Here is a 57092-nt window from a genome sequence, read left to right on the forward strand (position 1 = left end):
GTCCACTTGTGGAATCAATGCCACATCGAGTTGCTGCACTTCGGCAGGCTAGAGGGGATCCTACCTGATACTAGTTCCTGTCCCATGACTTTTGGCATGTCAGTGTATGTATAAAGCAATACTTAAGTATTTATGACCAGCTTATGCCAGCAAGGCTTAAGTAGGCAGCCGTCAAATACATAGTTCTTTTGTTGCTAAAATCTTTATTTGGCTGGTTCAGTAGAAAGAAATACATGGAAATCATTTATTGTCATAATCAAGAGTTGCCAAAGTTCACTTCTGCATATATGTTCAATTTAATTTCAATGTGTGCTATTATTGAATATTGAAAATCAGCAAACTATTGGATTAATACAAAATGAATGTTTTCATTTAAACTTCTAGAGGCTCTCTTAAAAAACAGAAAGTGTGATCAGAAAGTGACCTATAATGAATGGCATAATAGATAGATAAATTTTCCATGAAAATAGATGCTACAGTCGTAAATTGTACACCAGTTAGTGGACGCTGCTAGAGGGATAGGGCAACATACGTCCCACGTACACCCACTGATCTAATATATAAGTATAATAATGAGAGCAATTCTATCATTAATTGTCTTACAGATATTTGGGTGGTTCCTGACTCACCCTGTATATTCATGCTGGTCTTCGTAATACATGAAGACAATTCATTCTATACATTTCTGTTTGTGTGAAAATTTTGTCCCATATTCATTAGCTGAGTGCACTGCCAGCATGAAGGCCTCCAGCACCAGACAGTTCAGCTTCTCGTTCATCTTGGTCTCTTCATGATAGTTCTTCAGAGGGAAGATGCAGTTCATAGGGACACCCAGTCTAGTGCTGCACTCTTCCATCTGGAAACACACAGTAACAGTACTTAATCATCTAAAACATTTCACGGACATCCATGTTTTTTTTCTAGCACAACATCACTACAAACTAGCAAAAACTCACTTTCTCCTTGATCTTCTTGCTTTGGTAGATCTTGGTCAAATCATCTTGTGTTATCTTGCACACCTGGTCAACTCTTGTCATGAAAACCAGCTGAGGGATTCCTGCAGCACAGACAGCAGAGATACATGGAGATTCAACAGATTATGCATGTATGAAAATAAGAAATTTCATAATGTTATGTTTGTGAGTTTTAAGCAAAACGCCTGCAGTGGAAGACCACCTAGCAAACATGCCCCTACTCACCTGCTGTGGCAAACACAAAGAAATCTAACATTTGCTCTGCATAGGCTATCCTGCATCTGACCCTTACCACCAGAATGAGACCCACTGATCTGTGGACATGGGCAATGCCACATAAAACCCACATTTAGTTAATGCTGCCTGGACTGGACCAACACTGAGGGGCCAATTACTGGTCAATAATTGGCAAAATCTTCTGAGCCTTAAGCAGATAACCTGTTGTGTGTATTTAAACTGTGTGGGTCAATTTGACTGATTAGATTATGCATTTTTTTAATACATAATACAAGGGTTAAGCAACATGATGTACATGTTTAAAATGGATTTAAATGGTTAGCTTCACATAGATGGCTTATTATGATTATATAGGTTGGTATTTGTGTTAAATGGGTTGCCATAGCCTGTGTTATTATGTGTTTACTGTAGTAACACTTCACTTGAACCCTGCTAAATAGCATTGACACAATGTTTACATAAACATGTCATTGCAGATGTTATATGCTCTCTTAAGTTGTCATGACAGATTTTTTTCAGTAATACAACAGTGTCATGTTCCCGTTACTGTTCATGAAAGACATCATAATATTTGACCTTATGACAGCGAACACGAGCAGATTTGGCTACAATTAACATGAAATAAGCATTATGACACCTGTCATGACAATTTCTGACAGCATATGACATTCTCCAAAACATATTTATGAAAGGGTTATGTCAATGTTATGTAACAGGATTGTACTTGTGTTAACTTTACTTTTGATGTTTCTGATCAATTTGGCTGTTTGGTCATTGTGTTAGTGATGTAGCTTATGCGATATTAAGTGACTTTAAAATTAAATGAATGCTTTTTTTGTAACTTTCTACAGACAATGTAACTGTGAAACTAAAGCGGCAGTGAACAGTGGCATTTCATATATTTCATACTTTCTTTACTTGTTCTACCTGTTGACTTAAATGACAGATATAAAAGTGAACTCACCTAATTTACTGGCTTCTGCTCTGATGTCCTTCATTTTCTGGATGACATCACTGTCCATTAGGGTCACTCTGTCTGCTGGGATAATGCTCACTAGGCAGTGAATCTTATCATTCAGAGTAGGACTATTGATGTAATATCTGTTGTCTTCACATATTGAGACTTCTTGTTTGAACTAAACATGAGAGGAGAAAAATAACACAAAACAATATTGAAAACATGAATTTAAGATTAATTCTTTTTTGTAGTGTGTGTGTGTGTGTGTGTGTGTGTGTGTGTGTGTGTGTGTGTGTGTGTGTGTGTGTGTTGTTCTCACTTTGTAGTCGTTTGCTATGTGGCCCTTTAAAGCCTTGATAATGTCATCAGAACGTGCTCCTTTTGATTGTCCTATTTCCTGGTCTTTTTCCAGACCCATCACATCATAGAAGGCGAAAGGTAGAGTTCCAACAGAGAACTTCTCGTACTGGAAATGCATAATAATATTAACAACAACAACAATAATAATAATAATAATAATAATAATAATAATAATAATAATAAACTACTGTCATACAGAACAATTCTCATATACAGAAGACATTCTAAAAACTAGAAGTCCAATACTAAACACAAAAGGCACATAGTGCTTGGACCCCAATGGTTGCCACTTGCCATGTAATTTGTAGATGGTTGCTTCACTTTCAAAACAGATACCGTTCACAGAAATCAATGTGTTCTACATTAATTTTTGACAAAATGAAGTGGAATCTGATTGTCATGGATGTAAAGAACAATCATTTACAGATATTAACCTTTCTGCACTGACGGTTAAAAAAGCTCTTAAAAGCTATTTAGGAATGAAGTCATATAGACCAACCAGCCACTTCATTAAGTATGCCTCCTTGTTTCTACACTCTTTGTCCATTTTATCAGTTCTTGTTATGATATAGAAGCACTTTATAGTTCAACAATTATAGAGTGTACTTGTAAAAACACAACGTTATAAGTTAATGTTATCCAGCCCTAGCAGCAGTCTTGAAACCTTTCATCTTACAAGAATTAACATAAATTCATGAGAGTAAGATACTGTGGGTCAGATGTGTGTACAAGTGCTGTAGCAGTGCAAAATATGAGTTGACTGTGGTCTACAGACATATCTTCAAAAATGATAGATAATAGTTCTTTCCATAGTTTATTTAGGAACAAAATGTACTAGTAACAGCAACATTAAACAAGTATAAAATGAATTTCACTGTACTTGGTGTTGCTATTTTCCCTGAACAAGTCCATATGTATTTAAGCAATAGAAAAATATAGTCCAATAAAAGCCTCTTCAGTGGTCCAACAAAACAAAACCTATATTTCAAGCATGTGGACAGACAAGTATAAGAACTGAATTAGCCAAATAGCTTGCAAATGTTTTTCGGTCTGATGGCAGTACACTTTTACCTGTGACTGGTATCTTGTTCAGTATTTGTCTAAATCCACAGCAGAATTAGATTTGTAGGTAAAAATAAAATAATCCTCCTTAGCAGTAAAATAAAGCTTTGCTGATCATTCTAACACAGTTTAACAATAAATGATCTTAAACACTGTATTGAATGTAACCTATATCTGCTAATTCACCCTTTAACCCTGAAGGTTGGTGCGCAGACTGTTGGTCACACAGCAACACAGACAATCTCGCCTAGCTAGTAGCTAACAAAAAAGCTAAGAGAAAAATTAGAGAAAGCTTTAAGACAAACATTGATAATTTGGAGATGAATGGACTTATTAGCATTTAAAATCACTCCAGATTGTTTCTGATACATTTAATCTGCAAGGAGAAACTGCCAAACACTAAGAAGTTACGAAGATGGAGTCAGCTTCTCATTCGAATTGTCCCGTTCCACCTTAAATGGTTCACGCAAAGACAAAAAACGGTACTGTTTTTGTCTTTGCCTGAAACAAATTCAGAATACTGAGAATATCTCCATTTGTGGAAACATCCACTCTCGTCCTTTACCATTGTTGCCAAACTGCATTTGTGCTGCGCTCCTCACATTTACAGTCACATCAAGCTGTGCAGTTCACAAATTAGCAAAAAACAGAAACACTTGGGAAATGCCTTACATTTTATGTATTAAAATAATAATTTTTATAGAAAAGCATGAGTAAGGCATTCTTTATTAAGTTAGTAACTGTAATGTGATTCCAAAATATTTAACTATAATGTGTTACATTACTTCGTTACAGAAAAAAAGTAATCATATTACTGTAATGCGTTACTTTGTAACGTGTTACCCCCAACACTGGTTACCACCATAACAAGCAGGTACAACCAACTTCTTAAAGCAAATAAGTAAAATTTGGAATACATATTTTTGACCAAATCACACATTTTTCATGAGTGGACTCACCTTAGTTGTAAAACTCTTGCCACTTAAATCTGAAGCAGCCAGACAGTTGATGTACAGTTGTCCTTCAAAAATGGTTTTGATGGTGTTGATGATGCTGGATTTTCCTGCTCCAATTGGTCCATGCAGAAGGAAGCGAAGCTCTCTGACTTTCTCATTAGTAATTTTGAAGTTCTTTAGGGTTGTGATCATTGGATCTTGTCTGGAAGGAAAACGAATACAATTACTTTATAGTACCAGAGATGGGAACAAGTCATTGGATTGTAAGTAACAAGTGAGTCCCCAGTATTGGCATTGAAGTCCCAAGTCAATACAGGCAAGTCTAAAATCCTAAACTTAGTCCTAATCAAATCAGAATACTTTGGAAATGTAGTGATAACTACCTAATATCCTGTCCTATTGATGTGGTGTCTAGGTTTGCAGGGTACGCAGTTGCATATGTAGTGCAACTGGATACAATTTTCTTTGGCTATTTGGTTATATAAGAATCATTGCTGACTAGCAGTCTAGCCAGCATTACAGTCTAGAGTTACTGTAGCTTAGACTCACAAGCCAGACACCTTGCTATTATCAGAGAGTCTGGTACTTTGACAAGAAGGGACCATTTCACTGGCACACAAACTGACCAATCTTATCAAGTCTAAGGCTGTGTTCGGAATGATTCACTTGTGAACTCATTCACTATTCACTACATAACATCTGTAATATAGTGAACTGGCTTGGGAACAAGCATGGAGCCACCAAAAGGGCTTTGTGGACACTACTCTTGAAAAGCGGCAGGCATTTGTTTGACGTATTCGCACGAGCAAATCAAACACATATGACAGTCCCAGGAACTGTTGACCTGTGTTATTGATTTTGGAAAGTACAAGCTGTAAGTACATCAAGTTGAGAATAAATGATTAAAACTGCATCATGTAGAAGAGCAGTCAATGATGTATTCTTAATAATACTTTCCAATGAGATTTTAATTCACCTGCATGTGACAGCTGTCATAGCTAACAGTTTTCTTATAATAAAAATGTTCCCTATGTCTGATTTGCTACTCAGTTTTCCAGTATTACATAAATAACAGACAACTGCTCATCATTTTTATGGAAATCTACAAAGATCTCTTCTACATCTCACATGTCTTTCAGCATCTGTCAGCGCAGAAGAAGATCTTTCATTTTCTTATTCATCTCTATTCTCATCTTGTCCTGATGAGGGTTTAATTCAGAAATAATTCAGAAATTTGGCATCTGAGATGCTTTATTCTTCTAAGACTCGGAAAATGTGATCTTGAGAATTTATGAGAACTTCTAGGAACTGCTATCACCTGTCAGCATGCAGCCCTATAGACGGACATTTTGGTGGAAAGCTGTTTGCACTCATGATTTTTTCCAATAATGTCTAAATGTGAGCCTTGGTTGCTAAGGTTATTCAGAGTTGTTTGTGGCAAGCAGTTAAAATTCATGATTAGCTATTAGCCTTCGCAGATGCAACAGTTTTGACCATCAAAGGGCATTGAGGTAAAACTTTAGGGTAAGCAAGCAAAACACATTTACGACTTAAAATCCCAGGCTTATAACAAACTAAGGCTTATTATTTAGTAATTACAGGGACTTCAATACAAACTCGTTGAGCTATTCTTAGTTTATAGTAGTGTGTAATAAAACTTTGGGCCTGCTGGTGGGCCCTGGCCATTTAACTAGCTGACTAGCTATCGTAAATTTTGTCAATTTGTGCCTCCAAATGTTTAAATTCATCTGTGAAGTTACTTGATGTTATGTATGCATTGCTGTTTCTTTAATGTAAGTGTTGTTCTTTTTGTTTGTAAGAATTATATTGACTTAAATTTGTATATAAAAGTGTTGTGTTGCACCCTCTGCTGTCTGTGTGCATTTTTTTGCTCTAGTAGTGTACTAAAACTGAAGGCAGCTGTCTCGATGCCTTGTTGTCTCATAAGTCAGTAAGTCCTGCCTCAGAACACTGTCTAAGAAGCAGCATTTGTTATGTTTCAGACATCATCTGTACACTACAATTTGTGATGCATTATGGGTATTCAATAGTAGACTATACAGTGAGTGAAATATAGTGAACAGCACTTCAAACATTTTTCAATTATTCTGTTTTATTTTATTTAATTTTAAAATATATCCAGTAGGTGGCAACAGTATATTAATTGTCAGACCAAAGCCTGAAATCATCATCTGAAATCATGATGAATACCTTTACAATTATTTATGAGTAACCTCTATAACTTTGGTATAGTTTGTGTTGTTTTTGAGGTTATGAGTTGTTTTATTCATTTTATGGTAATGTTTTATTTGGCCATTTTGCAGCACTGGTGCTCCCCTCCTTCAGCACTGCCAGAACTCAACTTATTGCTCGCTAGCAGCTCAACATAGAGTCACAACATTTCACACAAAAAAAGTAAACAATGTTCCACCTTAACTGATAACAAGTAAATAAAATATGCGAACCCATCATCTTTTAGAGCTTCCATATATGTCAACCATCATACGATTATTATTCCTTCTTGTTGTTGGTGTTTGGTTTCTGTTTTTTAAGTGAAGTGAATGTGAACTGCAGCCTGTGGAAATGAACATGGTGCCAACTCGTGGTGCCTGTGCTGGCCTATCCAGTATGTTTCTATCAAATGAAATTAATGACTGTAGACTTACTTCCACTGGACAGTCCTCCATTCCTTGAGTTCTGCAAGAAATGCATAAGTTATTGTAGGAGTAGGTAAAAGAGTTGGAACCACTGACTGTATTTGCAGTGCAAAAGTTTGGGCGCTCGTGGTCAAATTACATGTTTTGTTGATTTCCTAAATGACAGTACATGCCAGGGGAAATGCAGGCAGACACAACACATGTGGAGGGTGGACACCTCAAACACATTGTAACTCACCGTCCTTGGTCACATTTGCTCTAATTCACTAATAACGTCCAGCATAACAACAACAACAACTACAGTAACAGTACCGTTTTAACCAGGGATCATGGCACCTCCCAAGAGCCTTTTGCATGGCCAAATGCATTATTTATTTGCTATTTTTTCCATATAACCCCATGCATTAAATGTATTTTTTGTACAAGATATGTTAATTAATTTTACTTAGAAAATCAACAAAACATGGCGATGGCAGCACAAATGGAGATAAACTCAAGAAAATGGGACCCACAAAATTATATCACATTACAGCGCACAGTATGTTGTTTCACTGTAACAAGACTACAATGTGCAAATGAAACATATTTCTTTTTTTTTTTGTTTGTTTTTTTTCATCTTTTGACTTTTTACTGTGAATATGAAATTTGAGAAGCCTGATGCAGTAAGAAGTCTGTTAGGGCATGAATTAAGGCCTTAGTCACTCAAGTGCAGAATTCATACATACCAACAGTGACCATAGCAGAGCATGAGACACTACCGGCATTATTCGTCAGGGTTAATGTGTAGTTCCCTTCATCTTCCTTTTTACTGTCCTTGATTGTCAAGCTAAACGTTGTGCCACTTTGCCCTATTTTGTGTTTGCCCTCCACACACTCCAAGGGATGTCCATTCTTCTCCCACTTTGCCAGTACTTCTTGTATGTTTGCCTGACAGCGAAGAATAACATCTTGTCCGACTTTCACTTGTTTAGTAGCCAGAACAGAGACAAATTCTGTTAGAAACAGGAGGATGAGATTATTAGGAAAAGTTAGTCATCCAACAGGGAATTTTCATCTACAAATGTCAATATTCAGTGTGAAAATACATTTAGAAGCTAATAATGTCAAGTAGTTATAATCTCATGTCTAATACTTCATAAAGAAAGAATATATGACTTCATAAAGTTACATTCCATAATTCCATATCTGTTCAGTTATCAGTTAATGTAAAAGAAATTACAAACAAAGTTCTGCTGTCTTATTTTAGCTAAGTTGGTAACAACTGTTGTGATAAGTCTGGGTGTTGTACAGGAAATATATGAGAACCTAGCGTTAGCAGAGTTAGCCTTGTAGCGAGGCCCACTTCGCCCCCCTCGCCCCCCTCGCTGATTTTCAGACTTCGGGACACCTTTATTTCAAAACAGTGGGATGTAACTGCTCACTATGTGGCCATGAGGGACAGGGATGCAGTCTCACTTCCTGCTCTAAAATGTAGAGGTGTGGCTACAAGTGGTCTCCACCTATAAACTAAAACTCTGTGTGGGACATCATTATTTTGAATATAGTTTCTTTATGTAATACTCATTTATAATTCATGATAAATCTAAATCTTCACTTTTTAAAATAAATAAAAAGATCTTTCAAAAACAACATTGAAAGTATTATTTTCACAAGTGTAAATGACACCTCCCAGCAGAAAGTACCCTATAAATTAATATATGGTATATATTTCCCTAATTAGTATCCCAATTAATAATTTGTGTTTAAATAGATCATAACATAACTCATAAGGTGTGAATATCTAATTGTCTTTTTTAAATGGTTTGTTTTTACTATGGGAATGCAAATTGAACTAATTCAGTAAAAAGGTCCATATAGGCTTATGTCAGTTGTCATGAAATCTACATCTACATTTATAAAGGCTTACAAGCATCAGTTGTTATAACGACTGCTTTTGTCAATTTTGCTGTCAATTTACCTCAGCAAGTGTTAGGATAAGTGATGCTTGTTGGAAAAATGTCTATATAAGCTCAAGTCAGTTGTCATGAAAGGTGTATGTAGGTGACATGTAGTCTCTTGAATGCTGTCCTATTTGGATTGCATCATTTAAACTCACCAGGTTTCGTTGAAGACGATCCCATGTTTGAATTTCTGGAAGACAAAATTACATTACATTTCGTCTGTAACTCTTTCCAGTGTTGCACAAATACTCAGAAAGTAAAGATTGTGCCAGAGTTGGAAATGGAATCATGAAATTTCCACTGCAGCTCTGTAAGTTACTCTGTGGTTAAGTAGTTTGTTGAGGTGTTACTTTTGTACTTCTACTTAAGTTGTTTACTGCAGTCATTATTTCACTGATTTAATAATACTTTTACTGGAGTATGAGGTAAGGCTACTCACCTCTGAACACATTATTCAACATGATCTCCAGCATATTTGCAAAACATGACTGGAAGATAAAATTACTTGGCATTGTGTTTATTATTCGAAGCATGTCCTTTGGTGTGACTCTCATGTTAGTCACATGAAAAAAGTGCAGTCTATAATAACAACTTTGAAAACTGAAGAATTAGCTTCTAATAGTGTTCAGTCCAACCTGTCCAAAATAAAGAGCTTTTCTTTAATGTAATTTGACCAGGGAGTCTCTGAGTGTGTCACTTAGGTTGGGGTTTAGCTGCTAGCTTTGCTTTTCTAAAGTTTTTGTCTTTTTTATCTCTTAATAATTACAGATAAAGCTGGTTTATTTATGTATTTATTTGTCTATTTTTTAAGGTTAATGTAGCTTTGATTGAAATTATATAACCTTTCTGCAATCATTTGCACTACACTGTAGAAAAAATGGCTCATCAAATCAACCTAAAAACATTACTTCATGTGGTAACAAGAAAAAGAATTAGTTTTATTTGACTCAGACAATTGCATTGATTGAAAGAATCATTCATTCAAAGGTTGAATAACTTGTTAACTTGATACCACATGAATTACTTTTTTGGATGATCTGAAGAGCCATAATTTACAGTGTATTTAAATCAACAGAACTGTAATTCCTTGAGCAGTAAAAGTAAGTGTTTATAGAATGTGATGCTTAAAATCAGAATCGTGCACCAAATTAAGCACAAATTATTAGAATAGTGAGAGTAACTTCACTGTAAAAAGTGGCTCATCAGATCTACCTAAAAAAAATACTTGTGGTAACAAGTAAATTAACCAGTTTAATTCAACCTAAATCAATACTTTGAATGAATGATTCTTTTAATGTAGTATTTTAGGTTGAATAAAACTAGTTTAATTGCTTGTTACCACATGAAGTAATTTTTTTAGGTAGATCTGACGAGCCACTTTTTAGAGTGTTGGTGGGCTCTGCCTTATATAAACATCAGAAACCTTTGCAATTGTTTGTTGCAATTAAAGTGTGTGGTTATATTGGACTTTACTGAAAAAAGAGATATTTGAGGCCCTGAGAGGAAAGATGAGTCTGAGTTTATACCCAAGTAATTCTTAGTCAGTCCCTCCATTGTGCAAAAAAGCTACAAAAATGGAAAAAAAAATCAGGCCACTGGCAATCCAACGAGGCCAGATCACCCCACAAAAATCAGCGCAAAGAATTTACAGGCAAGCATTGTCTCAATCCAGTGAGATGTCTAAAAAGATCACACAATTCTATATTTGTATAACACTGTATAACAAACTGGGTGACAATCAAGGCTATTGGCACAATGTATATGTGTATGTATGTTTATATAAAAATCAGGTAATTACTTGTTGAACAACTGATGATAACAGCTTAATAACAGACAGTGTGGCAGCCAGTCGAACCTGAAACATTCCAACCCGTCACATTCTTGTCTGTCAAAACGTCTGTGACAGGGTTTTAATTCTCATCAGCATTTTGCACCAAAAATAAATGGTAACGGAGGTGGGTATTTTAATTTTTTATTTATTTTTTTTTTTTTTTGGAATGTAATTGAATCTGTAATTTCTTGATAGAAAAAAAACAAAAACAAATTAGCATTATTGATGTCTCACCAATCTCATGGAATAAGTGTTCTTTGAAACATTGAAGCACTTTTAGCCCCCAAAAGAACCTTTCTTTTTAAAGAATTATCCCCTAAAAGGTTCTTTAGGTAATTTGTTTTTCTATAGCATTACTTCAGAGAATGTTTTTTTGGCACGTTTTGGTTAAGCATGGCAATGTTCGACAAAAGAAAAAAAGAATGAAACAAAAAACCTAAAGTATGGTGGTGGCAGCATTATGCTTTGAGGCTGTGTTTCTGCCAGCTTGTCACTGTAGCAAACTGTGTATTGCACTAGACAGAACTTAAGGCAATATGAGGCCATTTGTCAAAATAACCAAATGGGAAGTGAACAAAACAATGATGCAAACAAAAAATAGAAATTTGATGAAGGCAGAATTACCTAAAACGACATTATGAATTTTTAGTAGTGTGGCAGGTTTAGCCATGACTAACACAGTACATGTGTTGTTATAGTAATTCACATTTGAACCCTTTAATCTCCCTAAACAGGCCAGCAGCATAACTTACCTTTATAAGAAGTGATGTCTGCGCCTCCTCCTATGTCTGACACTGTATGAAGCTCTTGCTCCCAACATATATATACATATGCACACCTTTACTTTCACTTTCAACTTGGTTGGAGGAATGAAGGGGAGGGGTGACATTTGCCCAGAGTGAGCAACTCTTTGAGGCTTTTTGTGAAGAAATCTTTTTCACTATATAGAATGCAAATAGCGTAAATAGCAAATAATGTGCACTAAATTTTACAGAAAATTACCACAGTTCATTCTGTACTCTGTAGAAGAAAGGTTAACACATTTTCGTCAACAAAACATGTCATTTGACTTGATGTGTTCAAACCAAACACACAAAAAAAATAATAATCATGTTTGTCATGTTTAAATTCTCGAAGTATTGTGGTAACACTCTTACCTTAGTGTCAAGTTTTGTCTGGGTTAAAAACATTGAAACATAGAGTGGAAAATGTCCAATCAAGCCAAGCGAGCTTGCCCATTGGTGAGGACTTGAGGAGCTTAACTGAAGGTCTGACACATCTGATTAACTTCTAAAATAATTAGGAATAAGAGTGGAATAAACCAATTCTGTTGCGATTTACAGGGGTGGGACCAAATACAACATTTTTCTGCAATTTTTAGTGCACAGTTTCCATTTCTTTGCATTGTTTGAGTTTAACAAATTATCACAGGTGCAAATAAGTGTTTGTAGTAATAGAGGAAGGGGTTGTTTACAACATGCTGTGTTGGTGAAAACATAATTGCTTTCACTGGAACTGAAAGTGCCTCTACCATCTGTGTTAGTGTACCACCCTTCATTGTCTGTTGCATTCTTTAGATGTTATCCTCTTTCTGCTTACTTCAAGCTGCAGTGTCAGATGTGGAAGCGTAGCAGGTTTAGCAGGATTACTGCAGGTCTTTTAGATCCTTCTCAAACATTTGATAACACTGTACCTCACCCCTGCTACAAAACATTGACATAACCATGCTGTAAACATGACATGGCGAGTGTTATATCGTCGCTGTCCAATAAAAGACATGTATCTCCATTTTTTTGTGATTTTTACTTTTTTGGATCATTTGATCTCAGTAGCTGTCCTTTACATTGTGTGAAATGATGATTGGACCAATAGAAATGCTCCAAAATTGTGTCATAATGATTGGACTGATAGAAATGCTCCAAAATTGCTTAGAATAAAATCTCTTTCCATTAACTTACATTGAAAAGTAAGAGTGTTTTTGCCCTCTGCTGTGAAGTTATTATTTTGGAGATACTTTTTCTTTGGACTGCGACGATATGCTGTCATGAGTTGTCGTGACGGACTTTGTTCAGTACAGTGTTATTGTTTTAAAGTAAATGTGTCCCAAAATCTGAGAATAAGTGTAATGTTAAGAAGTGTCACCATTCAGACACATATTTTCTGTATTGAAATAACGTTTTTTGTGTTTTGATGAAAAATATTATGATTTTATGTGTGTGCAATGTTTCAAAGCTGTGTTTGCTAGTCATCAACTGGGTTGTTGAGTTCTGCTCAAAATTAGCAAACATTATCATTACCAAATAATTTGGTTGCAGTTATGGAAGCAATACTAATGTTTTGTTAGTGAAAAATAGAATGTTAAATAATTGGTTTTACAACCCAATTTCCAAAAAAGTTGGGACGCTGTGCAAAATGTAAATAAAAACAAAAGGCAATGATGTGCAAATCATTTAAAACCTATATTTAATTTAAAATAGTACAAAGACAACATATCAGATGTTGCAACTGAGAAAATTTATTGTTTTTTGAAAAACTTATGCCCAGCAACACATTCTAAAACAGTTGGGACGAGGGGAAAAAAAGCTGGTAAAGTTGTGTGACGCTAAAAAAACACCTGGTGCTTAATTGGCAACAGGTCAGTAACATGATTGGGTATAAAAAAGCATCCCAGAGAGACGGAGGCTTTCAGAAGTAAAGATGAGGAGGGGTTCACCACTCTGTGAAACACTGCACGATCAAATAGTGCAATTCAGGAACAACGTTTCTCGACATAAAATAGTAAAGAACTTTTGCTTTTCATCATCAATGATACATAATATCATTAAAAGATTCAGAGAATCTGGAGAAATCTCTGTAGGTAAGGGACAAGGCTAAAAACCAGTAATTGGTTGCCATGATCTTTGGGCCCTCAGGCAGCACTGCATTAAAAACAGATTCTGTATTGGAAATTACTGCATGGGCACAGAAACACTTCTGAAAAATGCTGTCTGTGAAAACAGCTCATCACTGCATCCACAAATGCAAGTTTAAACTCTAAAACACAAATAAGAATCCAAATATAATCAGGATCCAGAAATGCTGCTACCTTCTCTGGACCTGAGCTCATTTAAAATGGACTGAGGGAAAGTGGAAAAGTGTCCTGTGGTCTGACAGTTCAACATTTGAAATCATGGACACTGTGTCCTCTGGGCTAAAGACCACTCAGCTTGTTATCAGTGCACAGTTCAAAAGCCAGTATTCATGATGGTATAGGGGAGCATTAGAGCACATGGCATGAGTGACGTGCACATCTGTGAAGGCACCGTTAATGCTGAATGATATATACATGATTTGGCAACATATGCTGGCATCCAGACAACGTCTTTATCAGGGAAGGCCTTGATTATTTCAGCAAGACGATGCTAATTAATTTAAAAATGACTACTTATTGAACTTTCAATAAAGCTATTCATTGCACTTGTGTAATTTTTTGTAAGTGTGTCTGTTAATGATTTGTTAAGTGTCTGTTAATGATGCTAATTGTAGAAATGTAGAGCACAGGTTTCAGTAAATTTATATAGTTTGAAGACTGTAAATGTAATATTCACTGTCTGTAGAGGTTAACCCAAGGGCAGTAGCACTGTCACTAAAAATTACATTAGTATTGTGTAATCTACCTGTTATTTTGACTCTTAATCAAATAATCTGTTTTTAAGGCCAAGCCAAGCCAAAAGAAAAAAAAAATAGACTTAATTGAAACAGTAACAAACTCTGCTCAGCCTTTCATGAATTCTAAACTACTTTGTTGGAAACAGATAAACAAGGAAGCCTTATATTATCATCTTACCTCATCTAACGATGAAATCCATGTAGGTTACCCCTTAAAATCCCTCTGGGTCGCGTGGGGGGAGCTTGAGCCTATCCCAGCAGTCATTGACCGTAAGTCAAGAAACACCCTGGATAGGTTGCAAGTCCAGTGCAGGGCAGACACACAGACATATACAATCACACACAGATTCTCACCTAGGGACAATTTAGCGTGTTAACCAAAATACATTTAGCAAAAGAAATTTGCATGTGACATAAACTTTCATGACATCACAGATTATGGCATTTTTTATGACAAAGAAAATCAGTAATGGTAACAGGACACTGTAATATTACTAAACAAAATCTGCCATATGACACCGGCCTTGACATATTTATGGCACAATTATGTCAATATTGTGGCCGCATGCCCCAGTTAAAGAGGTACTGCTGTTCTGTAGGTTTGAGGTGTGTGGTGTGTTATATGTGTTATTCTGTGTCAGGGTGTGGGTGTTTGTGTGTGTCACCGGTAGTGTAAAGTGTTTGGTTTCTACCAGCTGAAGTCAAACAAAAGGGCTGTTCTCAGAGCAGGTTCATGGCTTCACTCTACTCTTCATTAGACTGCCATTATTTATGTAGCAGGGTTCAAGTAAAGTATTACTAAGTGTTCTATGTTGCCAAAAAACAGTAACACCAGTAACACCCCTGTGAATTCCCTAATCACTCAGAATTCATACATATTCACAGAGACAATGGCAAAGCATGATGAGCTACCAGAGTACTTCCTCAGGTTTAATGTGTAGATTCCTCATGGCAGCGTTTTAGAGCCACTGTTAAAAAAATAATAGACTTTGAGAATCAAATCAAATTTTTCAGAATCAAATCGTAATATTTTGAGAATAAAGTTGTAATATTTCGATAATAAAGTTGTGTAATTGCAAGAATAAACTTTCGAGAATTAAGGAAGTTAATTGTAGGGGGGTCGCCATGATGTGTTGGGACCTCAGTTCCTGTGGTGGCAACGACGGAGATGCTGTGAGCACCAGAGTTTCGTTCACTCCTTCGGGATCAATCATTTTGTTTATGATTCTCATTGTCTCCTGTGAAACTACACACCCTCCATGAATGGGACGGATGGCAATGAACTTATTTGTTGAAACATTATGATTTTATTCTTGAAAATATGACTTTATTCTCAAAGTCTACTATTTTTCTTTTTTAAATAGCGGGACTAAAAAGCTGTCATAACTCCTCTTCTCCTTTGTTAACATTTACAATTTCCAAGATGCACTTTGTGCCAGTTTGTCTTATTTAATGTTTGTTCTGCACACAGTCCAAGTTGTATCTCCTATGTTGCAATGAATTCTTCTGTATTTGCCTCACAGTGAAGAATAACAGTTTATCAGAGTTTTTCTTTTGGTAATTCATCAGCCAAAACAGACTTACTTGAAACACAAACTTAATAGAAAAACACATTCATAAGGGAATGAAATCACTACACACTTTCAGACAACTGGGGCCAGGTAGAGTCTGCCTCAAAGAGCACATGTATTTTGTCCTCATGTACAGACAGGAGGCAATTTTTTTTGAAGGATCATGGATGGTTGCATCCCAGGTCACCAAGTCCACAACAAAACAATTAGATGGTACCTTCATGACAGCAAACTATTTAGAAGGCTTGGCAGAAATTTGAGACGCAAATACAAATGACTGGAGTTCAGTAACCAGCACTGAAACTTTTGTGAAGATGAGACAAAAATAGCATAATTTTAGCAACAAACACTTGAGATGAGGTTGGTGTAAAAGGAGTCAAGGTCATGCAGAAGAATGAACTGAGTAATTTTGAGGAGCTGTTCTGTCTTCTGAAGGCCCTGGAAGTATTGTTAGGGTATCACAGAGTCCAAGAAATGCTACGTCAAAATCTGTCTGTGTCATCCAGGCAGACTGGGTTATCTTAGAGCAAAATCAGTGATCCAAAGCCTCTAAATATGTATCTAATAAGTACTGAATCAAGCTTCTGTAGGACTCTCCCAGTCCCCTGACCTTCGTTATTATACACAGAATTTATAATCAGTTACATATATTAGATTACAGAAAATGCAAACATGTTCAGAGCATGGAGTTCCAGTACCTGTTATTGGGAACCACTAAATCAGTACTTAATATATGAGCCTTTTATAATACTTTTAAAAAACACAAAATCAGGACATCTGCCATGGCATGTTTATGGCATTATCATCAGTTGTGATATTATCAAATGTATGTCAAATTGTACTGTGAATTGGAAGCTAAATATTTGCAACATGCAAGTAGAGTAATTCAAATTTACTAGATGTGGCTTGAGATGATGTTTGAATCTATGAAGCTGCAGATGAAAAAATAATATTACTAACATGGCAGTGAGGAACCCACAGGAACTTCTAGGCCTTCAAAGAAGGCCTAATGATGTCTGTTAAACGAAAAAATACATATCTGTCAGTTTTAGTTTATTTTAAGTTAATTCATGTTTGTTGTATTTAAACTCTGCAAATATTTTTGTTTGGGTTAAAAAAATTGTAACGCTAAGCAAATGATTGTCCAATTGAGCCAAGTGAGCTCTACTATCTGGTTAGGACATCAGGAGCTGACGTATCTGATAAGCCACCAAAATAGTTACTGAGTAACAGTGGAATCAACCAATCATATTCTGATTTCCAGTCGGTAGGACAAATTGCAACATATTACAGGGTACAAATAAGTGTTTGTAGTTGCGGAGGAAGGGGTGGTTACAACCTACTGTGTTTGTGAAGAAATAATTTCTTTGGTATTGACTGGAACTGAAAGTGTCTCTAACGTCTGTGTTAGCATGCTTCGCATCATTGTCTGTTGCATTCTGTGGCTTTTATCTAGTTTCCACTTATGTCATGCTGCAGTATCAGATATGGAGCAGGTTTAGCAAGTTTACTGCAGACCATTCAGTGCTGTGGCACGCAGACTTTGGAATGCCACCCTTCAGTTGGCAGTTCTACCAGCTGTACGTGAGTTCAGATGTAAGTTGAGGTTTACAAATTAATTTACAAATCAATTCTTATTCTTCCGCTGGATTTTCGTCCACTTATACATCCTGCAGTTTTCAAGTTCTAACTCCAGAATGTTCAGCCTGATTGGGAATGGGGTGCTTCTATACAGCTTTTTGATCAGACGTAAAATTTTCAGACAATTGTTCTTAAATTATTTTTTTTCCCATAGGAAGGTTTGTGCACTTATGTTAATACAAGTCAAGACAATTGTTAAGACAATTAGCAACACTCAATTAACCATGTGGGGAGCCATAGCAACCACCTAGCAACACCCTAGCAACCAATTGGGAACCCCTAACAACCACCTAGCAACAACCCAGCAACTACCTGGGATACCATAGCAACCACTTATTAACACTTTTGCAACCACCTTTAATACCATAGTAATTGTTTGGCAACACCTTAGCAACTGCTTAAGCTGCACAAAGTTTAGACACTATTGGGACACTTTTTTTTGTTATTTAATCCACTTTCAGTGCTTATATCCACGTCAAATTTACACACCTAGGGCCAGAGCAAGTGCATCCTGATGGTGTAATCCTGGTATACTACTAATTTATGTGAAAGCTATAGTCCATATGTGTTCATATACTATGTTGCTGGCCAGAAATCTCAACTGAGATGACGAGAGTAGAGTGGCACAACAGCATGTATAACATTACAAATCCACCAATGAAATGCTGTTTTAGAGTCCATTTTGGTCCTAAAATGCGCTTGCCCTTCCGCCTTCTCAGGCCTACTCTAGAAAACGGTATTTTCCTGACTTTAAGTGTATAAAGACATCCAGTTTATCGTAGCACAATTTTGTGGTCAAATACTATTTTTATCACCACATTTAATGAACAGGACAGTTCTCTCAGTTACTAACTAAATACAACTAATCTCATTCATTTTTCACAAACAAATGTACAAGATGTGATTCAGGCAGTTTTCACATCATTATCAAAACATTATATAATGAATTGATCAATGCAACATCTAACAAAACTTTCTGTTCTTTTAAAAATCAGGAAGATACAGGCAGATACATCTGGACAGATGTGGTCCTGGCTGTTTTTTTTTGTTTTTTTTTTTCCAAAACAGGCACATATTCAGGAGAGAATCTGGAAATCTGTTCTGAAACTGATCTTCCCAACATACAGCACATCCCTACAACACAGCCACTTCAAAAACGTAGTGTGATGCATGCAAGCCAGCCTGTTAATCGGTTTGTACCTGAAAGCAGTGCAGTGCAGTTTCATTATGATTCTGCCTAACCAGATTTAAAGAGTCAATTAAAGCCTAACCAGGGTCATAAGGTTGTATAATTGCTTTTAAGTATTTATAGTCACATGCACTCTTTCTAAAATAAAATTGTACAAATTCCTAATGTCAGTTTTCATAATGCATTTTAACATCTGTCCACAAGAAACACTGTAAACATGAATGTTGTGATGCACTATACTACAGTATAACAAGCTTGTGGTATAGTTACTAAATAACAGCAAACCCTGGCGCATATCCAGGTAAACATTTCTTGAATATGATCACTTCCACAACATGGGACAATATTCTGAATGGAATGAGAGAATAAGAGAGGTCATATTGGTGGACCTGGCACTGCTTCAAATTGTTTCTAAGAAAAGCATAACCTGTTATGTGTAGTGTGAATTTAAAAGAGTTTGCTTATTTTTAGCTAACTCTAAACTTTAATGCTGGGCTAGTTGGCTAAAAGTGCTAGAGCAGCAACATGTGGCTCTGGAGCTGTCCTGTTGCAGCTCTACAGCTGAATTAGACTTTTTAGGTAGAAGTAAAATATCATCCTTTGCAGTAATGAAGGTGCGACCCCATTAGTAGAATTAAAAAGTAGCAACAAAATCTTATAGACAATTCTAAAGGAAACATGCAGCCAGTGGAGTGATATTAAAAATAGTCTAATATATAATATATCTTGTTTTCTAGAATGTATTTATGTTCTTGTTTTCTTCTTTTTCTTCTTTTCAGTCAAGATTTTTTCATTTCAGTGCAAGATACTGTAGTCATTGTCTGTTTCCAAAGAACTTTAGCATGTGTATTTGTTAGTTTGTTATTACTTCATAATTAGCATGAAGCTAATTGTGTAATCATGCTAAACAATTGAACAGCATGCATAAATGAAGTGAACAAACTCTACAACGTAATTTGCATTTGCAAAGTAAGTCTGTGTTTTCGTTTATGTTGCACATTAGTTTTTGTTTATATTGTACATTATAGTACACATTAGCACATACTAAGACATATTTACAGCCAAGATGGTAAAATGGACATAATATAATTACAGCGTTATATATAGAACCCTAAACTTGGCCATTGCCTTATGAGGTCCTTTACGTAATACTTTATTACAGTGTTATAAATGGAACAAATACATATTAACTTAGTTCAAGGCCTGTACTTTCAATATGTATATATATATATATATATATATATATATATATATATGTATGTATGTATGTATGTATGTATGTATATGCATTTAATAATGTATTTATAAGGCAGTGCTTGAATAATATGCTTAATGCTATCATTTTCATATTGAACAGCTTCTAGTAATCACAAGATGACATTAGATCAAATATGAAGTAATTGACTTTGCATTGAAAGTAAAGGCCTTGAACTAAGTTCTAAGTAATGTGTATTTGTTCCATTTATAACATTGTAATAAAGTATTGAGTAAAGGAACTCATAAGGCAATGGCCAAGTTTAGGGTTCTATATATCAGTTCTATGAAAGATTTTGATGCCATCATACTTTTATGACAATATCCATACATATTTTCTCAAATATCAATATATTCCTGTGCAAAAATCATGTTCAATCATTTTGAGTAAAAGTTGAAATGGCCATGGGAAAAAATGACTAGTAAAAATTAGTAAAAGTGGAATTCCTCTGTCTCTATATATACTCTATAAAACACTTCCTTTTAAATGTATGTAAGCATCAAAAGTAAATACACTGTGAGTTTACAGTTATGTTATACTACTTTTATGAATAATTTCTATTTAAGAGACCAGTGTGGCAGAGATTGGAGATTAAATTTTACCTTTATACTGTAACTCAAAGTGAAATTCTGCCAGTAATCACTCTATGAAGAAAATGAACTGCATCAACATCAAGGGAGGTAAACAAAAAATAATGGGACATATCTTAAATGTATAACACTATTATAAAGCATCAAAGGCCTAGTTAAGCACTTAACAGTTCTGTACATTTATACATGAGTTAAAGTAATATTTCATCAAGGGTACTTCACATTTTAATGAAGTACATGATTTTGTACAAATATATCATCGCTGTCCAATGTCCAGTGTATCTCCATTTTTTGCGTTTTTTTGTACTTTTCTGAATCATTTGAGCTCAGCAGCTGTCATTTGTATTGTGTGAAAATTTCATGATGATTGGACCAAAAGAAATGCTCCAAAATTGCTCAGAATAAAAACTTTTCTATTAACTTACATTGAAAGTAAAGAAGGCTTTTGCCCTCTCTTGTAAAATTACTATTTTGGAGATACTTGTTTTCATTGGACAGCAACAATATGTATATTGACAGAAATGCTTAATTAGTTTATACACGTTTTCAGTAGTCCAGATCATTTCAGGGTGGCAAAGTTGAGGAAAAAATGTATTAATACTGTTTCAAAAGCTATGAAACATATCAATAAACAGAATACAAAATGCACATCATGTCTAGATTTGTCACTGATCCATTTACAAACAGAAAAGTAGTGGAGTGAAATTTCATGCTTTAGTTTACATAATGCCTACCTTTGATCAAAAGCTTTTAATAATGGGCATTTAGAAACAAAATATAAGCTGGACACTTTATCAGAAACCCCTCTCTTGTAGCTCCATCCTACTGGTGTACAGGCAGACAGTGTAGCTGAAGCCCACAATGTGGCTTAGCCATCCTCTAGACCTTCATGAATGGTCAGTTTATGACCTCAGAGCTGCTCTTCGCTGACTTATCAACCTCACACTCATATCAGTGCTGCACACAATACCACGCCACTGCTGAGAGTGGTCCACACCCAAATAATATCTGGTCAACATTGACCATTCAGAAACTGCCCAATAATGAATGGCATAGAGAATGGCTGATAAATTGTTAATGACAACAAATGCTACAGTCGAGAAAGGTGAGGCAACATACATATTTGGTGGACCAACTGATCTGATACATAAGCATTATAACAAGATACAGATATTTGGGTGGTTCTTGACTCAACGTGTTATGAGTTACAAGTTTTCTATGAAGATGAATCATTCTGCATGTCACTCCTTGTGTGAAAACTTTTTAACATAGTCATTAGCTGATTCCACAGCCTGTGTGAAGGCCTCCAGCACCAGGCAGTTTAGCTTCTCATTCATCTTGGTCTCCTCATGATAGTTCTTCATAGGGAAGGTGCAGTTCATAGGGACTCCCAGTTTAGTGCTGCACTCTTCCATCTGGAAACACACAGTGGTATTACTTTATCAGCTAAAACATTCCATGGAAGTCTGCGTTTTTTCTAGGAGAAGTTAAAAGACATATCAGTACAAACTAGCAAAGTAACTCACTTTCTCCTTGATCTTCTTGCTTTGGAAGGTCTTGGTCAAATCCTCCCGTGCCAGCACGCAAACCTTGTCCATTTTTGTCACGAAAACCAGCTGAGGGATTCCTGCAGGACAGACAGCAGTGATACATAGAGATTCAACAGATACTGTGAAAAAGGACTTTCATATCATTTTTATGAGTTCCAAGAAGAAACCCTTCAGTGGAAGACCACCCAGCAAACATGCCCCAATGTGGGCTGACTACAGGCTGAATGTTGTCAGTGTGGGCCTGAGCTCCTGCCTCTGACCTGAACCACCATTCCACAATGTGGCCCACTGGGCTGTGGGCTTAGGCAAATCCACATAAAACCCACACTTACTTAGGGCTGCCTGAGGGGCCAATCACTGGCCAATGACTAGCAAAATCTCATGGGCCCTGTCCAGGGAATCTGTTGTGAGCTACTACTGAAGCCCTAAGAGTGATCCCATGGGTCAGTGAAGACTTGCTAATTGTCATTATATAGAATGTTATTTGTGTCAAATGTGTTACCACAGCCTGTTTTATCATGTGTTTACTTTGGTAACACTTCACATAAACCCTGTTACACAACATTGACATACAGAACATCATGACAGATTTTATATGCCGTTATAAGTTGTCATGACAAGTTCTCTTCAGTGATATAACAGTGTAACAGTATCATGTTCCCATTATTGATAATTGTAAAGACAGATGTGATCATGTTTGCCATGACATGAAAGCAAACTAGAGGAGATTATACAAAAATAAAATAACATACACTGTCATGACATCATTGTGACATCAGTCATAACAATTTATGAAAGCATATAACATTCTTCTGTACATGTCAGTGTTATGCAGAATTCAAGTTAAGAGTTACTGTAAAAAGCTTTGCTTTTTATATTTCTGATAAATTTGTCTGAAACACTGACAGCTTCATGTGTCATAATTTAAAACATAGAAAAATAACAACATCAGTACATTATTTGTAAGTTTCAAAATACAGTGTCCTTTTAAAACTAAAAAGGCAGTGAACTATATTTTAGAAAAGTTCAGATATTAGGATTTTTTTCAGTGGTGTTCAACACTATACCCCGTGTATCAACACTCATATCCCGTTTACCTTTTTGCAATTTTGGTGTACATTTATTTCTTATATACTTCACACTTTCTTCAATTGTTCTACTTCTTGAAACAAGTGACAGATAAGAGTGAACTCACCTAATTTACTGGCTTCTGCTCTGATGTCCTTCATTTTCTGGATGACTTCATTGTCCATTATGCTAACTTTGTCTGCTGCAATAACACTCACTAGGCAGTGAATCTTATTATTCAGAGTGGGATCACTGATGTAATTAACATTTTCTTTAGACATTGGGTAGTTGTCCTTGAACTAAACATGAGAGAAAACAAAACAACATAAGTTTTTCAGAAACAACATGACCAGTACAGGAGTAGTTGTTTTTGTTGTTGTTGTTGTTGTTGTTGTTATTGTTGTTTTTCATTTGTGTGTGTAGGAGAGAGAAAGTGTTTGTATGTATGTTTTTGTGTGTTGGTGTGTGTGGGTGTGTGCGTGTGTGTGTGTGTGTGTGTGTGTGTGTGTGTGTGTTTTGTTCTCACTTCATAGTCATCTGGTATGTGACCCTTTAATGCATTGATGATGTCATCAGAGCGCGCTCCTTTTGATCGTCCATCTTTATTGTCTTTTTCCAGGCCCATCACATCATAGAAGGCGAAAGGTAAGGTTCCAATAGAGAACTTCTGGTACTGGAAATGCCTAATAATAATAATATCAATAATAATAATAATAATAATAATAATAATAATAATAATAATAATAAATAATAAATAATAATAGAGATTGCTGTAGAAAAGAATTAATTTTTAAGGTATTATTATTATTATTATTATTATTATTATTATTGTTATAATTAATTTTAAACATAACTGCCCATAATGAGCTCAATTCCAACAGATAATAATAATAATAATAACCACACAGATTTGCTGACTGTCTGATTGCTAGCCTGTTGGATTTTCATGAATTAATAAAACATATTCCTTCAAAATTAGCCCAATTCGTTTATTATACTTATACAAATCATGTATAACCATATTATGCTTAAATATTGAAAAGGAAGATTCCATTTGCATTCCATTTCAAATCGCACAACTAACATGTGGAACATGCCTCTCTCATAAATGAAAATCACAGACCCTAAATACAACATAAAAGAGTTTTTTGGAACCGTCAAATGTAAATAGAACCTTCTTATCCTAAGAACACACTTTCTGCATGGAATTAAAAGATTCTATCTGATAGAAAATGAAAAAAGCAATGATTTTTAATGAACAGTTTACTTACAGTTTACTTGTAATGTATTTTAAAACAAACTTAGTGTCAGAGAGTGTGACAGCATATACATGTATAACATTTTTTACATTAACTTCTAGTATTTTTTTTCCATTTATTGTATTTATTTTATTATCAGTGTTTGTGAAAATGAAACCAACTTTACCAGTTAAAAAAGTGTTTTACATTTAGGTACCTTTTTCTGTTTCACACTGAATTCCAGTAAATTTTAGTAAGTTACTGTTATCCAGCCCTAACAGTGTAAACCTTTTAACTTGTAACAATGTACAACATTAATTTATCAGAGCAAGATACTGTGGTCCAGATGCATGTACAAGTGCTGGAGTAGCGCAATGATATGAGTTGACTGTACCTTCTCAGAAAAAAAAGGTACCCTCAGGGGTACATCTCAGTTACCTTTAGTCAGGGAACATAACTTTACCATAATCTATTGAAGTTATATTTTCTATGTTGTACTGACTCCACACACCCTGTCTCCTCTCCAGGCTTTTTATTATATTGTTCTGTTTTGAAACATTAGGTTATGAAAGAAATATGTACTTTTCACTTTTCAAATACTTTTGGGGGAAAAAAAAATTAAGGTTCACAAGTGGACCTTAAAACCACTGTTTTACCTTTGAAGGCACTTTACATTGTTTGTACATTGATGATGACATGTACCTGCACAGAACCATTATTTCTACATTATACAGTGTAGGCTACAGAAACTAAATTTAAATAAGGGAATGGTTTTCCATATAAGTGACACCACCATATTCTTAAATCAAATTAATGAAATTCAATGAGGCTGAGTGTCAAATGTGTCACGCATCCCTAGGGCTCAGAGGCCTCTAGGGACCCCACTTCCCAGAATCCCCTGGGGGATCACATGATTCTCAGCCCTCCATCTCGCTCCAATCACTGCTCTTTGTCTCCTGAGTACTAACTTGTTACACCTGTTCTTGTATGATTAGCTTAGTATAAAGCCCAGGCTTTTAGACTAGTTCATTGCGAGGTATTGCTACTTGTTCCAAGAGCTACTGAGCGTTGTTCATCTGTCTACTGTGATTTTTCTGGTTCTGACTGTTTGATTCTGACTTGTTTCTGAGTGATGGGAAAAGGAATAGTGAGATCAGCCACAGACAAGGACAAGCGGCAGCAGTAATGCAGTCACTGTACTGGACTGTAGTGGTGAAAAGGGAGCTGAGCCAGAAGGCAAAGCTGGGTAATGGCTGAAAGAATGAGATCATGAATACAAGTGTTGGAAATGAGCCACACTCTACCTGATCCATTACTCCTCCACATTGAAAGGAGCTAGTTGAGGTGGTTCAAGCATCCGACTAGGATGCCCACTGGGCACCTCCTGTTGGAGGTTTACCGGGCATGGCTAACTGGGATGAGACCCCAAGGAGAGATTATATCTCCAATTTGGCCTGTGTGCAGCTTGAGATTCCCCAGAATGAGCTGGAGGAAGTTGTGGGGGAACAGAGTCTTCTGGGATTCTCTGCTTTCCCTATGGCTACCATGACCCTAGCTGGATCAAGCGATTTAAGATAAATGAAATGAATGAAATTTGGAATACATATTTTTGACCAAATTGCACGTTTCTCATGAGGGTACTCACCTTTGTAGTAAAACTTGTTCCAGTTGCATCTGAATCTGAAGCAGCCAGACAGTTGATGAATTGATGTTCTTCAAAAATGCTTTTGATGGTGTTGATGATGCTGGATTTTCCTGCTCCAATTGGTCCATGCAGAAGGAAACGAAGCTCTCTGACTTCCTCATTCTTAATTTTAAAGTCCCTTATTTTTCTGATCATTGGATCTTGTCTGGAAGGAAAAAAGTAAAACAATCACTTTACAGTACCAGAGATGGGAAAAAGTCATTGCAACTAAAAAGTGAGTTTCCAGTCTTGACATTCAAGCCCTAAGTCAACACAGACAAGTCCGAAATCTCTCAAATCCAAAACTTTAAGTATTAATCAAGTCAGATTTATTCACCATAGCTGGGCAGAATACTTTGGAAATGATGGGTAAAAACAGAGTACACTGTCCCAGTGGTGTAGTATTTAGGTATGCATTGGGGTGCACTTGCATACATAGTAGGCCTGTAACTGGATATGATTTTCATTGATTTTTTTGGTGATATACTATTGCTGACTTGCAGTATGACTGAGCTTGCAAGCATTACATTGTAGAGAGACTTCACTTAAGCCTAATCTTTCTAGCTATCATCAGAGAGGTAGGCTTTATTTTTCAACATAACCAAGAACCACCTACTTTGGCAAAAAGCGCAGTTTCACTGACATGCAAATTGACCAGATATTGACTATTGTGTTTTGGGCAATCCACTGACTATAGTCTCACTTAAGCTTGATAAATTAAAGGTGAAAGATGAATGACATAGAAGTTCATATATTTGAGGTGTATAATGCACAGCAGGTGTATAATAACAGAATGTTACTTGCTAGACTGAAGCTTGTTTGAGTTCACAACTGATGTCTTCACAGCTTTTATGAGTCACTTGTATCATTTGTGTATTGTTTTTCTCACTGCTTACTAGCAGCTCAACACAGAGTTACAACATTTCATGTTCATAGAAACCCACTGCGTCCTGGTTAAACTGACAACAAGTATATAAAATCTGTGAACCCATTGCCTTTTAGGGCTTCTGTATGTGTCAACAATAATAAGATTATTATTATTATAATATCTTGTTTTTTGGTTTCTGTTTTTTTAAGTGAAGTGAATGCGAACTGCAGTCTGTGGGAATTAGCACTGTGCCCACTCATATTGCCTGTACTGGCCTGCCGAACATGTTGCTATTGCTTATCTTTGATCACATGATATGATGTTAAAGAACAACTGTGTGGACTTACTTCCACTCGATAGTCCTCCATTCCTTGATTTCTGAAAAAAATGCATGAATTATTGCAGGAGCAAATAAAACACTGTGTACCTAAGAAGAACTACAACTGAATAAACACATTTGCAGAGTTAAATGTAAACAGTGAATCATATGGGATTTGTTTCTGTGGCTACATATAGCAATATTTCTAAATCAATTTAGAAACATCTTGAATTTAGCCTTAGGTTTAGGCAAGTAGCTTCTGTACTCAAGCCAAAAGTTCAGTAATATTTTCTCTAAAAACCTTCTTGATGAACCTTTGATGTTACAACCAATAATTAGCAGCTGTTGTTGAATTCGTTTTATGGTTCATTGGAATTGACCTCCATGAATTGCCAATGAAATATAAACAGTTATTAACAAATAACATAATAACAAATAAATGTGACGTCTAAGTCTAATTTGACCTGTATTCGAACAAAAAAAAAAAAAAATCAAAGACAAGATATGGAACACATATCCGCTTCATTGTTTTTAGTGTAAAAATATGCTCGTTCTAAAATTGATGGCTGTAAAATTGATGACCATAAAAAGTTGGGATGGGGGCAAATTAAGACTAGGAAGATTGTGAAGAAGATTTTCAGAAAGCATATTATTAAGGTGACTCAATCATGCTTAATTGAAAACAGAGCATCCAGGACAAGGCTAGGATGGTTGTCACTTTGCCAAAAATGCATCAGCAAATATCCAACAATAAAATGAACTTATTTCAAACAATGATTGCAAGGATTTCAGGTATTTCACCATTTACATATGTTGACAAACTGTCAAACAACACAGTTAGTCGCTTCATCCACAAATACAATACTATTGCTGTAGTTTTTACAGTATTTTTTTTTACAATAATGTACTGTTTTTAATTTTTAAATCTGTAATTGTATTTTGCAGTGCATTATGGGTGCACAGAAGAACTACAGTAATTAACAGCATTTTTCACAACGATGGACGAGCACAATTACAGGCAGGAGTATGCTCAGAGTGATAAGTGCAGTTTTGCAGTAATATACTGTGAAACTCTTGTGTGAGAAGACGGGAGATGACTGAGCTTTGAAATGCCTTTAAGACAGATGGCAAAGTTGGTAAGTGCAAGTTTATATTCCTTGAAAGTCACATCTAGCTTGTTAAATATAATAACCTGAGATTAACGTACTCCACCCATTTTGTATTTCAAAGGGATGTGTTTCACCAGTTGCTGTGGGATTCAGGACGATTCTTCGATTTAAAAGAAAGAAGATTTACAACCTAGACTTTCACTTATTTGGGAAGCAGCTTGTGTTAATCTAGCCTTATAATGTAGCTAGTTAATGTTATTTCTACCTGCTAGCTACATTTATGAGGCTAACTAGCCTTGTTGGGGATTTCCACATCCTGCAGCATCACCTCTTGGTAGCCTGTCCTGTGTGAAGTGCTGTTAGATGTACATTTGAAATCCATTTTTTGTTTTTATAACATTGTTATTGTGGTATTTAACTAGTGTGACAAAAAAAAACCCCGTCCATTTTATTTTTTTAGAGATTGGCCATGGCAGCAGATATACAGTTCAATGGAAAATTAAATTTATACAATATTCCACTTACTCCAGCCAAGACATGTCTGGTGTCCAAATTTTTAAAAATCAAGAAAGAAATTATAGTCGCTAAAATTGAATTTTGAAAAACTCAATTTTGGAGGAGAGAAGTTTTAAAATGAGAGGAGGTATAAAGCATGACTTAAGAATTGCATTTTATATGATTGATTTTAAATGAAATATGCTGCATGTCATAATAAGAATACTTGGATATAAAGCAATTCATTTTCTTTTTTGTAATTTCAGGTGTGCCATTGGAATTAATAAAACTTCAGGCACCAAGATGACCACCAGAGTACAAGAAAGGTGAGAAGGTTTCTGAGAAAAAGAACACGGCCATGCATGTGAATACTGCAGGCAAAGCTCTCGAAACAAAGAACCAAGCATTCTTTGTGGACTTCACGAACACAAGTTATCCCACTTGCTCATATGTTTGTTCCTGGGCAAAATGACATTTATTCAATTAGGTCATTGGTTATTTTTCCTCTCTTTGCACTCTCATTTTCCTGCTACTTCCTTTACACATCTTTTCCAGAGGGTTTCAGTTTTGACAGATGGTTAGTCATGGTAGTATTTGTGAATGTGTTCTCAGGGATGCAGGATGACTGAGAAAAAAAAGGTAATATTTAGATATTTAAAGAGCAATAGTTATTTTTATTGTCATTTTTTTAGTTTTTATGCCCATTTTTTCCCACAACTAACTAGTTGCTAAATCCACCCACTAGCTAAGTCTCCCCGTGACACTTTTCAAGTCAAACTGAGAGGATAAAAGTTAGCATGTGCCTTCTTTAAGAGACATGTGAAGCACCACCACATCTTTTTAAAACTGATGCTCAACACATTTTAAAAGGAACACTACCAACTGATGACACCCATGACACCCATGTCGCTCTGCTCTGAAAAAAACTCATGGTCAAATTTGAGCTTTTTTTTTTTTTTCTTTTCCTCATGACTTTTTTGTGTAAATCTGAGATTTGAGCAGTCTTTTACTTTGAGCAGTCTGTTGGGGAGTGAATAAAACCCTTAGTCATTCAAGTGCAAACCAACATACATACCAACAATGACCATGGCAGAGCATGAGGCAGTACCAGCCTTATTCGTCAGCTTTAATGTGTATTTCCCTTCATCTTCCTTTTGAACATTATTGATATTCAAGGTAAACGTGGTAAAACGCTTATCCACTGTGTGCTTGCCATACACACATTGTAAACGACATCCACTCTTCTCCCACTCTGCTGTTACGTCTTCTGTGTTTGCCTCACATTTAAGAGTAACATTATGTCCATGTTTCACTTGTTGATCAGCCAAAACAGAGACAAATTCTGTTGAAAACAGAAGGGAAGATGATTAGAAAAAGACCCAACGCAGCCAACAATGAATGTTTATATACAGACGTTTATAATCAAAGTATCTGAACATGCATTTGGAGTAATATTATATGTTTTATTATATATTATTATATGTATGTATAATAAATATATTATCACACTCAAACACACACATACACACACACGCACACACACACACACACACACGCACACACACACACACACACACACACACACACACACACACACTGCCAGCCATTTGATGAAGTACAACTCCTTATATCTACATTCTTTGTCCAGTTTATCAACTCCTCTTACCATATAGCTGCACTTTGTTGTACTACAATTACTTTCACCCTATTCAATGGTCAGGGACAGGTATTATTTGGGTGGTTTCGAGTGGGTCAGGCACAGCAGTGCTGCTAGAGTTTTTAAATACTGAGTTCACTTACTGTCCACTCTATTAGACACACCTAACTTACACACCTAACCCACCTTGCAGATAGTTAGAGACACTTAGCCTTAAACCTAAATAAACTTTTGAGCTAAGGCAAGTATCGGTTCTCAAAAACATTGCATTGCATTTTTGCCCATATTGTTGTAATTTTACCCCAGCAAGTGTTATAATAAATGCCAACTGGTGAAAAAAGCCTTTATAAATGTCTATATAGGCTTATGTCATTTGTCATAAAATGTCTAGGTAAGTGTTGCATAGCCTTATTAACATTTTTATTTGATCATTTAAACTCACCAGGTTTTGTTTGAGATGATCCCATGTTTGAATCTCTGGAAGACAAAATTGATGATATTTGTTTATGTTTTTATTTTTCGTTTGTTTTTGTGTCAGGTTGACCATTATAAATTTTATTGTTTTTTGAAAAAAATTTGCCCATTTTGAATTTGTTGCCAACAACATGTTCAAAAAAAGTTGGGACGGGGGCAACAAAAGGCTGGTGAAGTTGTGTAATGCTAAAAAAACACCTGGTGGTTAATTGGCAACAGGTCAATAACATGACTGGGTATTTAAAAAGCATCCCAAAGAGGCTGAGTCTTTCAGAAGTATACATGAGGGTTCACCACTCCATGAAAGACTGCACAAGCAAATAGTGCAACAATTCAAGAATAACATTTCTCAACATAAAATAGCAAAAAAAAAAAAATTCTGAAAAACCTCTCTCTGTGAAAAGAGTTTGGCGCTGCATCAACTAATGCAAGCTAAAACTCTCTAAAACTCAGATTCAAAGATTCAAAGAAAAAAAACATATATAAACAGGTTCCAGAAATGCTGCCACCTTCTCTGGGCTTGACGACATTTAAAATGGACTGAGGGGAAGTGGAAAAGTGTCCTGTGTTCAAAATCACAGTTCAAAAGCCATTATTCATGATGGTATGAGGGTGCATTAGTGCACATGTCATGTGTGATGTGCATATCTGTGAAGGCACCATAAATGCTGAACGATATATACAGCATATGTTTTGGCAACATATGCTGCCATACAGATAACATCTTTTTCAGGGAAAGCCTTGTTTATTTCAGCAAGACAACGTCAAACCACATTCTGCATGTATTTTAGCAGCATTGCTCCATATTAAAAGAGTGTGGGTGCTAAACTGGCCTGCCTGCAGTCCAGACCTGTCACCACTGATAACATTTAGTGCATTATTAAATGAAAAATATGACAAATGAGCCCCCGAACTGTTGAGCAGCTGAAATCCTGTATCAAACAAGAATGGGAAAACATTTCACTTTCAAAACTATAGCAGTTGGTCTCTTCAGAAGAGGTGATGAAACACAGGGGTAATTATGCCCCAGTCCTAACTTTTTTGGAATTTATTGTGGGCATCAAATTCAAAAAGACTTATAATTTTCAAGACATTTCTCATTTTCAATATTTGATATATTGTCTTTGTAGTATTTTCCTTTAAAATATGGTTGACATTATTTGCATATCATTGCATTTTTGGGAAGGGGGTTGTATATACGACAAAAATGGAGAAACAAGGTTTTGTCCCAACATTTTTGCCATGTTCATTTTTATCTTTAAGAACAAAGCTGGCCACAGTGACAGACATTATTAGATGCAAACCAAAAAACAAACCCGCAATGTTAGGTGAACCAAAAACATTGACCAAAGAAAAAAAGAAAAAAAAAATACCAAAAGTAAAGTATGGTGGTGGCAGCATTATACTTTAAGACTGTGTTTCTACCAGCTTGCCATGAACTTGCCATGGCAACCATGAATTCTATATTGTTTTGACAGAATCCATTTGACCATTTGTCAAGATAACTGAACAATAACTCGGCATAAAACCATAACACCAACACCAAAAACAAATCCATGAAAGAATGGATTATAATGAAGGATTATAGAATGTTCAAGTCGAAGTCCAGATCATAACCCTGTCGAAATGCTGTAGGCGGAGCTTCAAGCAGAATTTATGGCTGTGTGCAAATGTTTGGGCGCCCCTTGTAAAATGAGAGATTTTCTTAGTACAACATATCCCAGTCTCTTCTTTTAAATGCTTAGTTACTGTTTACTTGATGAATGTAACCTATAATTAATTATGTTTTTTTTTTTTTCATATATGTTAACCTCAGCAAATAAATAGAAATTGTGCACTAAAATTTGCAGACAATGCCATATTTATTTGTCCCCTGCAGAGAATATGTTAACTTCTTTTCTGGCTGCACATGCAAGCAAGCTATCAAACATCATACAGTGAACGTTTGCATTTCTCATTTTTGTTGAATAAGTGATTGCAAAGAATAACTAGAAAAAAAAGAAAATGGATGATGCTTTCAGAATTACACAAAAATGCATGAAACATGAGGTTTGGAAGCATGTCAGGTTTAGCCATGACTAATACAGTACATGTGTAGTTATAGTCATTCATATTTGAACTCTTTAACCTTAAGATCTCACAGCAGGTTACAGAAGCTTTACTTACCTTTATAAGAAGTGATGTTGAGGTCTGTGTCTCTTTGTCTGTCAGTTGCTCTATCTGCAGCTCTTCCTGTCTCTCTATGTATAAAGACTCCTTTTACTTTCACTTTTGACTGCATGAGAAGAGTGGAGTGGGGGATGGGGTGCTTATAACGGTATATCTTCGAAATGGCCGATTTCTAGGAAATTGATATATTTGAGGTCACTGATCAGCAGCATATCATGCTTGTTTATGTTTTTTTATTCTTTATTTCTTGTTTGTTTTCACACAGTTAATGCAGATTTATACCAAACTTAATATATACTACTTAAAATCTAAGTTTAAACAATGCTTTGAGGCTGTCTACAAAGAAATCTCTCTCACTATGTCGAGATGCATGGACATCTTTCACTCTTCCATAATCAGTCGACACAGCACTACACTGATCAGATGATTTTATGCTACATTTGGTCTTATATTTGTCATGTACAGAATTCAGGTCACCTCTTCAAATAGCAAACTGTGTTCATTTTAAGCAAAAAATGCACATCCTCTTCCTCTTTCTTCAAATTTAGTGCAAAATTTAAAAGATGAAATAAATGTGGGTAACAGTACATATGAATCCTCTATGCACAAGGCATTTCTAAGGCATTATAGGGTACAGATAATACTTTATAATGGCAGGCATAAGCTTGTATGGTTGCTTGTAAGTACTTATAGTTGCATAACACTATAAAATAAGATTATATAACTTAATATGTAACAATGTCAGGTTTCAGGATGCAGTGTAAGATCTCACTGTAAGCATCAATGTTGTAATGCACTGTAACATACAGTGACAAGGTAATCACTTCAACCCCCCAACATCTGTGAGAGACAATGGAGGCAATCATATATGGAGTGAGGAGGGTAAGGGCTGATATGTTGGTGGACCTGGTGCTGCTTCAAATGTGTTTTTACTTGTGGTGTAAATGTGATAGATTTTGTTTAGTTTTAACTAACTGGAAGCTGTAATGCTAGGCTAGCTTGCTGCAGGTGCTAGACTGTAGCTGTTAACTAAATTGGTAGCACAGAGAGCTACTTTTATCCAGGTGATAACAACAGTCAACCACACCAATTCACACCATAAACAATGACCTGTATTACCAGTAAGATGTGATAGACATGTTAAATGTGATAACCTCACTTCACTTAAACCCTGTAACAGTCTGGCATAAAAGGTCTATAAAGTCTTTCAGTGCATTACAACATTATTGTAATGTTGCATGTATTATAGCATGTATTAATGCGATTACACACACGTCAAGGTACGTAGAGTATTTTTTGCTTCAGATTGCTTCATCCTAACAGAAGCTACAACAGAATATTCGGGGCCTCTTTCAAGTGAATCTCCCTGTAACTACTTCGGAAACATTATACAAGCTTATGCCAGGTATTATAATGTGTTACGTATGTTATATGTCATGTAGTCACCCTGTCTGGGGACACTGTACTTGCATTCTCCCTGGCTCCACCCACTTGCACACCTGCAAGTCATCCTGGCCTCATTATTTTCCTGATTTAAACCCCTTTGTTTGGTTTAGAGTTTGCAAAGTCTCTGTGTTGTTAACCTGAGTTCTAAACCTGATTTCATTTGTTTTGTTCCTGTGTTTTGGCCCTTGCTTTGTCTCCTGGTTTGTTTATGTGGATCTGCCTTTGATATTGCCTGCATGTGTTCTTACCTCTGCCTGTTATGTGGATTCTGAGTATTAGACTGCCCCTAATAACACACCACACCACCAGTTTACCCCAGCTTTTACTACAGGTAACCCAGATCTATAATAACCAAAGTCTTTTAAAATTGGTTAAAAACTGGTTAAAAACAGAGCATTATCTGATATTTACAAAAACTATGTCACATTTTATATATTTTTTTTTATTTTATGTTTTTCCAATGTGTTACCTTAGCAAATAAACAGAAGTTGTTCACCTGAATTTGCGGGAAAATGGCAGGTTTGTAAAGGATGTATTAGTTTCTGACGTGCAAGCAAGCCATCAAACATCATACAGTGAACATTTGCATTTCTTGATTTTTGTTGAATGAATGACTGCAAAGAATAACAAGACAAAAAAATAGAAAATAGATAATAAATGCAAAATTACACACAATGAGGTTTGGAAGTGTGTCAGGTTTAGCCATGGCTAACACAGCACATGTGCCGTTATAGTACATCTGAACTCTTTAATCTTAAGATCTCCCACAGCAGCTTTTTTTACCTTTATAAGAAGTTATGCTGAGGTCTGTGTCTCTTTCTCCTCCTCTGTCTACTGCTCTGTGTCTGCAGCTATTCCTGTCCATATATACATACGCTCATTTCTCTTTCACTTTCAACTCCATGAAGATAGTGGAGGGGGAGGGGACAGGGTGGGGTGCTTATAACAGTATATCTTGGAAAGCACATATTTCTTGATAATTGACTGAAAGCATCTTTGAGGTCACATACTTGCTTACGTTTTTTATTCTTTAACATTTATATATTTTGACACAATTAATGCAGACTTACCTTGAGCTCAGAACCAAGCATACTGCCACTCAAGAGCCTGTCTCAGCCACCTTTCTTTCCCCCTTCTGCATCCTCGACTTAATGGTTTGCATCGTCCTGCTTGTGAATAAAAACTTTTGTTTTTTTGTACTTTTCCCTCTGGAGTGGAGTGTTGTGCTGTGGTCGAGCCTCTCACACTGGTGGAAAATGCAGGAATAAAAAGTAACTTTTTTTCTCTCTCACTCCTCCCTTTTTTGAGAAGCTCTCTAAGGCTACGTTTACACAGCATGTAAAAGTGTCCCAAATCTGAATTTCTCACCAAATCCGATTTTTTGTTTGGCTGTTCACATTGTCTTTTAAATGTGATCTGTATGCGACATCAGTCTGAACAGATTATGCTCCTAAACTGACCCGAATGCGCAAAAGAACAACGCTCCACGTGGCGTGTTCAATCATGACGGCCAGCGAACGCCTGTCACTCCTGAAGCTTTCGGTTTCATCTTCGCCAGCATCACAAAAGCGATTATGAAGTTCCAAGGACTGACAGCTGGGCTCATCACCCAGGATGTGTTTGAGTTCACCGTAAAAAGGGCGCGTTATTCAGCCACGGCCACTTCTTTGTTTCTCGTTCTTGGATTCTTTAAACTGTTCTCTGACGCTGCAGCCTTGGTCTCCTCCAGCTGCATTCGGCCTTTCGTTCGAAACCTCTTCAAACACAGAGCGGTTGTGATACAACTCTTTTAATTTTTTGGTACCAAAACATCGGCCTAAATGTTTATGAGCCTCAGCAGCGCATTGCCGCAGATCGGACACATATCGAATTTCAGAACCACATATGAAAGCGTCTCAAATCGGAATTGAAAATGTCAGATTCAATGCGTTTTTTGCTGTTCACACTGCCACACAAATGACACATCTGTGTCACATATGAAGAAAAAGATCGGATTTGGGCCACTTTTACCTGCTGTGTAAATGTAGCCTATGTGATAAGTGATAAAGTGATTTTCTTTTTTATTTTTTTAAGGTCATACCCAAAACATTCTGCAGCAACAGGCTGTGAAGTAAGAACTCACTCATTCTCTCAAACTTGTCACTGAGGATCTAGTAGCTGGCCGGCAAGCTGCTGACTGAGCTCACTACTGATGACGATGTGGAAGCATACCTGTTTATGTTTGTGGCCATCACAGAGAGATAATTGTGGGATAAACCTTGCCCCTTATTTACTAAGGAGACCCCATTTTGACCTACTTCTCCCTCTCACCTGAGACCACAGAGGATTATGACAAACTAAAGGAAGAATTCCTCACTCGTGTTGTCTTATTTGCCCCCAGCAGCTACTGAAGGGTATCACAGTTGGGGCTACAACAGAGGACAGGTACTGAAACAACAAATGGCTCTGCTTCTTACTAAGAGACGGCTGCAACACAATCAGCTCACTAAAGAGAGAATAGTGAAGCATGTGGTTATGGATGGATTTTTGAGAAGTCTACCTGTGGAGTTGAGGAAAGCGAGTAGGTTTCACATCAAGGATATGCTTAAAGCCCCTGACCCTGCTGAAGATCCAATCGGAAAGGAAACCTCACAGGATTTATAAAGAGGAAGACCCTCTTTAGGAGGAAAGAGTCCTTACTTGAGGCCATTAAGGGAAACCCAGAGGTCCATGACCACTGAACCAGAACCAGCTGTTGCTTCAAAGCGTTGGTTGTCCAGCTGTAGTGTACATGACAACATCTCTATGAACACTCCCCTAAAGGAAACTTAAGCTAAACAGCCAGCTCACAGCTGGATTTCTTGACTCGAGTAGGACCATAACCATGGTTCATCCCTCATCATTGTCCATCAACACCTTCCTTCCTTTGGAACCCTGGTGCTTGTGTTCATGGAGATCTGTGCTATTTTCCTGCTGTCCTGGTGATAATTGGAGATGAGAAGGGTGAGTGACCCCTTATTGTTGGTATCATGCCTGACCTCCCAGTACCCTTTCTCAGAGGCAAAGATTTTCCAGGGTTAAGTCAAAGACACCAATCATGAAGGGGGCAACGCTCAAGACCAATGGACATGGACAGGAGTCCAGCCCTCAACATCATGTGCTGTTGGCAGGTGAGGGAGAAGACAGTACCAAATCTAGCACTGAAGGTGAACCCTAAGTTCCAACTAACCCCATCTCCACTCTGTTCCAACAGGTCAGGAAGGAGGACAGTTTTGCCAAATAACAAAAGGAGGAAGAAAGGCTGAAACATGCTTGGAAAAACTTGTTAGTGCTTGAGGCAGAGAATGTTACTGGGGCACCTTTGCCAAATGAGTAATTTTTAGTGTGGGGGGGCCTTGTGTATTAAATGGCTCCCAGGAGGGGAGAACTACTGGAATTACTGATGGACTATAGCACTCCCTTTATGTCCTGCCTAATGGCTGATGCATGTCAATTCAAAATAAACACTTGTGTACTTCTCTTTATCTCCCTCTAACAGATAGATTGGTAGAGAGGTACAACCAGACTCTGAAAAACATAGGTTGTATAATGTAAATGGATTGTTATGTGCTCATCAGGTTTTTTTTGAGACACTCCATGCTTATAGAACGATCAGACAGTGCCTGGTCCAGCCACATAGTGCTTGTCCCAAAACCTGACAGAACTCTACAGTGACTTCCACTGGCTGAATGAGGTAGCTGCCTTTGGCTCCACTACCCCGAATTAATGATCTGGTGGACCGTTTGGGCCCAGCTCGATTTATCTCCACTCTTGGTCTAACAAAACAATACTTACAAGCGGCTCTTACTCTTGAGGCCAAGAAGCTTTGACTCTGTGGTTTTTGTCCCTGCAAGATTATTTCAGGTGAAGCATCATGCGGGTTCCCTCCTTGGAAATGTCAAAGGTCTCTCCTGTCTTCCTGCCCTGTGGTCAGTTCCTGCCCCGCTGCTTGTGGCTGACACAACTGTTGGCTTGAGTTCATTATATCAGAGCTGCACCAGAGCAGCCAGACACTCTCCAAGCTGTTGAAACTCTACAAAAACATGTGGGTTCAGTACCAGTGTTGTGGGTGGCAGCACCATGTGCATCAAGGAAGCAGTTCACAGGGTGGTCTCTGATCTCTTGCACCACTAAGTGGGTAAGTTGTAGCTGTGTGGACTCCACTGACGCTCATTCATGTTTTTTTAGATCAATGTGCCCTTAATGCACTCTGAAGTTTGTGACCCCGATCATTTTAGAACATATATATATTTTTAATCTATCTGTTTTGTCAAGAAGAATTTCAACACATGTAATTCCACTGCACAAAGAAATTGATGCCTCAGACCTTAATAACTGTAGAACCATCTCAAAATTGTCATGCTTAGCCAAAATCTTAGAATCCTTAGTGAATGACCAACTTTGGACATTGCTCCATGGAAATTCAGTCTTGTCAGATTACCAATCTGGTTTTACAGAAAATCATAATCTTTGGTTACCTTTTCAGTGCAATTGACAGAAGGAGACAATGTGCAGTCATTTCCATTGATCTCTGACTATTCCCTGTTTTTAAAAAGTGTATAAAATTTTGATTTTGACCACAGAGCTACCAACTAGATTAGAAATTATCTCTCAGACTGACATCAATGTATGGTACTGGGACAGAGGAAATCAGAGCTGCTAGTGGTAACTAACGGGGTCCCTCAAGGTTCAGTCCTCAGAACAGTATTGTTTACTATCTATATTAATGACATTGCCACCTCCATTGTTGATTGCAAAGTAAATTTATATGCTGACGACAGCATTTTGTACTGCTTAGCTGACTATAATAAAACTGCAGCATTTTTAATGCTCTACAATTAGTATTTTACAATCATGAACTAGTCTTAAATGTTGAGAAAACTCAGCTAATGCTGTTTTCCTGAGCTTCTAACATTGATCTTAACACATTTAAAATCACAACTCTGAAGGGATCTGACATTGAAAGAGTTAGTGAGTATAAATACCTTGGCATATGGCTGGATGACAAATGTACTTTTAAATACAAGCTTACATGTAAACTGATGCAAAAGTCTGGCTTGTTGTTTTGAAACAAACTGTGTTTCCCAATGTACACTAGAAGGAAGATTGTGGAAGCAATGCTATTGTCTACTCTGGATTATGGTGATGTGATATATGCATCATATGTGTGTATATGTGCATCTACAACTACTCCAAAATCTTTACACTCTTACTGGTGACCCCTACACTACCCATCACTTTATACTGTACGAAAAGTTTGGCTGGTCATCTCTGGCTCTGCATCAAGAGACACATTGTCTTGTTTTTATTTGCCAATTTTTATTTGATTTTAGGTAAAGTGCACCAGCAACCTGGAATTCATTACAGGAAACTCTAAAAGTTGGATGCCCTACTGCTTTTTTTTTAGCAGTAACAGGTTACCAACCCTGAAATCTGAGGGTGCTGCTGTGGCTTTATCATCTCCACTCTCCACACCCCTGAGTACAGCAATTACAATAATTTATAATTAACATAAACGTAATAGAAGTTAGTTAAATGCTAAAATGAAGAAATATGATTTTTAGCTTTTAAAAACTATATATAGAATGTAATGTGTTCCAGATATGTTTTGCATAAAGCCAAAGAGAAAGCCAGGGAGCACTAGATGATCTTAAGGCTCATCTTAAGCTTTATGAAGGTGCTACCTGGTTAAGAGTTGCAAGTGAGACTTAAAAGGTAAAAGGTAAGGTTTAAAAGGATTTAAAAACTTTATTTTACAAATTGGTAAAAAAGTGGTTAATAAGATGCTAACATCATAGTAAAGTTGTACCAACCTAAAAATTACATGCTAATTTTCTAGCTGTTATTTAATAATACATTAGTAATTGTAATGTAACAAGACAGTAATAACATGATACAATAATGGTATTAAGTGCACATTTTTAGTTCTTTCTTAATTTCTTTCTATAATACTGATGCAAAATAATAGATTAGTAAACAATCAGTTATTGGAGCTTTTTCTTTGACATTCCTTGCAATTTATGTTATTTAGTGTGCAGCTCTTACAGCATAATATCTGCTTAATTAACATATCAGAGCTGTAAAATGTAAACTTACTGCATCTCAAATCTGGTGATAACAGCAGATCTTCAGAAGACTATGGGAAACTGCACTGAAATTTTAGCTAAATGACTGCATCAAAACTACTCATGGTTGTTATTTTAACTTTCACATGTAGGCATGCTTACAGATAAGCACTGCTATCCAGTAACAGATGAGGTACTGAGATTACACAGAATCAGGCCTTAAACATGCAACTCTGATAACTTTTCAAATTTTGTTACGCTAATATGAATCACTGATTTGGCAAAATGCTCAGGAATTAGTTTGAAACTCAAACTACACCATATATATCTTTATACACAATTAGCTTTCTTTATCTTGACCTATCTGAGCTTATTATTCATTAACAATTAGAAAATTAAAGAAAGCTTTTTTTTACCAATTAATTACTGACTTATTATTGCTATAATTTCTTATCAACCAGAAAATTAGCTTGTATAGCATAATATTACAATGTTATTACCCACTTATTACCAATCTTGCAAATAAAGTGCTACCAATGACTCCATGCTTGAAAATTCAGTCCTGGTGCTACAAATACAAAAAATACAAACTAAAAGTGAGCCAAGTACAGAGCCTTGTGGTACACCACAGTGAATAGTTTGCTTATTCGAAAAGTGCCTTTGTGCAGTTGTATTATGTGTTCTTAAGAGGTCTAAAATCAATGTTCAGTTTATGTCTAGATCTAAGCATGCAAGCTGAGCATAGAACCACCTATCAAGTGCATTATGCCTGTGAGGCACAGAGCTTAAAAAGCACAGTGAAACAGTGGAGCCGTCTCCAAGCTCGAGACAAAAGAGAAACTGAAACTTCAGCTATGAAGAGATTATCTCCCACCAAAACATTCTACAGGGGTTTAATTCTACTCCAGACAGTAATAGAATCTGGGACACAATAACATGGATTGCAAAAGCATTCAGCACTGTTTTTGAGGCCTGTTCTGCCATCTAGCCATTGTGTCTGCTGCTATTGTTAAAGGAAGTCTCTTGGCAACAAACCGTTGAAATATTAACTCTAAATTATGTCTGGCTTTGAGAGGTGGAGAAAATTTCACACAGTGGAATATGTAATTAGTTGTGGTTCCAATAGACACACATATTATTTTGTGCTATTCTCCCAGGACTGTATAATGTAACAATATTGCTGTATATACTAGAAGAAATTAATCTTGTCTGAATGCAAAAGAGATCACAATAACTTTCTTATCACATGCCATGTGAGATATTAAACAACATTACCCAACTGTCCAAGCCATCTTGTCAGCATAGTCATTTTATGGTAGTTGTAGTTCCTCAGGTAATTTGAATGAATCCAGACATTTGTAAACAGTGGCCATTGTGATGTAAAAAAAACTCATATCAAAGTAATTTTTAGTAATAAACAATTTTAGTAATAAACTAATACATTTTTCACATTTTGAAATCTGTGACTGCAATCAGACATGTAGACATGTATTTTTGTAGTGTAACTAAAAATAAAAATATATAGAACTGATGAATGGTGTTCTTAATGGGAATTCCATCTATTTTTCAGAATTTCAGCATAAATCAGTTAATTGTTACACTAGATTGTTATACATATGCTGTCTGATGTCTTAAACATAGTTTTATGATAGTTTTGAGAAAAAAAATTGGCTTAAAATGTATATTATTAGATCTATTCATAGCAGCTAGGTATATGCCGGATGTCATAAGACAAAGTAGATCCCAAAAAACCTATGATACAATATTATATACTGTGTTCTTATATGTGATGTTGATGACTGTAAAATAATGGTAAATCTGAAAAAAAAGAAAGTTTTTTGGGATTTACTTTGTCTTTTGACATCCGGCATATACCTAGCTGCTATGAATAGATATAATAATATACATTTTAAGCCAAAATCTTTTCTCAAAACTATCATAAAACTGCAATATATTGCATTGAAGAGATCATGACCCTTGGTTCCTATCACCCCCCACCCCTCAAAGAAATCTGTCTTTTGAGCATTTCACACTGAAAAACTCTAACGACTTTGTTTACATTTTAATGACTGAATTATGCAGAAATTATGAAAAATCTGTGGGTCCCCCCTGTAACTAGGCCTTATAAGTTCCATAACATGAAAATGATGTTTCTTAACAGTGTTTATATTTAAGCTCTATATGTCAATTCAAATGTTAATTACTTCATAAATCATCTTATGTCTTTATGCGATTACTGGCTGTTATAATCTGTTCATAAATGCTCAAGTAGACTTATAAATACATAATCCAATACTTATGCATGAGTTTTGCCATTCCTCTGTAGATAGCCTCCAAATAAGTAGCTTTCTTGTTACTAAAATATTTATTTGGTTGGTTAAGCTGGAAGAAATATATGAAAATAATTCATTCTCATAATTACTAGATGACCAGCACGGGTGACGAGTTTATGTGGTACGTGTAGTTTCAGGTTGGGCTGCTACTGACTGTTGAAAATCAGCAAAATATTTGACTAATAAAAAAAGTTAAAAGATAAAAGTACCAATGTGGTAAAATTAAATATTTCACAAGGTTTTTGTGCCGTTTCAACACTGTTTATCTCATTTCAGGAGAGTATAAAAAGATTTGTCGCCTGCAACACACTTAAAAAAAGTTAGGACAGAGGCATGTTTACCACTCTGTTGCATCACCTTTCCTATTACTTACACTTCATAAACATTTGGGGACTGATAATACTAATTGTTGCAGTTGTCATTTTTTGCTGGATATAAGGCTTCAGCTGCTCAACATTGTGTATGATTCTACTCTTCATTATATGCCATACATTTTCAATAAGTGACACATCTGGCCTGCAGGCAGGCCAGTCAAGCACACTCACCCTTGTCTATGAAGCCACATTGTTGTAGCACATGCAGAATGAGGGCTGGCATTATATTGTTGAAATAGCCATGGATTTCCTGGGAAAAGACTCCATCTTTATGGCAGCATGTGTCTCTCTCTACAATCATAATATATGTCTCTGTAACAAAGTGCTTTGGGCACTGATGCACCCTTATATCATGACAAATGTTGTCTTTTGAATCTTTCGCTGATAAAAGACTGGTCCCTTTCGTCATTGGCATGGAGAATTTAACATCTACTGTTCCCAAAAACAAGCTAAACATGGAATCGTCTGACCACAGCTCACATTTCCTCTGTCTTTCAGACCATCTGAGATAGGCTCGGGCCCAGAGAACTCGGCGGCATTTCTGCATACTCTTGATGTATGACTTTCTCCTTGCAGAACAGAGTTTCAAGCTGTATTTCATGATGCAGTGGTGAACTGTGTTTAAGGGACAGTGTTTTTCTAAAGTACTCCTAAGCCTATGTGGTTATATTTAACCCTCTGGGGTCTATAATCTCGCCTTGCATCAAATTTACTGTTTCTATAAATGTTTCTCTATTTTTGCGGAAAACAGAGCAGAGTCTATTCTTTTGATTCTGTCTTATAGTGAGATCATATGTGATTAACATGTGGTCATGAGGCTTTGAAGAGGGGTTGGGATACACGTCATCTGCCTCTCACTATGTGTAATTGGTGGATTCATGTGGACCAATGGACACTCAGGAAATCACTAAGGTCTGACCCATCACGTCGGAAACTTCTTCATTCAGTCTACATTGGAGAACCGTGTGAAATGGCCTGCAAAAAGTTTAGACCCACTGGATTTTTCAGTTTTGGAGAGTAGCAATGAAGATAACGGAGCGTTTTAATATGAAACATATGGGTATCATTTTATATGCAAATGCTTCTAAAGGTAAATTTAAGAAGATATGCAAAAATGGGGAAAATGCCATTAGAGCCTAGAGGGTTAACACAGTAGCATGACGGTTTTCCATGCAATGCTATTTGAGAGCTTGAAGGTCATGCACACTTAACAGTGGTTTCCAGCCTGGTCCTAAACAGTCTCAGATTTCTCCAGATTTCCTGATTTTTTTCACAATATTATGTATGATAGATGGTGTGAGACCTAAATTCAAAATGTTGAGAATTTTGTCTATTTGAAAATTCTTTTTCAAAGCTTGGCACAAAGAAATGAGCCACGACCCATCTTTGCTTGCAAAGACTGAGCCTTTAGTAGATGCTCCTTTTAAAACTATCATGATACCCTCACCTGTTACCAATTCACCTTCTATTTGTGGAATGTTTTGAGACAGTTTAACTTGAATATTTTTCTCTATTTTTTTTCTATATTAAGTTTTCTCTTTTAATTTGCACCTGTTCCAACTTTTTGAGTGTGTTGCAGACATTTATATTTGCAAATTAAGATCAAGGTAGTCAGCCAAAACATTGAAAGTTATTTATTGTACTTTTATCAGCTAAACAAAGCTTTGAGAGAGTTAACAAAAACCATTAATTCTTGTTTTTATTGCATTTTACAAAATTTCCTGACTTTTCTGGAAATGGGATTTGTTATTTAACAAATACATGACATATATCACACTCTTCTAAAATACATCTTACATCAGTACATCAAAATTCATTTTATTCCTCAGAAAATCTAAAAATGTCAGCTGGTGCAACTATTAAACCATGTATGCAGCTTTAGTGAAAAATAGGGTAATTTAGTCAAACAAAAATAGTTTGGCATGAGTTTATGTTTGAAATCTTTAAGAGTTTAACTTGCATAACAGCTTTAAAAGTATTCAGCTCAAATAAAAACATTTGGCCACAAATTCTAATTTCATTAAATGTCATCTGGCACAACAAACAACTTTTATTCTGACATGCATTTAAAACAGAGCAGGCATTATATTGCACCATAAAGCTGCACTCAAGTAACCTTCATGGTGCAATGCCAAAATCAGCAGCCAAAACATATTTAGATGTTGGAATCACGGTTAGGCTGGTTCAGTTTATCAAGTCATGTGCTGTGACCTTAGGAGAAGTATGAACATTTGTTATTATCATAATAACATTTATAAGAAAAAGTATGTATTTGATTTCAAGCACAAAGGTTTATACATGTTAGACACAAAGATTATACATGGTTATACATGTTTTCTGTCCTGATATTTTCTGGGTGGTAAAAAATGAATTTATTGAAAAAAAGCTACGAAACATGTTTGAACACATTAAATAGTTTCTTGCAGATGAAACAAATGCACACTATGATTTTATCCTTTTTAGATTTGTCTTTGGCCAATATGCAGACAGAAAAGTGCTGGTGTGAAATTAAGAGCCACTGTGGACATGCATTGGTTAATTTAAGGCTATTAACATTTGACCACTCATTCAAAAATAAAATATTTAAAAATTACCTTTACACAAGCTGGCCACTTCATCAGAAACCCCAGCCTTGTAGCCCCACTTTTCTGGTGTACGGTTATACACTGTAGATATAGCCCACAGTGTGGATTAGCCATCCTTTAGACCTCATGAATGGTCAGTTTGTGACACAGAGCTGCTCTTGGCTGGATATTTTTGGGCTGTGGACCACTCTCAACCTAGCAATCATACCAGTGCTATACGCAGTACCATGTCACAGCTGAGAATGGTCCACCACCCAAATGATATCTGCTCAACAGCAACGCTGTGGTCAGAAACTGACCAATAATAGATGCCATAGAGAATGGATGAAACAGCAGTAACAACAGTAAATAACAACAGGTGCTACAGTCGAGAAGGGTGGGGCAACACACATCATGGGTCCACCTATTGATCTAATACATGAATGTTATAATGAGATCCATCTATCATTAAATGTCTTGCAGATATTTTAGTGGTTCCTGATTCACCATGTTATAAGTTACACGTTTTATATGAAGAAGAATCATTCTTCACATTTGTCTTGATGTGAAAACTTTTTCACAAAATTATTAGCTAAGTACACAGCCTGTGTGAAGGCCTCCAGCATCAGGCAGTTTAGCTTCTCATTCTGCTTGGTCTCCTCATGATAGTTCTTCAGAGGGAAGATGCAGTTCATAGGGACTCCCATTCTAGTGCTGCACTCTTTCATCTGGAAACAAAGTGTCATTACTTAGTCAGATATTAGCCATTCCTTAGAAGTCTGTGTTGTTCTAGGAGAACATAGGAAGAACATATCAATACAAACTAGCAAAGCAACTCACTTTCTCCTTGATCTTCTTGCTTTGGTAGATCTTGGCCAAATCCTCCCTTGTCAGTCTGCACACCTGGTCCACTTTTGTCATGAAAACCAGCTGAGGGATTCCTGCAGCACAGACAGCAGAGAGGCTTGGATATCTCACAGGTCATGCATATGATAAAAAAGAAGAAGAAGAACGTTCATATTGGTGTGTTTATGAGTTTCATGCAGAACACCTTTAGTAGAGGATCGATCAGCAAACATTGGCTTGGACAAAACCCGCACTAATCCCATACTGGCTGTACATAGGCTATCCTGCATTTGACCCGCAACACCATTTCTGAATGTTGCCCACTGTGGGCTGATGACAGTGAAGACCTGGGCAAACCCACTCAGATCCTGCATGTAATATTCCACACTACATCTGCATCACCATTATGAATGTGGCCCCCTGAGCTTTGGACTTGAACAATGTCACACAAAACCCACACTTAGGCTGCCTATACAGGGCCAACATTGAAGGGCCAACCAATGGCAAATTATTATGGGCCCTGTGCAGGTGACCTGTTGATGGTTACTAGTGAAGCTATTGGGCCAGTGAAGGCTTGTTTGCTAAGTAAAGACCCCCTGCACTCAAACATGTGGTTTTAAATGGTTTAGTTATAGATTGGTATTTGGACCAAATATTTTTTTATCTCTCATACTTTCTTCACTTGTTCTACTTGTTGAATGAAATGACAGATATAAGAGTGAACTCACCTAATTTACCAGCTTCTGCTCTCATGGTCTTCATTTTCTGGATGACTTTATCATCCATAGAGTTAACTTTGTCTGCTGGGATAACACTCACTAGACAGTGAATCTGATCATTCAGAGTGGGATCACTGATGTAATATCTATTGTCTTCACTCAGTGGAATTTCACAATTGAACTAAACAAGAGAAAAATCAACAAATATTTTACTGAAACATCACCAGGCTAGGATTGATTATTTTTATGTATACACAAACAATATTTTTATTTGTCTGTTTATGTTTTTGTTTGTGTGTTGTTGTTGTTGTTGTTGGTGTGTGTGTGTGTGTGTGTGTGTGTGTGTGTGTGTGTGTGTGTGTGTGTGTGTGTGTGTTCTTACTTCATAGTTGTTTGGCACGTGGCCCTTTAAAGCACTGATGATGTCATCAGTGTGTACTCCACTCAATTGCATCTCGTCAATACCCATCGTATCACAAACAGCGAAAGGTAAAGTTCCAACAGTGTACTTCTGGTACTGGAAATAATAATGATTAATTTTTTTAAATAAATGGCCAGAGAGCTGATTCACAGCATGTTTGATTTTAGAGAATCTATCTAAAATAAAAAAAAAGAAGCTCCTTCACAATCATCTAAATTATACAAGACCAAATGTATTATCATATTAGGCATAAACTAAATTCTTGTTTTAAGTTTAGGGGCCAAATAAATGCCTTCATATTCAGAGAGTTCCATAATTATCCCATCATTTCTCAATACCTAAATTTGTTCACTTGATCACTTTATTAGATGTTAGCCACACTTTTAAAAATGGCTGATTCTACATGTTATTCAGTTTGGTTTATGTTCAGTAGCAGCCATGGTAAAATATCTAATCATGAATTTCACATCTTATTCAGACATGCAAATGTGAAAAAGTTCAGAAACAACCCCCTGTAAGAGGGTCTACAGGCCTGGTCCACCAGATAAAGAATCTGTGATATCAACAAGAGAATGAGGATGAGAATAAAATACATGGAAATAAGTAATTACAGTATAATAATTAAGCTTGTTGTGTTCAACTATAACTGGCAGTGTGAATTATCCCTCTGTGTGAATTATTGCCATTAGGCTTGTCTTTTGCATACCAAATATTTTTTTTCTGTGTTTTGTGTTATTTGACCCTTTTTTGGTCCCTCTACTGTTCTTTTGGATTCTCTATCGGACTTTGGATTTGTATTGTTTGTTACTTGGGCATTTAATCCTCACATGGTTATTTCTCTGCTCTCTGGTTCCCCTTGTACCTGTTTATTGCCCTCACAGTTCTGACCTGGCCTTGTTTTTTGACTACTCCTTTGGATACACCCTTTGTAAATAAAACCCGCTTATTGTTTTACTTCTGTTTGCGTCTGGCTGGTCTGCCTACCTTGACACCTTTTTTGTGCTCACCACTCATTAAACATATCAAGTTTTAGTACCTTTCTGACTCCCACTGAATTCCAGTAAATTTAGCCAAGTTAATCTTATCCAGCCTTAGCAGCAGTCTTACAACCTTTCATCTTATATAATGGCGCAACTTTATTAATTCAATAAGATACTATGGACCAGATGTTTGGACAAGTTGACTGTTGTCTACATACTCTTCATATAAACTTTATCTAAGAAAACAATTTATTCATATAAGCTATTCATAACCAAATCAATTCAACTTAATCACACCAACCAGTTTTTAAGACATATTGTTAAAATTTGGAATATACAATTTTTACCAAATGTTTCTCACGAGTGGACTCACCTTAGCTGTAAAACTACTGTAAGTTAAATCTGCATCAGTCAGACAGCTGATTAACTTATGTCCTTCAAGAATGGCTTTGATGGTGCTGATGGTGCTGGATTTTCCTGCTCCAATTGGTCCAATGAGAAGGAAGCGAAGCTCTCTGACTTTATCATTAGTAATTTTAAAGTTCTTTAGGGTTGTGATCATTGGATCTTGTCTGGGTAGGAAAAAGAAAACAATCAATTCATAGTACTAGACATAGGAACAAGTCATTGATGTAAGGAATTAAGAAGTGAGTCCCCAGTCTCTACATTGAAGTCCCAAGTCTCAAATCCAAAACTTCAGGTCCTGATCAAGTCAGGTCCGTGTATCTTTTGGTCAATCAATTTTTATTTCAAAAACTGTATTGAAAAATGGGAAAATGGGTCGATTCTTGTTTTTGATTCTGTTAATGTCAGTGGAAGAATCAAGAAATAGCTTCATTTTATAGTTTTACAACTAATTATTCATCGTGGTGACTGTACTGAACTATCCAGCATGTTGCTGTTGCTTATCTTTGATCACATGATATGATGTTAAAGAATAAATGTAGACTTACTTCCACTGGACAGTCCTCCATTCCTTGAGTTCTGCAAGAAATGGAACCAGAGAGCAGAGAAATAAAAATTAACAGGACATCTTATGGCTATACATGGTGAAATCAATTAAGCATTAGTTTAAGGCAGGTAGCTTGTGTACTGCAATATACTACTCAGCAATATTTTTCCACATAACCTTCATGATGAACCTCTCACATTACAACCAGTAATTACCAGCTATAACCAAAGTTATCCTATGATTCAGTGGAATTGACCTCAGCTCTGTGTTGCTATGGCAATAACATGCAAATGGTCATAAACAATAGTAATATTTGAGCTTAGTATCCATTACTATCCATTACTAATAGTTTAATTGTGTATATATATATATATATATATATATATATATATATATATATATATATATATATATATATAAAACGAATGAAAAATATGTATATGTGGAATGAAATTTGACATCATCAAGGCACTAGCGTTTTTGTGTTTTGGATGTGTGAGATTCTGTACAGATGCAGGCAGTGCGTCGCTATGACTGAGTCAGCATGGAATCTAGTGGCAGTAATCCTGAACAGTGAGGAGATAATTAACACCCTGGCGAATGGATGTACGAGACAAAATAATACCAGTAATCGTATTTAATGCTGTTTTACCAATGAACTTTATTCACTGTTTCACTGTGAAAGAATGCAATGAACCTCACAGGCCAGACACTTATCGTTAATTAGGCAAATGTTAACCTTACAACAACCCCTACATAAAATCTTCGCCTGTTCACTTGAAAGGCTCCAAGGCTATGGCGTGGGGTAGCTCTAGCTGTGTTAGGTGCCCCTCCCGGGACGCGACCACTTGTAATGGGGATAGCTAGCACAATTTGAGGGTATTTACATCTAAATCAGGTGAATAGTGTAGAAATTCCAACCATTTTCATACATAGACCCCATCAGACACATAGCAAAAACATTAGGCTTAACTAGTTTGTACATACTTAAAAAAAATGAACAGCAAAAGGCCCAGAAAACCATGGAAAACAATTATGGTGGATGACAGAAGAATCTTTCCCTGCTAAAGAAAAAACACATTCATAATAGTTGGCCAGATTATGAACTCTCAAAAGGAGATCACATCAGCGTCAAAACATTTCACCAGAAAATGCACCTGACCTAAATCCAATCATGCATGCATTTCATTTACTGAAGGCAAAACTGAAGGTAATACATCACAAGAACAACCAAGAACTGAAGACAAACTGCAGTAAAGTCTCACCAGGGTACAAACCCAGCACCTGGTGATGTTTATGGGTTCCAGACTGCAGGCACTTATTGACTACAAAGGATTTGCTACTAAGTATTAAAAATAGCAATTTAGTTTATGATTATGTAATTTTGTATTATTACTTTTGGGGGGAGGTTTGGTTGTAATTCTCAAACTGTGCACCAAATTTGGCTGTACATATTGAAGTACAGCTGAATGTCTGCTAATTTTCAATATCTAATTTAACCTTCAGTGTGCTGTGATAGACAGCTCGAAAAAAAATACTTTGCTGACATTTAAATTTTTATGGATCTGACTATATTTTCTGGCTCCAGCACCTCACTGCGACCCAGAAGGATAAGCAGTTTAGAAGATTTGTGTGTATCTGTGTGTGACTATATTTTCTTCTTTTTTTTTTCTTTTTCCTATGAATCTGAATTTCTAGATTTCAGCATATAAATAAATAAAGCTCTTAGTCAGTTGAGTGCAGAATTCATACATACCAACAATGACCATGGCAGAGCATGAGGCACTACCAGACTTATTCGTCAGGGTTAATGTGTACTTCCCTTCATCTTACTCTGCAGCGCTCCTGATTATCAGGACAAATGTCGTACCACTTTGTCCGATGGTATGTTTGCCCTCCACACATGCCAAGCGATGTCCGTTCTTCTCCCACTTTGCTGTTACTTCCTCTGTGTTTGACTCACAGCGAAGAGTAACATCTTGTCTTTCTCTCACTTGATTATGAGCCAAAACAGAGACAAATTCTGTTAAAAACAGGAGGATGAGATTAATAGAGAAAACAGGGAATGCTTATCTACATATATGTCCATATCCACTGAATATTAGTGCATTTGGCAACTACCAGTAGTGAAACTACTGTATTAAAGCAATTGTTCTGCAAGTAATCAAATTTCCACAATTTTTCACTCACCTTGGATCTTGCCAAACCACCAAGACATGTTGGGTGTTCAAATTTTGGTTCTTTATATTAGTGCTTGAGCTACAAGACTGTCACCCAAATCTTTTCTGTATATACGTTCCTAAAACTTCTCTCAGCCCCTCAAAACGCATCCAGTTCTTCACTAAGGGTGTGCAGACTCATCAGTGTTGTTTAGGACACTGAATGACTTACTGTACTTATAAAAATGAACAAAGGTTCACCATGTAGTCATCTCAACTTAAACTTCTAATGTAACTGATTCTTGTGAGTGGTGCAATGGACCAAGCTTTCACTCCCAACAGGAGGTTGTGGGTTTGAACCCCAGTGATACCATGAGAAAGAAAATGTCTGGTGTGACTGTGTGATGGAGTCCCAGCTTGTGGGAAAATTTAATAAAAAAAATATTTTCTGTATTGTTTACATAACTAAGGTGAAAAACTAAAAAATGAAAGTTAGAAGAATTTTTACTAAGCTTAGAAGCTTGAGTTGTGTGAACTGTAGTGTCTTCAAGTTGAGTCAACTCAAGAAACACTGTAATCAGTCACTGTATAATTTTAAACTGACTTTCATTTTAAATAGTGTAGTGTTATTTACGACAAGTGATGACTGTTGGAATAAGACTTGATAAATGTCTCTACAGGCTTATGTCAATTGTCATAATGTATGAAGGTGTCATGTAGCCTAATAAATGCTGTCTTCCAACAGAATGTTACCCAAGCAAGTTTGATTTGGATAATTTAAACTCACCAGGTTTCGCTGGAAACAATCCCATGTTTGAATCTGTGAAACTGAAAACAAATATATATATATGTTGTTAGATTCACTATTAACACTTTCTATGAATGCCATGTCTATAAGCTTCAAAAACACATTCAAAACATATTGTAATGTACTCATAAGGCATTATAAACATGGATACAAATATTTATAAAAAATAGACTTTATAGTGTAATAATTAATCGAAGTAACAGTTTTACTGGAGTATGAGTTCAGGGGTCCCACTTTATATTAAGTGTCTCTAATAACTGTGTAGTTACAATAAATAATATACATAACAGCACTGTAACTATTGATGATTTAGCCAATGTTACTGATGGATTAGAGAAGAACAGTCTATGTAATTCCACAAGTATATATTTTTTTAAACTACAGATCAGAAGTCTACAGTTCAAGGAAGTATGTTTTACATAATATTACATTTATGTTTTATAGAATTACTGTGTAATAACTGTGTTGTAACAAGGTAACCTAATCACATCAGATTGATAAAAACTATTCTGTAATTACACTGTACCTTTATAACAACTACACAGGAAGTTTCCTGTAGTGCAGTGTTAAACTTACACTTTACAATAAGTGGACAGTTCCTGTGTAGTTGGTGTATAGGTATTTTGTAATAATGGAGCAACAGTCTATTCTCTCTCATTTGATTACAAAAGGGTAATAACATAAATATAATTGCATTTGTAATCAGACTGGAACAGCATTTTAGGAGGTTTTTTTTCAGCAGCAAAGGGAAGTATGTAATAACTTACATTAAGATATAACTTACACTGTATCTGCCAGGTTTCCTAACATTTAGCTAGCATTTATGTTGCTAGTGCTGTGACATTGAAACCTGTTTCAGCTTTAAACCATTCTGTAATGTGACAGTACCGCAGACGACCCCTTATCTTAACATGTAACTTTTATGACATTAATTAAATGTGTTACATTATATTACCCCCAAAGCAATGTCTATATTACCACTCTTACAACACAGTTATTCCACAGTAATTCTGTAAAACATCAATGATATATTATGCAAAACATACCTTTAACTGTTGGAAAAGACCTCTGATCTGTAGTGTATCAAAGAGATACACTTGTGTAATTATATGAGGCAAAACTGAAGTTGATAAACACATGTACTTACATAGGCTGTATTTCTATAATCCCTTTGTAACATTGTCTCAATCATCAGTAGTTATAGTGATGTTGCATATGTTATTCATTTGTAACTACACAGTTATTAGTCACACAATATAAAGTGGGACAAGTTCAAGGAACTCTGATCACCTCTGAATTCATCATTCAACATGGTCACTTGCAGATTTGCAAAACTCGACTGAAGGTTCACATTATATGATATTGTGGTTATTATCACGTTGGGTACTTGAAAAAAGTGCTCTCAATAATAACAATGTGGAAAACTGAACTAGCTTGTATATTGTCAGTCTATCTGTCCAAATTAAAAGGCTTTTCTTTTATATAATTGGAACAGAGAGTCTCTTAGAGTGTCTTTAACATTTGTGTTTCACTTACCAGTTTTGCTTAACTGTTAGGTTCTTTATTTTTTCCATTTCTATCCACATGTGTGGGTATTTGACCCCCAAATCATCAGTAATTATAAAACTAATCAATTAAAAGTAATGAGTAATACATATTGAAGTAAAAACAATATTTATTTATTTACTCATTTATTTATTTATTTACTTATTTATTTGGCCCCATAGATTTACCACTGGTTAAAAATGATAAAGCCATTTTGTACTCATTTTAAATCACCAGAGCTGCAATTTACCTGTGTAGTAAAACTTAGCATATAAAGAATCTGATAAGGCCCCTAGAAGAAAAATAGTTTTATAGGCCAAGTTTATGCTTAGACAGTCCCTGTACCATGCAAAAGATCTACAAATGGAGAAAATTTCAAACCATTGTGAATTTATCCAGGCCTATTGCCACTTCTGACATTTATTCATTAATTAATTAATTTATTTATTTATATGCCTCACATTTTTTTTTAAGTTCTGTCTGGCACACAATCCGTTGTTGACTACGATGACAAGGTTGCAAGCTGGCCTGGCCTTGAAGCAGAAACATAGCCTGAAGCCATAATGCTTTCACCACTGTACCTTTTTGTTTCTTTTTTGTGGACAAACATGTTAGATTTCATATAACATTCTGACAAAAAACAGAAAAAAGATTAATAATAGTCACGAAATGTAAAGTATGGTGGTGGCAGCATTATGCTTTGAGACTGTGTTTCTGCCCGCTTGACTTTGTAGCCAACCATGAATCCTATGTTGTACCAGACAGAACAGAGAAGGTCATTTGTCAAAACAACTGAATCATAATTAGATGAAACAATAATGCATAACACAAAGTAAATCCACAAAAAATTAGAACATTGATGATGAATGCAGAATTACCTAAAACTACATTATGAGGTTTGGAAGTGTGGCAGGTTTAGCCATGACTAACACAGTAAGTATGCTGTTATAGTAACTCACATTTGAACTCTTTAATCTTAAGATCTCCAACAGCAGCTTAACTTACCTGAGGTCTGTGTCTCTTTCTCTGTGATATTTTGGGTGTGAAGCTCTTGCTGTCTATATATACAAACTGTCATTATAGTTTCACTTTTAACTCTGGGAGGAGAATGAAGGGGAGGGGAATGGGGTGTTAATGTTTTTTCATTCTTTTGTTTTTGTTCAACACAGTTAATACAGATTTACACCAAACTTAAGATGTGCAACTTAATTGTAGTAAACAGTGCTTTGAAGCTCTCTATGAAGAATTCTCTCTCACTGCATAGAAATGCATGGACATCAGTCATTCTTGCGTAGTCAATGGAGGCTGGACTTCACTGATCAATTGATTATGTGCTACATTTCATCTTAAATATTAAGATACAATTGTATGCAGATGTTTCGGAACCTCTGGCCAAATTACATATTTTGTTGATTTTCTGTGTGTAAATAAGGTAATATGTCCACAGATATACACTACTGCATGTTTTAATGCACTATTACTGCTTATTTACTGAATTTAACACATTGGAAAAAACAATAAAATATATATCTTGGCCTGTGATTATTTTTTCCAATATGTTAGAATCATCAAAGAAATGAAAACTGCACAAATAATTGCAGAAAAATATCATACTCAGGTTAGAGAGATGGTCTAATGATTTCTGTGGACTGAAAGTTATGTCGAATATTTAGTTCATATAATTTTTCAAACTCTACATGTATTGTAAAGTTTTATTTGGGTTAAATATATTGAAATGCTGAGTGTAAAACTGTCAAGTCAAGCCAAGCAAATCCTTCCATTTGGTTAGGACTTCAGGATCTGAAAAGATGGCCTGACCATCTGAATGACCACCAAAATGATTAGGAAGTAACAGACGAAAAGAATCATATTTTGATTTCCAATGGATGAGACCAAATACAACATATTTCCACAGCTTTTAATACAGAATTTCTCTTTATTTGCATAGTTTAACACAAAATCGTACAAAGCAAAATAAATATTTGTAGTTATGCAGGAAGGAATTGTTTACAATGCACTGTGTTTGTGAAGAAATAATTTCTTAGGAATTGACTGGGACTGAAAGCGTCTCTAACGTCTGTGTTAGCATGCTTCCCTCCATTGTCTGTTGCATTCTGTGGCTGTTGTCTAGTTTCTGCTTATGTCATGCTGCAGTATCAGATATGGAACTGTAGCAGGTTTAGCAGGTTTATTACAGATCATTTAGTGCTGGGCCACACAGACTTTGGAATGCCACTCCTCAGTGGCAAGTTGCACCAGCTGTACATGAGTTTAAATGTCTGCTGAGGTTTACAAATGACCAAATCAAAATGGACTGCACCAGTCAAACTAGTTAGTGATGGCACATTGCAATGCATTGTCC

General features: G+C 36.1%; 2 protein-coding genes and 1 pseudogene across 2 annotated transcripts; all 3 read right to left on the bottom strand.

Moving 5' to 3' along the window:
* Window positions 1-225: 225 nt before the first annotated feature.
* Window positions 226-11795, bottom strand: LOC118808628 (interferon-induced protein 44-like). Its single transcript, XM_036571442.1, has 9 exons — window positions 11728-11795; window positions 9300-9334; window positions 7930-8196; window positions 7214-7244; window positions 4551-4749; window positions 2489-2635; window positions 2176-2347; window positions 957-1057; window positions 226-856 (listed from the first exon to the last, which is right to left on the bottom strand). The coding sequence occupies exons 2-9, from the start codon at window positions 9322-9324 to the stop codon at window positions 671-673; spliced, it is 1128 nt and encodes a 375-aa protein (XP_036427335.1). The 5' UTR covers window positions 9325-9334; window positions 11728-11795; the 3' UTR covers window positions 226-670.
* Window positions 11796-21419: 9624 nt separating this feature from the next.
* Window positions 21420-33547, bottom strand: LOC118810513 (interferon-induced protein 44-like). Its single transcript, XM_036574333.1, has 9 exons — window positions 33498-33547; window positions 31300-31334; window positions 30276-30542; window positions 27625-27655; window positions 26371-26575; window positions 24014-24160; window positions 23615-23786; window positions 22396-22496; window positions 21420-22284 (listed from the first exon to the last, which is right to left on the bottom strand). Exons 2-9 carry the CDS (start codon window positions 31322-31324, stop codon window positions 22111-22113), a joined length of 1122 nt encoding a protein of 373 aa, XP_036430226.1. The 5' UTR covers window positions 31325-31334; window positions 33498-33547; the 3' UTR covers window positions 21420-22110.
* Window positions 33548-46688: 13141 nt separating this feature from the next.
* LOC118810528 lies at window positions 46689-55745 on the bottom strand (annotated as a pseudogene).
* Between the last annotated feature and the right edge of the window lie 1347 nt (window positions 55746-57092).

The sequence above is a fragment of the Colossoma macropomum genome, unplaced genomic scaffold (genome assembly GCF_904425465.1).
Source record: "Colossoma macropomum unplaced genomic scaffold, Colossoma_macropomum, whole genome shotgun sequence".
NCBI lineage: Eukaryota > Metazoa > Chordata > Actinopteri > Characiformes > Serrasalmidae > Colossoma > Colossoma macropomum.

What these genes read in the sequence shown, in the direction of transcription:
- LOC118808628 (XM_036571442.1), bottom strand. Translation starts at nt 9,324, where the DNA reads ATGGGATCGTCTTCAACGAAACCTG. An exon ending in GCAAGAGTTTTACAACTAAG is followed by an intron (nt 2,636 to 4,550) that starts GTGAGTCCACTC and finishes ATGCATTTCCAG; the next exon opens with TACGAGAAGTTCTCTGTTGG. An exon ending in AGCAGAAGCCAGTAAATTAG is followed by an intron (nt 1,058 to 2,175) that starts GTGAGTTCACTT and finishes TCTGTGCTGCAG; the next exon opens with GAATCCCTCAGCTGGTTTTC.
- LOC118810513 (XM_036574333.1), bottom strand. Translation starts at nt 31,324, where the DNA reads ATGGGATCATCTCAAACAAAACCTG. An exon ending in ATCATCTCAAACAAAACCTG is followed by an intron (nt 30,543 to 31,299) that starts GTGAGTTTAAAT and finishes TGTTTTCAACAG; the next exon opens with AATTTGTCTCTGTTTTGGCT. An exon ending in AGCAGAAGCCAGTAAATTAG is followed by an intron (nt 22,497 to 23,614) that starts GTGAGTTCACTC and finishes TCTGTCCTGCAG; the next exon opens with GAATCCCTCAGCTGGTTTTC.